The sequence below is a fragment of the Pinus tabuliformis genome, chromosome 5_2 (assembly GCF_031772625.1).
Source record: "Pinus tabuliformis cultivar Carrire ecotype Pingquan chromosome 5_2, CPIR1, whole genome shotgun sequence".
NCBI lineage: Eukaryota > Viridiplantae > Streptophyta > Pinopsida > Pinales > Pinaceae > Pinus > Pinus tabuliformis.
Window position 1 is genome coordinate 1,095,177,303 of NC_142306.1, and position 72,089 is coordinate 1,095,249,391.

Sequence of the window (72,089 nt, forward strand, 5' to 3'; positions counted from 1 at the left end):
GAACAGACGCGCTGACGTCGCACCCCTGCTCCTTTGTTGTCCTTGTCATCGCGCCTGTACAGATTAATAGTCGCGCTGACCTCGTTTTTAGAGACAGCGCGTTTTATCTGTGTGCTTCCGCGCTGACGTCGCACACCTGCTTCTTTGTTCTCCCTGTCATCGCGCCTGTACGATTAATAGTCGCACTGACCTCGTTTTTCTGAGACAGCGCGCTTTATCCGTGTATTTCCGCGCTGACGTCGCAAAGTTGCTACAGGCCTCCTCCTGTCAGCGCCGAGTTGCTGAAGGCTACCCGCGCTGATCCTGTAGAATTCATTTTTGTCCAGATTAGCCTCCTGAACTTGTTGCTTTAGCTTTCCCCTCTTCTCTCCACTTGGTTTGTGACTTGTTTTTCATTATCTGAACTCTGAGCTGCTTGCTTGCGAAGTCTTGTCCCACAGGGTTTCGTTTTGCTCATTTTTCGGTTTTGCAAATACCTTCCTCTTTGCTTTCGCTGCTTGGTTTGTGTTTCCGCCATCACTTTTACAGCTGCTGGACTGTGTTGAATCTCTATTTGACTGGTTGGGACTCTTATCCTCCGGGTGTTTGCTTTCCTCCATTGATTTCGCACTCTAGCCCTAGGGCATCTAGTGGCCGTGTGTGTGTCAAGCCTTCCGTAGGGATCTTGTTTTCTTGTTTGACCAGCCAACTTCAGATTTGTTGTTGCACTTGTTCGGTGATTGTTGAAGTGTTTTTGGTCGTGTTTCCGAGTGGTTTTCGCTTCCTCCTTGTTTGAATCCTTGCTTGCCTTGCCGAGCTTAGATCACATAGCTCGTGCGGAATTTGGTTTTCCTTTTGATTTGGAAATCTTTGTTGGACGTTTTGGGAACTTTGTGTGCTTTCATTAAGTGATTTTCTTGGTGTTCCGGTTCCTCCAAATTCATTTAGATGCTTTGTGCCATTGAAAGAAAGTCAAACTAGTAGCTTTGCTTTTGAGAATTGAAAAGGAAAAGAACGTTTCGTTAATTTGCATTTTCAAAAGAAAAAGTTTACTTTCCTTGCTTTTAGCTGCATTAAGTTGTTTGTTTACTTGTATTCGTTTTGTTTGATAAAAAATTCTCTACCTTCTCATAGCTAGAATTCATCGAACAAAATGAAATTCTTTGGCATGTAGTTTGCATCTAGGTAATTGTGAGAGAACATACGATAGAGCCTGAAATTGAAACTTAATTTCAAGATCAACTATAAAATGAACCGAATGAATCTAAAAACGCATTGGAACTAAACGAAAACATCTAGAGGTCTAGGTTAGAGACGTGTTCCGGCGTCTTTAAACATAGTCACTGTTGTTTCACATTATGGTTGGGTGATTCCTCCTTCTGTGACTCGATAGTGGTCTAACACGGACTGCGCTCCCACGTACCGTCGCGTATATAGGGAGACCCCACTAGGCTTTTATCCTTTATCCATAGGAAGCCGAGTCTACCGCCTTGTGAACCGTAACGCACCGAACACAGCATTCGGGAAGATTGGCTGCAGTACGGAAAGTCCTTGGCTCTCATACGATTGCTGAGGTGTATAAGCAGTTTTATGGGTCGCTTGGTAAACCTTATACCTAGAGTCTCCAGAGCAGTCACTTTTGATCCTTTTCGGACTCCCTAAATGAAAAGGTGCTTGTGAGCATCTTGTCACTTCGTGCTCATTAAATATTCGAAGGAGACTGGAGTCATCTTTTCGTCCTTTTCTCGACTCTTGAAACATGAAAAGGTCAAGTTTGGTTCTTGTGTCTTAAAATTAATTCGGCCACGATAATATCACCTGATTAGATCTTGTGTGCGTTAGTTTTGAGTAGGGTCTTAATCGTTAGTTTCCTTTAGGTTTTCTAAGGGGTCTGGTCATCCTGGCTGACCCGTCAACTCCCGGTCCAAGTGATCAAGGTTCTCCATCTTCTGTTGCTCCAGAGGTACCAGTTGTAAGCGGTACTCTTCCCATTGTTCCGAGTATCCAGCCTATCAACGTACGTGCCCCAGGCGACGAAGATTACATAGAAGATTGGAATCCTATCTGGGAGCCTGACAGCGATTATACCCCTCGTACCCCTCGTACTCCTCTCGGTATGTCGTCTCCAATGTCTACTTCCCCCATGGATGAGACAGCTTCCAGCACAGGTGAGACGCCCGTGGTGACGGACATTGAGACTCCGATCCCGGCTTCCTCTCCACTCCCTCCACGATATCAATCAATGAGGGATAGGATAGCCGCTAGAACTACTTCTACGACTATATGGGATCCTAGTCTTATTGCCACCACCGGACCCTTTGTTTCGCGACCTCTTAGTACACCTCTTACTTCAGGGCTTAACACGCCCGTTACCTCAGTTCCCACCAATCCAACCGTTTGTGTAGCACGCTCGACTCCGGTCATCAGTGCTGTACCAGCATCCTCATCTGTAAACCCTGAAGCTGGGCCCTTTCCTGGTGGCATTCCAGGAGCAGGGCCGTATGATGCCCACGGGCAGCCCATTGTGGACCCAGATTACGATGGTCCACTCTTTTATTATGATGCGAACGGCGAGTACCTCGAGAACGTTTCGGGCCTTCCTCATCGTCCTTTCGAGGAGAACCAGGAACCGTTGAACGTTACGTATGATCCCGTTACTCATGTTTTCCATGGGAGCCGGGATCCTCCCGGACAGCCTCAAGGACCACCCAATCAAGGCCAGCCGCCTTATGTGCAAACCCCTCAAGGGCAACCACTTTATGGCCCGCCTTACCCAGGACAATCTGGGGGCCCACAGGGACAACCCTACCAGGGACAACCCTCGGCCGTTGGAGGTCCGTCGTACTCATATCAAGGTCAACCTACTGGATATCCAGGGCAACCTGGTACCCAGCAAGGTTACCCAACTGGACAACCAGGCCAACCTTACATTCAACAAGGCCAACCCGGTTTCCAGCAAGGGTACCCATCTGGACAAACTGGGTCAGTTTATAATCCTCAGAATCAACCAGCAGTCCAGCAGGGATATCCTCTTGGGCAGGGGGGGCAACCCTACTTACAGCAGGGCCAACCTACTGCCCAGTCCGGTCATCTTTCTGGGCAGGGTGGGCAACCCTATGTTCAGCAGGGTCAACCCACTGCTCAATCCATGCACCCTTCTGGGCAAGGGGGGAAACCTGCTATACAGCAAGGCCAACCCTCTGCTCAGCCTATGCACCAAGGAGGGCAGCCCGCTATACAGCAAGCCCAGCCCTCTGCTCAGTCTGTTCACCCTGCGGGGCAAACGGGCCAACCCGCTGTCCGCCCTAATCGTCCATCTGGACAAGCTGGCCAACCTCAGCGTCGGCCAGCTATCCAGCCAGCTCAGTCATCCGTTCCGCAAGGACAACCCTTGGTGGCGCACGAACAACCTGGTACCCAGCAAGTCCATCCTACTGGCCAACCAGGTCCATCTCAAATCCAACCAAGTCAACCTTCGGGACAGATGGTTCAACCCCAGCCGGTTCAAGGACATTACTCTGGGCCTCAAACTCAAACGGGTTATCAACCTTCTTACCAGACGCAGCCTTCCTATCAGGCTCAGTATGGGACCCAGCAACCATATGGCTACCAGCAACCCCAGGGGCAAAATCAGTTTGCTCCTTATCAAAATTATCAACAACCACAGGTCACTCCTTACCAAAATTATCAGTATGGTGCACCTGTGGGGCAACCTGCTAATACATGGGGAGCTGGGGGGTAGACACAGGGACAGCCGTCCACATATGGCCAGAATCCGTATGGACAAAACCCCTACGGGCAAGCTCCCTATGCACCAGGCCCTTTTGGGCCAGGTCCATCGGGACAAAGTTCTTACGCACCAGGCCCTTTTGGGCCGGGTTCGTCCGGACAAAGTTCGTGGGGGCAACCACCATCTGGTTGGAACCCTAATGTCGCCTCAAATCCGCAGCCACAGATGTCCTTTAACCCGCAGTTACCATTCTTAGCAACGTTGGAACTGCCTGATGTGTCCAAGTTAACAAATGATCCTATTTTGCATAATCCGTATTGGCCACCAGTTCCGACCAAAATACCAGGTGATTGCCCAAAGTTTGATGGCAAAGCTGGCGAAGACCCTCAGGCCCATGTAATGACTTATCACCTTTGGTGTTCATCCAACTCATGGCTTGATGATTCTATCCGGCTTCGCCTCTTCCAGAGGACTCTCACTGGTTCAGCTACTAAGTGGTACATCGAACTCAATCGCGGCATGTTTCAAGATTTCAACTCGTTGGCTATGGCCTTTTTGACTCATTTTCAGTTACCCATTCGGTACGAGACTGGGACTCATCTTCTCACGTCTCTCAAACAGGATACGGCTATGCACATCTCTGATCATATACATGAATGGAGAAGGCGTCGTCGCTTGATTAAATTTTGGATCCCTGATCAACTCCTGACCGACTGGTTCACGACTTCCTTTGTCCCCAAGATTGCAAAAGACATCGCAATGGGAGCGTGTGTAACTGAAGAGCAAGCGATCGCGTGAGCTCAGTACCTCGACTTAGTGTACTCTCAGTCGGGTACTTTGTATGAGTATTTGCCAGATGCCCCGAGGCCTGGACAGCCCAAAGCTCCACCAAAGCCTTCTGTTGATGGAGTCATTGGTTCTGTGAATTCGTCATCTAAGAAATCAGCCGCAAACCCTGGGAAGCAGAAACAGAATGCCTCTAACGAAAATGCTCCTCAGGGCCAATCTATTTCTGGGACTACCTTCGAGGTAAACGCCGTCCAGTCCACCGCGGCGGATAAATCCTCGAAAGGCAAAAAGAAAGGGAAGGCTAAAGATAAATCTGGACAGCCCAAGCAGAACCCTCCTAAACCTCTCTCCGAGGAAGGAGCCAAACGGAAGCCTAAGTATCCTTGTCTCATCTGCGAGGAGGATCACTACACCAAGGATTTCCCTAGGCGGTCCGAGGTTAGTCGACTTTTGAAAGGTGCTCCGAGGCCTCCTGCTGTGCTAAAAGAGCCTTTCCCTTCCCAGCAGACGCATCAGGTGGCAGATCCCTCTCAATCCTCTTCCTCGTTCGGTTCTCAAGTGTTCATGGCTGGAACGATCCCCATCCATGTTTCAACTCCAGCGAAAGATTATCCATCTCCAGCCGGGAAAGAGCCGGAGGTTCCCTCCAGCGCTCCTCCGTCCAGTTCCGGCCCCCTTCACATCGAACGGCCCAGCACTGAGACGATCCCCCGACCCCCTCCTAAAGGTGTACTCAGGAAGTCATCTTATAACCCCAATGCTCGTGCTGCCCAGCACTATAGCATTGTCGAGGACTTAGCTCAGGCTCCGTCTGCTATGTCCGCGTTAGAAGTCCTCCAGAGCTGCCCCTCGCAGAGGAAGTCCCTGCTATCAGCGATTGGTGGCATAGACCCGGCAGATTTGGATTTAATTTCTTTTGATCTCGAGGGTTTTACACAGAGACTGCCTCATCAGGTGGCTTTCCTTATACAGGTCCTCATCAATGGCAAAACGATCCATCGTACAGTCATTGATGAGGGTGCCTCAACCTGCATCATGTCAGTTGCTTGTTGGAAAGATATTGGTTCTCCTGCTCTGAGCCAGTCTCCTACGACCCTGGAAGCTTTCGATGGAAGAGAATCTCGTCCATATGGTATCCTCCCACGATTGCCTATCTCTTTAGAAGGGAAAACCGTAGAGGTAGAGGTTGAAGTTGTTGACGCTAATCTCACTTACAACTTCCTCCTTGGACGAAGCTGGACATACGCCATGCAAGCCGTGGCTTCCTCCTTGTTCCGTGTCGTTCGCTTCCCCCATCAAGGAAGAATCGTCACGGTGGACCAGCTGTCCTTTTTTGCTTCCTCTTCTGAAGGGAATGTGCCATTCGTGGAGCATACCTCCAAGTCGCTAGTGAGTGTGGGTGCTGGACTGTTCAAAGATCCCTCCTTAATGGGAGTCTTTCCCCTCCCACCTCCAAATCTTGCCCCTGTCAACATGATTTCAGTACGTTCTGATCCATGGGTTCTTCCTCCCTTGAATCAGGAAGACTCTTGGGGTGACATGATGCCGTTGAGTCCTGCCGAGCTCAACTACATCGAGATTGTCGCTGCATCGGCTCCCCCTCCTGAACCTGCTTTTCTAAGCAGTGTTCCCGATTCATACGATCATTTCCCTTGGCTGGGGGATGAGGCCACTTCGGATCCCTTGAAGGAATCATTTCCCTCCAATGAGGCCATCATTGAGACTATGTCTCTCGAAGAGCTCCCTTGGTTAGATCACCACCATCGCTCTTCGTTTCTCCCTCCGCATTCGGAAATGGTCGCATGTCTCGAGCGGTTTGCTTCATGTGTCCCATCTCCGCCTCTCCAAACACCTGTTCAGCTATATCAAGTGTCTTCGGAAGGCAATATGGGTAACATCACGCAGACCCAGCCTATCGACATCTCTGTCAAACCAGGGATTGTCGAGAATATTTTCATTGGAGTCACATGCACTCCTGAGGAAGTTCAGATTTATACCGCTTTATTTCGTGAATTCCGTGATGTCTTCGCGTGGTCTTACGAGGAAATGCCCGGCATCGACCCTAGTATTGTAGTGCACGAAATACTTACTTATCCAGGCGCTAAGCCTGTTCGTCAGCGCTTACGTCCAGTGCACCCTCGAAAGGCTGCAGCCATGAAGGCCGAAGTTGAAAAGCTTCTTCGAGCTGGTTTCATCTACGCCATCCCCCTCACGGAGTGGGTATCCAATATAGTCCCTGTGAACAAAAAGCAGGGCACTATCCGGGTCTGTGTTGACTACCGTGATATTAATCGTGCTTGTCCAAAAGATAACTTTCCTACGCCTTTTATTGATCAGCTTATCGACGACTGCGCAGGAAGTGAGATTTATTCGTTTATGGACTGCTTCTCTGGTTACAACCAGATCAACATAGCCCCTGCAGACCAGCATAAGACAGCCTTCATTTGTCCTTGGGGCACCTTCGCTTATAAGAAGCTACCTTTCGGTCTCAAAAATGCCGGTGCCACTTTCCAGCGTGCGATGTCGTATGCTTTTCATGATATTCGACACATCATACAGCCTTATCTGGATGATCTCCCAGCTCATTCAGCTAAACGTCAAGACCATCCATCTCATCTACGCGAAATTTTTCTCCGCTGTCGACACTACCGTATTCGACTCAATCCGCATAAGTGTGTCTTCTGCGTAGAATCTGGCCGACTACTCGGGTTCATCGTCTCCCGGGAAGGCATCCGTCTGGATCCCCTCAAAGTCAAGGCCATTTTGAATCTTCCTCCCCCTGCTTCTTTGCAGCAATTACAGAGCTTGCAGGGCAAAGCTAATTTTCTCAGACGATTCATTCCGAATTATGCCGAGGTGGCTAAGGGTTTCACACGGTTGTTAAAGCGAGACACACCCTTTCGTTGGGATGCTATCGCCCAGGAATCTTTCGAGCGCCTTAAAGACCTTCTTGTCTCAGCTCCGCTCTTAAGACCTCCGAATTACCACCGTGACTACACTCTCTATCTTGCTGCCGCTGACACCACCATCGGCATGGTTCTAGTGCAGGATGATGATGCCGGCACCGAGCACGTTGTCTATTATCTTAGCCGCAACCTTCTGGATACGGAAACTCGCTATGCATATGTCGAGAAGTTGGCATTGGCAGCTGTCTGCGCCGTCCAACGATTCCGGCATTATATCCTGTTGCGCACAACGACCGTGATCTCTGATTGCAACCCCATGACCTACATTTTGTCGCGTCAGCTGCTGGGGGGCAAATACTCGAAGTGGATTGTAATCCTCCAAGAGTTCGACTTGGAATTCACTGCGGCCAAGTCTAAGAAATCTCTGGTCTTTGCTGAACTGCTCTGTTCCTTACCATCTCACTCTGCACCATCTCGTTCGGAGGAGCATATCCCGGATGAAACATTGTTTCTCATCAGCACCCTCGACCCGTGGTACGGGGACATTATCGTATATTTACAGACGTCTTCCTTCCGTCCGAATGTATCGAAAGATGCTCGATGGCGAATTCGTCACCAAGCTCAACCCTATCGCATTTTGGGCGATACCCTGTACCGCCTCAGCGTTGATTCTGTTCTCCGCCGTTGCTTGACTCTCGAGGAGGCTGAGCGAGTGTTGAATGACTGCCACTCCGGCGCTTGTGGTGGCCATATGTCCGGATATGCTACCACCGAAAAGATCCTCCGTGCTGGTTATTTCTGGCCTTCCATCTTCAAAGATTGCATCCTTGCTGTACGTGCATGTCATGAATGCCAGGTTTACCACCGGAAGATGTGTGCACCTGTTGCACCACTGCACCCTGTTGTCACCGTAGGTCCATTTGCCAAATGGGGCATCGATTACACGTCCTGTAACCCTCGTTCGGCCGGGGGGCATGGGTACATCATCGTTGCCGTGGATTATTTCACCAAGTGGGCCGAAGCGATGCCTACATTGAACGAAGACGGTTACACAGCGGCGCAGTTTTTATTCAATCATGTCATTACTCGGTTCGGAGTCCCTCAGGCTATTGTCACAGATCACGGAAAGCATTTCTGTAATCACATGATGACGGAACTAACGACCCAACTAGGCTTGCGTCAAGATAGTTCGACACCGTACTATCCACAATCTAACGGTCAAGTCGAAGCCGTGAACAAAGTTTTGATCACCATGCTTCAACGCACCGTCAATACGCACAAGTCTAATTGGCATCTGATGCTGTTCCCAGCCTTGTGGGCCTACCAGACTGCTGTGAAGGACGCCACCGGCTTCACTCCATTTCAGTTGGTTTATGGACTGGAGGCTACCCTTCTTGTCGAATGCGAGATTCCTTCGTTGAAATTAGCCGTCGAGTTGCTTCCCAACACCACTCCGGTGGAGGAACGGCTTCTGTACCTAGAACGGTTAGACGAGACTCGTCGTTTAGCTTCTCTGGCTATTGAAGCGCAAAAGAAGAGAGTCAAAGCTCACTTTGACCAGAACATTCATCCTCATTCCTTCGTTGAGGGAGATCTAGTACTGCTCTACGATCAAGCTAAAGATAAGCTGGGGGCAGGAAAACTCGAATCCATGTGGCTAGGTCCCTATATTGTGAAAAGAGTTTTACAAAAGGGCGCATATGAGTTGATTGATTACGAAGGAAATCCTCTTGACAAGCCCCGCAACGGGCTGTATCTGAAGAAATATTATGCATGACTTCGTGCACTCACTTTGTACATACGCGTGTTTAGTGTGTTTTGTGTGCATGATTTCGTGTTTTGCTTTGGTGTGAAGGCGTGTTTGCCTCTTATTGTGTTTTCTCTTTCTTGTGCAGATGTCTAGTGCACCTTATGTTGGTTTCGCTGATGGTGCCTGCCGTAGTACTTGCAATTTGTCTTCTGCGGCATGGGCGATCTATGATCCTCACGGAGAGTTGCTAGATCTTCAAGGAGTCTGCCTCGGTCGTACCACTAATAATGTTGCTGAATACAGTGCCGTAATTGAGCTACTAGCCGAAGCAGTTGATCTCGGCATTTGAGCAATGATGGTAAACCTGGACTCCCAGCTTGTCGTTCATCAACTCAACGGGCGATATTCCGTCAAAGACCAACGTATCCTAAGGTTGTATCTACGTGTCAGATTGTTAGAAAGGAATTTTGACTATATCACATATCAACATATTCCGAGACGATTAAACACGTTAACTGATGCATTGGAAAATCATGTGTTGGACAGACATTTGCGAAATAGATAACATCATACAAGAAGACATAGAAAGCATAGTAGAGTAAAACATATGTAAATAAGATATTTTCTCAAGCATAGTTTGCATGCGTGCGTGTGTGCTTTTAAGCTTGCATTAAAAACATTAAAATACATGGGTCATGTGTTGTGCAATTCATACATAAGATCACATTTGTACTGAACATTTGCATAACATAAACAAAACATCATCATATGTAACAAGATCCATCCAAAAATCGGTATGTATATATATATATATATCGTGTGGCGCACCAAGGCGCTCAAAAATAAGTGTGTATGTCAAAAATAGAGTCACTGTTCTCAATACATCCGAGACACATGTCTCTCAAAACAACATCAAAAGTAAACCTAGGCGACTAGTGGGCTGGGTTATGCTCTCTGTAGCATACAGCCGCTCGTGCCACCCGCCTCAAAAGGCGGTGCAGCCTGGGTGCCACCCCCACTGTGTGGATCTGGTGCTCTATAGGGACCTCCTCAACCCCCTGATAATCCGGCACTCCCTCCAGCAAACCCTCAAGGTTGCGGGCCACAGTCTCCGATGTATCCACCCCTGGAGGAACTAAGGCCAAGGCTCCAGCGTCTGGTCCCTCTCTCCGTGCTGTTAGGGCTAGGCCCACAGGTCTCACAGGTCCCACATCTGCATACAGTGACATTTATTTAGACATGTACATAAAAAAACCAAAAACATCAAAAAATGTTAAAATGAGATCAAGTGACATACCTCCATCATCCCAATGCTCTCCTGCAGGCAGTGGCATGTCTGGATCATTGCGGAAGTCCATGCCGGCATACGGCCAGTCCTCCACAATGACAACCTGGCGCTCCAGCCACTCTCTGAAGTACACTCCCCAAGATACTGGGCGACCACCACCTCCACGTGGCATGACCCGGGCCCATCGACTGGCCCTCGTCTCCCGCGGACCTCTAGGTGGATCCACAGCCATGGTCTGTAACTGTAGAACCGGCACCCGCTCCAGCATGAGCGGCAGAAGGAGTGACCCATAGGCGAACTGCTTCGTCTCTCCACGACGGCAGTTGCTTAGTTGCCTCTTCATGCTAGCAGTCACAGCAGTCGCCCAGTCAAAGATGGTGGGCTGTAGACACTCCAGAGCTAACAGTAGTTGGTTCTTCGAGGCCTCATGGTTGGCCAAAGAACCCGCTGCCCGTGTCACCATGAAGAGTATTGTGCGAAGAGGCATGTCCCGCACTGTCGGGATAGCAACCTTCCCACTCCTGTGCATACCCTAGCCATCAGCTGGTCTAGAGTCTCACCGCTGGGTCGCTGCCCCTCCAGGATGGGCCTCTGGCCCCGGCGCGACAAACCAGTCAAAAAATAGATATCCGAGGCATCAAACTCGATATCTTGCCCGCGGATGGTGAATTTCCCATCTACTGGGTTCCAAGCTCTGATCAGGAACTCCAGCAAGTCAGGTTGCGCCCTCAGGCGCGGAGTCAGGAAGAACTTTAGGAAACCGCATGCCCGCATTGCATCCCGGCATTCGGCAAGCCCATATGCAACTATATCCTCGTTATCGTGAGCTCTCTCTTGCCACACGAAAGACATTGTGCCCTGCAAAGCCATGAAAAAATATTAGATTGCCGTTGGTGGAAAAATTTACGTTCAATTTATTAAAATTCATATTTTTCCGCGCCAGCACGGAAGAACACGGGTTTTCCGCGCTGACCCAAAAGCTGGTACGTGTAATTTTAAATCGGTCAGCGCGGTCCCGAGCGGGAAACCCGCGCTGACCGAGAGCGCACCCATACTCAAAAAATTTGCCCAAATGGGCGAATTCTACCGTTAAAATTTTGCTAAATATAATCAAAATGGAGCGCATGGCAAGGGGAACCTACCTGGATCAAGCCGTTCGCCGAATGGTGTCCGCACGGGGAAGAATTTGCTCCGTCAACTTCACAGCTTCACAACGTTCTCAGAGGCTCAATATGGTAACAATGGTAAAAATGACTATTTACCCTCCTATTTATAGTAAAAATGGCTCAATTAACTATAGATTTTGCAAATGTGGGTTTTTGTCATGCTTTTACCATGGATTTAGCACTTCTGTCAATGTCTTATGCATGTTTTAATATGTTTTTAACATGTCGAACGGATTTATGCGGGTATTTTTCATTGTGCAGGTCCTCAGAAACAGTGAAAATCATAATGATCCTAAAATCACTTGGTCCCAAAAAATGTCGTCTTTGAGCTCTTTTCCGACATGAAACAAGAAAAGATGGCCGAGCTTCCTTTCAGCTCGTTAAAGGGAACGAGAGGCGGTCATTTTAAGCTCTTTTTCCGACCGTGTAACTTAAAAAGATTGCCGGGTGTTTGTCGTTTCGCACTCGTTATCGGCTCTAAAACGACGTGTTTCCGACCGCTTTTTTACTTTTTCAGGTCGAAAGCACTATTTACGAAAAGTACTCCTCGATCGTAATGGTCGGGCGGTTCTTTCGAGCATAGTTTTATACTTTTTCGGGCTCGAGAGACACAACTGTACGAAAAAGGACCCCCCTGGAGTCTCCTTTTCCGCTGTCTTTTCAGACTCTCTAAACAAGAAAAGACGCCGAGTTTTTCCTTTGTCAGGCTCGTTAAACACTTGATGACATCGGACATTGTCGAAATGACACTCTTCAAGCATATGCTATCCCCGTCAAGCTTGTCATCCAAAAATAACCGGGGTACCTGCCAGAAATGGTGGGGAAAATGGAACTGTAATCGTAGTCGTGTCGGCAGTATGTCGCTCTTGAACATGGCACTCCTCTGCTTCGTGTCTGGGTGGGCCCATCTCATCTTGTTTTTCACTGGCCTCCGTGGGTTTGGGTTATCCTATTTGACCTCTCATCTGCTCATTGCCATCATTACCATACCCTCTGCTCATTTGATGTCAAATACTGCCAAATCCACTATAGTGCCGCCGATATGTTCAAGAGAAGTTGACCTCTGCAATAATACAACCTCCTCTGCTATCTCACACAAATCGTTTTACCTCTGTATCGTGTCGATGATGTGGGAAACATTATGGCCCACCTTCGATCAAGGTCACTTCCTGTCGACTTCAGCTCATTATCCGGGAAGGTGACTTAGAGACTCCCTTCAGGTGCCTTAGAGCCTGCATGCCTCAATGGCAGGTTCTTCGTGTTCGACGCGAGGTTTTCATCATTGGCCTCCGATCGGATGATTCTGCGGGTGTTCGACACCAGCTCATTGATTCACATGCCGCGGATTGTACCTATAGTACCTTGAGGGCCATCGTCATTATTGGTGGTACCTCTCGCATCTGTTAACAGTTTTCATCATTGACTGGTAATCAGACGATGTTCATGCATGTTCGACTTCACCTCATGTATTCACATGCTTGAACTTGTACTTTGTTCGGGTCGGGACGGAGTGCAAGACCCTGGATCCCTGTCTATTATGGTCCAGGTTGCAATTTTGTGGATGATCATTACATGACTCATCGATGGATGGCTGCGCCCATACCTGAGTCTTCATGGATGGCTGCGACCATACCTTGTCATTATTCTGGTCTCTTTAGCCGGGTGGCTGCGTCCATTCCACAGACCTTTTCGCATGTCCTTCGGATGGCTGCGCCCATGCCTAGACTGCATGTACTTGATTATCAGAGATATTCGGTCCTTCCTGGTGGTGTTCCAGTTCGGCGAGTGTTGTAAAGCATTTCACCCCTCCCACTCTCTCGGTCTTCATGCTTTAGGGGGCATCTGTTACACAGTAATTTGTCACTGTCTCCCTGTCAGTCACCCTACTGTGTCAAGAATTCACAATAATCAAGTTCATGCCTTCTGAACTGGCCCAAAACCCATTTTTCCAAAGTTTTCCTCATCAGCGCGTCTGTTTCTAAAATATCCGCGATGACTGGCAGCTCGTAGTGTATTCAGTGCGCTGCCAGCGCGGAAGCACATCACTTTTCCGCGATGGTCGCATTTTATGAGCCAGCGCACCTCTCCTTTGTATTGGGTCGCGCTGACATGACTTTCCCAGTTATTGAGGCGCGACGTCAGCGCGTCAGTTACCTTATAATCCGTGCTGATCCTGGTTGGGCGAATTTGTTCCAACAGCCAGCCTTCCAGATAACTCCAGGCTTGGTTGTTGGCTTTGTGAGTATCGACTCCCTTCTATGGCATGTTTGTTCGACCCTTTGCAACCACTTCCCTTGAGGATAAGCTCATCCTTCCACCCTTTTAGGAGGCTCCTTCTCCTATATAAACTTCCACCATTACCATGAGCAGCTAGTTTGGAATAGCTTGGATTGTATAGAGTTTATAGTGCTCAGATTGCTGCTACTATAGGTATTTGGTGTGCTAGGTGTGGAAGTGATTGATTGCTTAGGGAAGGTTGTTTTGTGTTGCTTGTGTGAGAGAGAGAAAAGTTGCTTGTCTTAGGAGAATCATTTCCAAAGGTGAATGCTTGAGACACTTGCTGACTGGCCCCTCCTGAGAAGATTACCGACGTCAGAACATTTGGTTGTACTCTTCTCTGTTTGATTAATAATAGATGACTGCTATTATTGTTCCATTCTCATTTGTCTATGCAATGGTTAAATGTGAATTACATCTTTTCTGACTGATGTATGGTTGCTTTTATTAGATTTCACGCTTGTGCTTGTTTCCTCTTCGTGTGTGCAGGTATCTATTCGCGGAGATCGCGGAGGATCGTGACCAGCCAAAGCGAAGGAGCGAAGGCGGCATCTCTTCGTCAAACAACAGCGCTGGAATCCAAGTAGGTGTTCTTTACCTCTTGTTTAATTGTAATTAGGAACATGCATAGCAGCATTGTTTGATTGTTGCTAGACCCTTATTGGGCTAGTAGGGATCGCCTCTATCCGTAGAGGGGATTTACCTCTCCAACAAATCTCTTTTATCCTGTTAGGATCAATATATATGCCATCTTTGGATATAATAAACCCTAAGAGTTTGCCTTCATTAAGAACAAATAATGATTTCTTGGGATTCAGAGAAATCCCATACCTTCTACATCATTTAAAGATCTATTTTAAATCATGTAAATGATTGGCCCTTTTCTTAGAAAATACAATTATGTCATCTAAATAAAAAACAATTGAAAATTGATCAAACCTTTTAAGGCTATATCCATGGCTCGTTGGAATGTAGCTCTAGCATTTATCAAACCAAAAGGAATTTTCTGATAAGCATATGTTCCCCATTTAGTTATGAATGTAGTTTTTAGTTTATCATCTAGATGCACTACTATTTGATTGTATCTTGAAAAAACATCAAGAAAGGACATCAACTCTAAACCAGCTTCTAATTGAAGTATCTGTTCCATTGTTGGTAATGGGAAATTATCTTTTTGACATGCCTTATTGAGATTTCTAAAATCTATGCAAATCCTAATATCACCATTCTTTTTTCTTACAGGTACCAAGTTTGAAACCCATTTAGAATGTCTGATTGGGAAAATTATTTTAGCTTTCAGAAGTTTATTCAACTCTTCTTTGATTTGAATTTCCATATTTGGGTGAATTTTCCTTAACTTTTGTTGTACAGGTTTCTCATCAGGAATCATTGGAATTGTGTGTTGAATGATAGAAGTATCATAAGTTCTTAGATCTTCGTAATTCCAAGAAAAAACATTTTTGTACTTGTTTAATAATCTGATGAAAGAAAATCTTTCTTCTGATGCAAGTTCAAGCCCTAGATTGATATTTTGTGGTTTGGCTTAGTTCCAAGATCTACTAATTTAAACTTTAAATTAGAACTTTGAAGTTTTGCATTAGTGACCTTTTTGAATCTATCTTTGATATCATAGAGATCTTCTAGCTTGACCATGGATTTAGGAATAGAATTCTCATTTAGTCTTTGTTTTAGCTAAAGATCATGATCTCTTTCATCAATAATCTTATCATCATAAGATTTTCAGAAGTCAAGAAATTTAAGATGTCTTCATCATGATTAAATACCCGCCAATTGGTGACATTGTCTGGGACAGATGGCCGAAAAATTAATTCAATTGAAAACCTATCTGGACTATAATCCTCAGATGGAAGGAGCTTAGAAGCAACATTAGCCAATAAATCAGCTGCTGCATTCTGAGATCTAGGAATAGGAGAAATGTTGAATGCTAGAAAATGAGTTATGAGATCTTGAACAAGGGATTGATAATGTTTGAGATGTCCTAAAAGACAATGGATAGTGTTCCTTACTTGTTTGATGACAATTTCAGAATCACCAAATACTTTCAGATATTGAATATTCAGGCCTATTGCTTTATAGAGCCCTTGGATCAATGCCTCATATTCTGCAATGTTATTGGTACACTCAAATTCTAGCCTGCATGATAGCATAGTTTTTTCCCCTTCTGGACTAACTAAAATACACCCTGCTCTTGCACTATCATTGGATTTTGATCCATCAAAATATAAAGACCAAAATAAAGGCTTATCTACAGATTTATTTACAAGTTCATCAGCAATACTAACACATCTTGAGGTATCAGTATGAGAGAAATTTTCAATTTGTGATGTGAAACTATTAACAGGAAAAGGAGATTGTTGAGCATTAAAATTTCAAAAAAATGATTCAGCTGAGTAATTTCTGAGAATATTGTTATTGAAAGCTATAGGTTGGTTTTCTTGTTCAAACTCCATTATTGTATGAGTCATGTGTTTTTCTCAATCTATTTTGATTTGATTTGGTTTCCCTTTATAGGGAAGCCACATGTGAGACCAATCAGTGGAAATGTAACCGTGGAGTTTCTTAGACCAATCCCTGCTTAGAATTAAACCATAAAATTAAGGGATGTTGGAAATCAATATATCAATTCTTTGAACTACTCTGGGATCAGCTAATAACCTAATAGTAACTGAATTAACCTCTCCTAAAACTTGAACTTTAGTCTAATCTAAATGAACAAATTGAGGCTGGCATTATGTTTGATGAATCCCCTGAATCTATCAGGCAGTTATGCAGATTTCTATTATAGATCTTATAAGTCAAGAGAAAAGGAGGAGTATGAGAATTAGACCTATCTATGATAAAAACAACATCAGTAGCATCTACCTTATCCGATGGTGGCTTACCTGATCGTTTAGCCACCTTGGATAATACACTGGTTGGAAGAGGAGAAGAAGGTACTGCATTTAACTCTTTAAGTAACAATTTCTGTTGATTTTTTAGCTTGCTAAGTTTGTGTAAAGAAATATTTGTTCGAGTCTTCTTCATGTATTCCCCAATGTTGTAATCCATAGAGTTAGAAACTACTAACATTTTAGATGACAAGGGAGGATTAAAGGATGATGGTTGATTTTTGGTAGGCACAACTAGAGTTTTCTTCATGTGAGCTTTATCTTTAGTAGCAGAGCTTGAATTTTTCTTCTTTGGATTTGTTTGAACAGGGTTTGCTACATTTTTACTTCTAGTATTTACTGGGAGAGCTTCTTGTTCACTTTCAGTATCAGAGTTAGGCAAGATAAAGTCCCACATTCCATGACATTCAACTGTTTCATCTTCTTCCATTTCCTTCGATGACAAAACTGTGTCTTCATCTTCATCATCATCTAGATCTGATTATGCATTGGATATAGCATTAGGTGGTTTGGGATCAGTTGACTGATTTCTTCTAAAGTTTGTAAATGGATTTTTAGTAGAAGTTTCAGCTACCTGCCTTTTTATTTCCACCATTTCATTGGACATATTTCTTAGAACCTTTTGTAAACCTTTCATGTCATATGGGTCTTTAATTGCTTTCTTTTTTGAATAATCTTTGAAAGTAACCTTTTTTTATTTTCTTTTTTCAAGAGCATTTTTCTTTTCCAAAGCAATGATACGTTTTTCAAAAGTGATCGCTTCCTCCATATTTTCTGCTAATGTGGGTTTGACAGCCTTATCAATGAAGATGGCTATGTTTGAAAGCAAGGAAAAGATACATTCACTTCGAACTTCTTCACTAGGCTTGGATGTTGCAAGAATTTTATTCAAAAATTTATTAAAACGGGAGTTAAAATCTTTGATGGGTTCCTTTGATTTAGATTTTAGATTTGGAGAGATCATTAATCAAAGTCGTTGTGGACCTATCATCAACAAAATTGGTTAAAAATTGCTCTTGAAAAGCATCCCAGCTACTCATGGATCCTAGTGGTAATGAAAAATACCATGTTCTAGCCACCCCTTGTAGAGTGTATGGAAATAGCCTAACAATAGCATCTTCCTCTGTTACCCTATTCAAGTTTATGGACAACACGAAATTGTTTATACGTTCTTTTGCTAATATGCCAATATCTGGATTAAATTTTGGTAACCATTTTTCAAGATGAGCTGGTAATTGACTCAAAGGTGTAGGCATTGCGACAAATCCTGGATTGGTCCATGGCCTTGGTTGAGGTTGTGCCATTGTTGCGCTAACGGTAGAAGAAGGTGAGGAGGCAATTGAAAGTGATTGGGTAGAGGATGTTGGAGTACCTATACCCTTATGGACTATGATTTGGATTTGTGAAATAGGTGGATGAATTTGCAATGGTTTAGATGGAATGGATGATGATGAGGAAAGAGTCTCACTGTCAAACTCTAAAGGTGTCTTCCTAACTCTTTTTCAACTTGGCAGAGGAAATTCAGTTGGTGGAATACTAAGCTTTTCACTCTGTGCTCTAGTAAGAGGCTAGGATGGAATATATTGTGAAGTCACACTGCCTTGGGATAGCTCAGACTCTTCTTGAGATAGCGAAAAACCTTGGAGCTTATGAATTAAAGACTGCACTTCAGGGGATTCAAGAGAAGAGTTATCTGGTGTGTTTAGAGTTTCAACAGTGGGTGTTGTATTTTTCTTTTCAACTTCTTCCCTAGAAATATGAGTTTTAGAATGTGAAGGAGAAGTTGGAGAATATGGTGAGGGAGTTTTACTCTTGTAATGGCCCATGGATTTAGATTTACTCGCCATTCACATTTCATGCCCTCCTTCTAGCACCAAAAATGTTGATGCCTCTAAAATCCTAGCACCAACATTGGGGATAACCAACTGGTCCGGACCTTAATACAACTCCTTTTCCGTTTGGTGTGGTGGCTCCAACTGGATATTATAGGACCAGTTTCCCATATAATGAATGGTTTGATGGATGTTTTGTTTTATAATGTATAAGGATGATAAGTGCTTTAACCTATAACTCAAAAATATACAAATATACTTATCTAACCCGGGTAATATATTAACAATGCAATTTCTGATTATTTCTAACAGACAAATAATCATATAGATGAATTACTGATTGATAGAAAGATGCATTCATAGATAATGATTACTTTGTTTAAGAAATTAAACAAATTAATTATAAATAAAACATATCACATTCATAACAATGTATATCGCTGACATATATCTTTAAAGTATAACAATTCTAAATCTTCAGAAATGACATGATAAAGAATTATTTTGAAGAGCATACATACATCAACAATAGCAACTTTTAAAAGGAATGCTTCATCACATAAGGAAACAAGACAAAAGAACAGTGATAGAAATACCGCATGCATTTGAGTCATTCCAATGCAAATAACACTCCGATTCCACTTTCTTATTTGAGATAACTTCTAGGAGATACAAAAGTGTAGGTCTTGAAAAATTTTCTTCACAAAAGTGAAGAACCTTGATCCACTATTGATAAAAAAAATATATTCAGAAGTACAAACATGTAACTTCTCAAATCAATTTTTTATGCAAATTGAGGACCCCTTCTTAAAAGACATGAAAGGGTTTAAATAATAAAATGAAAACTAATTGTTAATGAAAATCGCTTTGAGCTGTTGAAACTGCAAAAATGAAAATCTGGGATTTGGTTTATGAAAATAACAATGTGATAGCCTTTTAATTGATTCATTGTATCTACTTCTTCTCTTGTACTTGCAGCTGACAAATTAAGAGCATTTGCTGAATTTCTGGAGGATGACTCAGCCTGGAATGTAGTTGAGCTGTGTACGTAGTATTTGAAAGTTCAGGAACCATGAGATTGACAGTGTCAGCAAGGCATTTGGTGGTCATCTGCTGGCAATGCGGCTTGACTAGGAAAAACCAAAATGCATCCGAAGTCAAGTTTTTCACTTTGCCGATTTGTTCTTCTACGTTGGCCAGATCCTGTCTCCATTGATCTTCTAGTGCTTTTGCTTTCGGGAACTTTCCTAGAGAGAATTGAAGATCAAGTTAGTTCCATATAAGCTATCATTTACCAACTCGATAACACTATTCATTGTAGCCCTAGCTCTGGAAGTAGCTCTTTCGACCTTTATTAACTGTGATTCCCACTCCGAAAACAAGATTTCTTTGTGCGATTCTTGGATTTTTGGTAGATTAGCAGCCATGCCTTCTTCTGAACTTTGCCAAGAGAGAAATTTTGTTACCTTATCATCTGCATTTTCAAATTCTAGCCTGGTGTCAATTGCTTGTTCAATGAGTGATGCAGTGATAGTGCACAATGGGTCAACCAATGATATTTTATGGCAAAGGATATTTAGTTGCCGAGATAAGGCTTTGGTCACTTCCAGGGCTTCTTTCTTGAATTCACCAATCTTCGGATAACCTTTGAATTTCTCTACTTGTAATTGCAGCTATGCAACTTGTTCTTCTTTAGCCTTCTTTTCTTGTTGAATTTCCACTTGAAGCTTGCTAAGTTCTTGAGACAACTTTTGTTGTTTCTGAAGAGCTTGCTGATCGATCTTTTGTTTCTCTAGATTTAACTGTTCTTTTAGTTGCTCATTCTGTTGTTTTTGCTCTGCTAGATGTTGCTCAAGCTGTCCAATTTTCTATTGTTCCACTGCCATTTTCTCTTCAAGTTGGGTGATCCTTAGATCCTTTTCCTTGATTAGTTGGCTAATTTCGGGGGCCTTGGCCATTATAGCGACTGATAAGCACCTGCATATTGAGATAACTTGGTTAATTCTCAGAAGGATTGACTTCTGAGTCTTTCCATACCACATTCATCAGTTCAGCTTGAGGAGTTGAGAATGGTCCCTAGTCAATTTTTCTCTTTTTCCTCTGTCTTTTGACCACAACCCTATGCTTTGGGCTGTAAAATACATCCAAGGGTGGTATTTCCTCTACCTTCAATACAATCTCCTCAGAAGGGTTCTCTAGAATTATTTCAATATCATGCTGAGTGTTAACTGTGCCAACCGCCCCTTCAATTGGAATATTAGTAACAATAGGCGCCTGTGTTGCGGGTGATTTTGGCATAATGACGTTTTGGGAGTCATTCTGGTTCTTGATCATTTGATCAAACTGCTCCCATTCCTTGATTAAGCTGGAATCAATATGTACATCGGTATCTAGGAGCTTGCTGGTCTTTTCATTTGTCAGCTCCTTTTCGGGACTTTTCTCCTTTTCAGGACTCTTCTCAATAGTTTGTTCTTCACTGTGTCCTTCTTGCTACACCATAGGAGTAGTGTTCAATAAATCTAGAGGCAGTGTTTGTAACCTCTGTGTCCTGAACTGCATAAATTTATCTACCCCCCCTGCTCCTAATTTGATCTTTGCTAGATGTTTTACCTGTGAAAATGACTCAGCTGAAGAGAACAAGTCATCATAGTCATCTTTCTCATGTTCAAATTTGGCAAGTTTCACTTGAGTGGTAAAGTTGTAAGCCACTGCTTTTGGATCATACTATCTCTTGGGAATGACTGCTAATTTCAGAATTTTTATCTTCTCTACTTCTTTCTTTGCATGTTTGAAATCATGCAGTGAATAAGTACCGCAGTGGAGGGGAAATGAAGGCCACATTTTTTTCTTGGACTCTTTGAGGTTCTTGGACATTCCTGTTTCTATTATCTGGTAAGCTATTTCTCTGACCAATAGCTTATCAAGAATGTACAAGGGGAGAACATGTGGATCTGTGGTGTTGCCAAAAAGTCTGACATAGGTGAACTTTCCTTCACCGAACCAACTATCGATTGATGTTAGGTCAATGATGGCCTCATCGGATAACTGAGGAGTAGGTTTGTTGAATATGGCCTGATGGACAGGTAAAACAAAACCATGGAAAATTCTATATATATGATCTTTATATTTGGCCTTCCACAAATACTTATGATAAATGTGAACAGGGGTTGGGTCTTGAGGAGTCCATTTCCAACGTAGAATGGGGAAGTCAGAATTGAAGCAGATGGTATCCATAATGTAGGTGCTCATATAGAATGGGGGTATTGCCGGGGTAGTTACAAACCTATTTCTTCTATAATCAAGGATTTGGTTGGCTATTTTATCTGATAAAATGGTTGCCCAATCCATGATATAAGAGTTAGTTGCTGCTTCCATTAAATGCACCATTTCTATGGAAAACCTAGCTGAATCAGAGACTCCAAAGAGTCTACATATCATAGCACCAACATAGCAATAGGGAGATGCTAAAGAGTCTACAGAGTACATACCAGAGGATTCATGCTTATGCTTGTTTGGGAAATGTCTCCATTGTTTGATAGGGTCCGATTCTACATCATTCTCCTTGGTGAAAGCTTCTAAAAATGCCTTGTTGTAATGTTTCTGGGGTTACGACAAATGATACATCTTCTTGACATCTTCTTCCCTGAATGACCCGAACATCCTTCCATCAGCTGTATAGAATGATCTATCAGTTATGTTGATACTCTCTATTACCCATCTCACCAGGTCATTGTATGGTAACACTTTTGCACGGGCTGCTATTTTTTGGAGGAAGGAGCTGGCTAAATCGTTAAGACTATGTTCTGATTTATCAATTGAACCAGCTGTTGCTTCTTCTTCTTCAATTTTGGTTGGATCCTTGGCTTTGAGTATATTATATATGCCCTCCCATGATGTCTTTCCAAGGCTTGAACTGGTAGTATCAGCTACCAGTACCAACTTTGCTGGTTCAAATTTCGCTATGATGGGGACCTTTACTTTCCGAGATTTATTAAACATTTTTACTGGACTGATGATTTCAGATTCGCTCTTCAAATTGAAACAGAAGGATGTAATAGTGGAAAAACATGTTCAAAGCTAATATACAGTGCACAGGACTAACAACAAGTAAGCGTAGTAGACGCTATGGATCTATGATATATTAAGCCACCACGAATGAATTTATTGAAGGATTCAACCATAACTGCTTATTAATGATTTTCCCGTAACTTCCAACGTGAAACTTTAATGCCGTGATGGTATGTCGTGTCGCAAATTTATAATGGTTCTTTTTAGAATAGGTATTGTGACTTCCCGATTGGCGATTAGCGGTAATTGCATATCACAGATTGGGAGTTACAAGTGCCATGCTTAAATGGTTCCTTTGCATGGTTGCAATTGCGATCAGTGGTGAGCTAACATGGGGAGGCATCATGCTTTAAAATTGATAAATTGTTTAAATTTTCATTATAATTGACTTATAACTTTAAACCGCACATGTTTGTAATACTTCATGTTTTGCCTTTATCGAAAGTGCGCTACACGATAATGAAATCACATCGGAAGATTTCAAAGGGGCTTTTGGGATGTGTTTTATGATTTTAGCGATGCACGATTGCAATCGGCTTATCGCATTGGAGGTTTTCTATGGAACACTTGGGACGACTTCTTGATGAGTAGCGATATGTGATTTCCGATAGAGTTATCACATCAGCGGATCTCAATGGAACACTTTAAGTCCACTATTGAAATAAAGGATGTGCGCGATGCGACATATTCCTTTTATAATTGTTTTCCTTCGATAAAGCTTTATGATAAGGTTTTATTATAATTCAAATCAGATCGGACCTTATCAAGAGGACTTTCATGGGTTTGATAGATTTGCAAATTGCGATTGTGATTTAACCTATCCTAAAAGCAAATTTTATATGACCTATTATAAAAATTTATTTTCAAATGTTTTATTGATTTTATTTATATTCTAAAAGGGGACCCATTTCTTATTAAAGTTTTATATAAAAAAATTTGAAATGGGGAGGGTTGTTGTATAGCACAACACCTTGATAAACCAATCTAGCTTTATTTCTCATTACTTTTTCATCCTCATTCATCTTGTTCCTGAAGACCCATTTGGTGCCAATCACATTTTTATCTTTTGGTCTAGGCACAAGTTCTCATGTCTTATTCTTCTCAATATGATTCAACTCTTCTTCCATATCACTAACCCAATGCTCAACTTCACTAGCTTGTGCAAAGATCGTGGGTTCTATTTTGGATAGCAAAGCAATGTTTGACTTCCTTAGTCTAATTGTTAATGTTCTTTTGGTCTAAAATCTATAATTTTTATTACCAAAAATGTGATTTAATGGATGATTCATTTGAACATATATGGATGGATTCTTTGGATGTTGATTCTCTATCTCCTTCTCCTCTTCCTCTTAATATTTTTGTTCTTCCTCTTCCTTTTCATGTTGTATACTAATTGTGCCCTATAGATCTTCATTTTCTTATGGATTCTTTTGGAGGTAATCCTTCATTTGTTTTTACATCAATGCTTTATACTATATTGTGAAATATTTTATTGTAACATTTGTGTCCCTTTCTTCTAGATGAACAACTGAGGAATATTCCTTATTTTGTTATCGAATCAAACTTCCCTAATTGTCTTCATTTATCTTTATGTAGCACTTTCTTCCAAATACTTTCAAATATTTGACAATAGATGGTATGCCTTTCCATAATTTGTAAGGATACTTATTGTTATTCACTTGATTTGTGCTCTATTTAGAATGCAAAGTATTGTATTAACCACTTCTCACCAAAAAGTGTTTGGTGTATTTTCTTCATTGAGCATTATTCTTTCCATTTCCTGCACGATTTTATTTTTCCTTTCAACAATTCTACTTTTTTGTAGAGCCCTTGCTACTGAAAAATGTCTTCTAATCCCATGATTTTTCAAAAAAATCATTAAATTCATTAGAAGCAAACTCACCTATTCTCTCTTTGTTGAAATTATAGCAAGAAAAGGATTCGTTTTACTAGTTCCTTAGTCAAATTGAGTAATTCGATTTTCCACATCAGCATGACTTGGATTTTAGTTAGCTAGAGTGACATGGTCTTGTATCCTAGTTAGATGATTAAATTTGATATTGTAGGCTAGAAGTAGAGTTTTGCATGAGTTGATTGCTAAGATTTAGAAAACTAGTTTAGTTATTGTTAGTTTAACTTAGTTAACTGAGCTCTAGTCATTAGTTGAGTCAGTTGAAGGTCAGTTGAATAGTTAAGATTGTTGTTAACTCACTAATCTCTTAGTTAACTAGTCAATTAGCTAAAATAGACATAGTCATGCATGCATTTCAAATTTCCTAGTTGAGTGGATGGAAAAGGAACATTTGTATTTATAATTGTATATTGTTGAGTGTATAGTTCTTTTGCATTGAGAAGTTGATCAATTCCCCTTGGTTTTGCGGAAGGAAATAGGGAATTTCCCTATTTTTTAGGAGCTTAATTCCTCCAGGATTGAGCAAGGAATTAGGAGGTTGGCTGAGGCTTGAATTGGTTGTGTTGGAAAAAGCAGCTTAAGAAGCAGGAGAACAATTTATATAGTGTAGGGTGTGCTTCTGAGTTCAGGAAAGACATTGTAATTGTTTCTTTCTCATCTGAATTAATGTAAAGCAACAGAGGGATTTTTGGCAATTGGGTTCCCCTATAAATCATTGTGTTCTTGTGGTTTTGATGGTTTCATGTCATTGCATGTGTTTCTAAATTGCGATTTCCATTCTTTAGAATATTAGAGTAAATTTATAATATCTTGGGTTGGGTCCTCTATTTTAGGGGACAATTTTTTACACATCTTGACCAAGTTTGACTGAAGGGCAGTTGCGGAGGAAACAACTAAAGGAAAGAGAGAAAATATGCCAAGATATGTCAGATAATGAAGTTGGAAAGCAGAAAATATGGGGACACACAAGTGCATTCGAGTTACAAAGGTCGTTAAGGAGAAAAGGAGCAGTTGCAACAGAGTCACAAAAGCTGCCAAGGAGGAAAGTGTGTGGTATCTAAGGAAAAGACTAGAAGTTCAGTTGAGTGAAGTTTATAAAATACAAAGGAGACGACAAATTGAGAGGAGGTGAAGCTCATATGTCGAGATGTTGTCGCTTATTTGATTGGACTTGGCCATGTTCTTTGTTTATCTATTTATGAGCTACATTATATCATGATTCTTCTTTTCCTATCTGAAGAGCCATAGTGCTAGAATTTAATGATGCCTTATGTTTAATGAAAATATTTGCGGGATTGTGTTTCAGAATGTGTTGGTTTGCATGGGAATATTTAAGATTTTCATGTACATGAATGTGGATTTCATTTTTTGCTTTGGATGTTTTTTAAGTCACACTTTGCATTGGTTATATGTCATATGCTATGAATTTCTAGAGTAGATGCGAATGATACTATTTGCACAAATCTCCTTGATGCCTTGTTCTAGTCCCTATCATAGTAAGGTTGTGACACGCCTCAGGTGAGATGCCTTACTTCTCTTGAGTAAGATGAAAATTCCAGCGTTACGCTAAACTATAGTGGATCCTTTGTTGTCCCCTGCGTATGAACCCAATATATCTATCTTTGCAATTTTCCGTGAACAAATGGTTCCATTGTCGAGACTTGAAATTTATTAATGGAATCTGGAACATGGTGTCAAGGATTTTTAAGAAGGATCTTAACGATTGGTGGCATGAGAAAGTAAAGAGGTTTATCTTTCAACAAGTGCAACTCTTTCACAAGAGCGTGAAGTGAGTGAAGGAAGAATATTTGTATGTAGAGCCTACGAGCGATCAGTACGAGATATTTTGGTGTAAGTTCCTAGAAGACCTTTAAAATTGGATGCGAAGGTTGAAAATGAAATAAAGGACTCGCAGTCAAACTAGATATCCCTGTACTTGGACTCAGGCTAGCCTAGTCAAGTTTCACCGGATCGATACAGACCTAACTCAGGTCATCGACCTTTGGGTACAAGCTACTTTAGAAGGATACATCATCAAGTTTCCTTCAGAAGTCCATTTTTCCTTTTCCAAGGTTGAGGATGTGTTTGACTCAGGGTTACGGGGAAGGCTATTCAATGAGATTCCATTATGGGTTAAAGTATTAATGGTGTAAGAGAATCTTCTTACGTTTCAAGGTCAGTCCATGGTTTCTTAAAGCCTTGGTACTGGGGGAGGGGTATAGGGGGGATACTTTACCTTGCTACGAACAATGAAAATGTTGGAGATATGGACGCATATGAATCTCAGAAGGCTAGAGATGAGAGGGAATAGAGGAAGGTGTGGATAGTTGAGGAATGGAAGGAGAAGGCTTTGCAAGAGATCCATAGATGAAAAAGGGAGCTACACCAAGTAGGAGCGGTGTTGAGTAGCCCAGAAGCACGAGAATGAAAAGTAAGCCAATTGGAGTTGCAGAACGAAGGTTAGGTCTGGATGAGTAGGAGAAGTTGAGATGGATACAGTGACAGAGGTCAAAAGAAGCAATAGATATTTCCTCCCACCAGGGGAAATGGAGATGTCGGATGGAGCAGGCCCTATGGGCCAAGGGGAGGGCCCGAATGATGACATTCACTTCGCTATGAGGTTTTTTTTTTTTTTTTTTTTTTTTTTTTTTTTTTTTTTTTTAATATGATGCATCTCCTAAGAATAGTAACTTGTTGCCCAATAATTTAGATAACACTTCCCCCAACCTTCCCCTGGTACTTTATCAAAACCTTGTTCAGTTTCTCTCTAAGCTAGTTAAAATAATAAAGGTTCGCAAGGTACATAATACCTACAAGGTTGGTTCTCTAGTGATAGAAGTAGTAGTTGTCACTTAGGTCCCCAAGGTTCTGTGCAACACAGTTCACGTGGGTTCATAATTGTCTCATCGGTTCACCTGCGTATGGCTGGAAACATGGCAGGATCTTTTACTGGATATCCTGAGTTCTTTGGGAAAGGGAGTGATGATGTCAAACAACATTGGTACTTGTGTGAGGATATCTTGAGGGCTCATCAAACTCTGGATTCCACTAAACTCATTGAATTTCATAACACTCTCTGAGGAAGAGAGGTTAGGTGGTTCATCAAGTGGTCCACATTGCAGTAGAATCCAACAATAGATGAAGTTCGGTGGGAATTCGTTAAGAATTCAAACTTCCATACACTAACCAACAGGGCCTATCTAATATATGGGACATCAAGCAATGAGAGGAAGAAACCGCGTGGAAAATGATGCAAAGGTTTAAGGATTCCATTGACAAGATGAGTTACCCCATTGATCCCAATCACTGGTGGGATTGGCTCATCAAAGAATCATTTCCACTCACCTACACATCATTAACTCAATAGAAGATTGAAGCCTTGCAAGATGCACTTGAACAAGAAACCAAGCTTGAGGCTATGGAAGGATATCCACATGAGCATTGAGGGGGATGGGTTTCCAATGATCCTACTCTCATAGGGTTGCAACATCAGATTGTTGATCTGACTAAGAAGCTGAGGGACATGAACCCATCACGACTTGCGCGACCTCACATGTGGGGTACCAATTTCCACATTGAAGGGAATCATGTCAGAGAGTGCCCAAGACTGAGGGGGTCAACCACTCCCTCTATGTTGGCGACGCCCTCTACATTCTTACTTGCCATCATAATCACGAAAATTGGTACACAGGTATTATATCTGCGTTGCACATAGTTTCATGCATTTCCCAACCAATAGGGTGCATCTCCAAATGAATATTGTGAAATCTTCAAAACATATGGACATATTCCATGCCTCTATTCAATATTACATAAATATTTGAATGTTTTGAACAATGTATTTTGTGAATTATGTGGCTCATCGACTCATCACACCGATCAGTGTAGAGCCTTAGACTCTCTAGCTGACCAACTAGATTGTTCTACTCTTAGAATTAATGAAACTCCTCGAGGGTGAGGAGGTGGAGAAACAAGGGGTGGGGGGGGGGGGGATAAAAAATGATGTAGAGGTTTGATTCATTTCTATAATTGTTACTAGGAAGGGCATGTTTCTAGAGATTTCCCACTACCCAGAAAACCCTGGTGCTCCTAGAAGACCCTGATGCTCCCAGTATAGAGTCAACACACACAACAACAGAGGATTGCTTGGAAATAATTGCTAGATGGGAGGAGTGAAACTAGTAGAGGGGAGAAAAGTTGATTAATTCATAACCACGAGAACCTAAACCAGCTTTGATGTCAAACATTAACATAGTCACCTGGGGGGTGAAACAAGACCAGAGCTAACTCTAGGGCCACCGACCAACTGAGGATCATAAATCCTATCTTGCTAAAGCATCCTTATGATTCCAACCAGTGGAATCAGTACTATAAAGATGCCACATATATATTCAAACAACTGGTTTTGAATGATGGCACTCAAGGAGAGCAACCAAAACTTTTGAAGCCCAAGATCCCAAAACTACCACAAAAAAATCCCAACTTGTTGTAGAATGGTTCAAGCTATTCTTGCAAATCATGAACGATGAGAAGATGTTGAGGTAGTTGCAGAAGAGGCTTAAAGTTACTATCAAATATGGGGAGCTCTTGGAAGGGCTCATCTCTACCAATTTTCCCAAACGGAATTATAGACGAGTGTAGAGGAACAAGAAAAAGACAAGGAGGTAATTTCACTTCGATGTCTAGATAATGTGGTTTCAGATCAAGGACGCTATGCTAAATTTGGGTTCAGACATGAAAATTCTACCAAGGAATACCTCGGAAGCCTTGGGAATACCTAAGTTGGTATTCTCCCTTATTCAGTTGCACATGGTGAATCAGTGCTGTATCCTCCCAGTTGGACACCTGGAAGATGTGGAAGTAGACATAGAATGGGTAAAGACGTATGTAGACTCTGAGGTCATAGACATCATATGAGGCTAAGATCCCTATCCGACATTGCTAGGGATAGATTGGGCCTTTGAAAACTATGCAGTGATTGACCCAAAGAGGGAAACCATGACTTTCGAGGTAGATGGGGTCTGGGTGATTCAACCCTTGGATCATTATCAAGGCCCTAGGATCACTAAGCCAATCGATGACATGGAAGAACCTAAATTACTGGATCAATTATACCGTCTCATAGTAATAAAGAGGGAAGACTACATCAGCACTATCGTAGATGGGTCGATTAGTTGGAGAAGTTTTCAAAGCTATGAAGTTGGATCAGAAGTTGTGTGGGATGATTGGCAGCAAGGAGGCCATGAGATCCACTCAAGGTGATGTGTAACTATTTGTCATATCCACTAGGTTGGTATAGAGGTATGAAATTTCCCTATTTTCAATGGTATGGGCTCCATTATTGATTTTATAGATGAAGTTGATTTGAACATTTTAGAGGCATACAAGGTACCCTTATTGGATGTCGCCCTTTAAGTGACGCTGACAAGGTGGTGGGGTTTCCATTGCAACCACCTCATGTGATAGGAGATGTTCAAGTCTACATTGATATGCAGATTCATGTATTCAAAAGACTACTCACTCAATCTCCTTAAGTATGAAGGCTGATCCTCACTAGCATATCCAGAATTATAAAGATAGGTGGACCAGGGAAGGACTTCTCGAGTGTATGTGGGTGCATAGCTCTGTCCACACTCTGGGAACATTCCCCCAAGCTTGGTACCTTAAGGAATAAATCAAGAGGCAAACCAATGAGTGGAATCATATGACAACCCAGATCATCCGTGATTTCTCCTTTGCCGACTATGACAAAAGGATAACAGTTTCATTAAAAGTAGTAAAGAGGGTCATGATCCTAGTAGGAGAGCTTACTGAGGACTATTGTGACCAAGATGCCTTCATTCATACCTATGAATCTAGATTTCACAATGTTGTCGCTTGCGAAAAGATAATCTTGAACCCGACAGAGATGATTTAGAAGGGTTAAGGAATTTTACCTTCAAAGAATTCGAGGGGGAACAAGGCGTAGAAGATGGCCCTGTAATGATTGGCCCATAACTACAATCTATGAACTTACGGAAGCAAAACATCAAAACTGAAGAAAAACCAAAATTGTCTTCCATTAAGGAATATTAGGATGAGCATACCACTAAGGAGATCTTCAATCTCCTGAAGGAGTATGAGGATCTTTTCCCTTTGTTTGTTGCAGAGCTCAAAGGAATTAAAGGGGAGTTGGGAGAAATAAATATTGTGGCGAAGCCGGATGTGAGACCAATGAAACATCACCCATATCAACTAAACCTGAGGGTCAAGGAGAAGGTGAAGATAGAGATCAATAAGATGTTGGAAGTAGGCCTCATCTTCTGAGCTGAAGAAGTTGAGTGGGTTAGTCTGATTGTCATTCAGAACAACAAGGATTCTGAAGAGCTCTAGGTCTATGTAGATTATAGGAGTTCGAACAATGCATGCATCCATGATCCCTTCCCTACTTCATTAAGAAGAAATCCTTGATAATGTTGCAGGTAATGAGAACTATTCCTTCTAGGATGGCTTCTCTGGATATCACCAAGTTCACATTGCAATTGAAGATATGATGAAAACCACCTTCACGACTGAATGAGGCTCTTATTCCTACCATGTCATGTCGTTCGGATTGAAGAATGCACCAACAATGTTTTCAAGTATTGTTATTGTTACCTTCCATGACTATACTCACAGATTCATGGAGGTAGATATGGACAACTGGACAATGTACAACTTACTGAAAAGACACTCCAGCTTGCTCAAAGTAATGCTCGATCGCTGCAAGAAACTATAGATTTCTTTGAACTTAACGAAATGCATTTTTGTCGTCCCTTTTGGAACGATGCTGAGGCATATAGTTTGTAAAGGAGTGTGTGCTAATCCTGCCAAGGTTGTGGTAATCTTGAATATGCATCCACCAACCAATGTCAAGTAGCTAATATTGACTCTCAACCACACATGATACTACCACATGTTCCTTCTTAATTATGCCCTGGCTATTGCACCATTCGAGAAGTTGCTGAAGAAATTTGAGCAGTTCGACTGGATCGATGAATGCAATGCCACCTTTAATACGCTAAAAGAGAAGCCATAAAGTGCACTAATCTCGGTTTACCCAGATTGGAATAAATAGTTTCATGTCTATATCGATGCGTCCGGGATCACTCTCAGAGCTATTTTGGCCCAACCAGGAGACAATAACCTATACCACCCAATTTATTTCATGAGCAGAAAAATTTCCACTGTAGAAAGGAACTACACCACTATTTAATGAGAAGCTCTTCCGATGGTGTACTCATCGCAAAAATCTAGGTACTATCTTCTGGGAGGCCCCTATAAGTTCTTTATTGACCACTCTACGCTAAAGTATATGGTAAATAAGATTGTGCTGAAAGGGATAATTTGCAATTGAATCTTTCTATTTCAGGACTTTACATTCGAAGTCATTGTGGAACTAGGAAGGATTAATGTGGGGTCTAAAAATCTCTCCCAACTAGAGTTGGGTGAAGCAGGGGGGTAAATAAATGACCAACTATTGGATGTTGATATGTTTTGGGTCAAGGCCATCCCCAACTATTTGAAAGACATTGCACTATTTTTAACCACTAGAAAATGTCCGGAAGAGTACAACAAACCATAGAAGTCATATGGTGGTTCGAGTTGTAGATTACCAGTTGATCGAAGTCCAATTGTACAAGAAGGATCTCGACCCAATTGCAAAAATGTGTACTCAACCATGAAAATGAAGATGTGTTATGGGAATGCCACTCTAGAGTTGTGGGAGGACACATAGGGGGAGAAGTCACTGTGGGGAAAGTACTACAAGCAAGACTCTGGTGGCCCATGCTTTTCCAGGATGCGGAGGAGTACGTCATGAAATGTGATGTTTGCCAATGGGTGGGACGAACATCACACAGGAATGAACTTCGTCTATATTCGTACGTGCACTCCAAGATTTCAAAAAGTGGTCTATGGAATTTTTGGGACCTACTAATGCACCATCGTGTCACTCACATGCTTGGTACATTATTACTACTACACACTATCTCACCTGATGGGTCGAAGTCACATCAGTTAAAGATTGCACTGCTAACACCATTGCCTAGCTCATCTTCTAGAATATCATCACTCGATTTGGGTGCCCCTAGAGCCTCACCAGTGACTAGGGGAACCACTTCATTAATGACACAGTCACTGCATTTCTACAGAACTTCATGATCCAACATCATAAAAGTAGCCCCTACCATCCATAGGCGAACAACACCATTGAAGCTTTCAACAAGATCCTAGAGAAGGGCCTCACCAAGATTTATGCTGTAAACCGAGATGACTTGGACAAGTGGGTATCAGATACCTTGTAGGCCTATTGTACCACCTTCAAATGATTTCATAAATATACATTGTTTCATCTTGTTTATGGATGAGAATATGTAGTACCTATTGATTTGATCATTCCTAACCTCTTTATTGCACAAGCCACTCAGATGACAAAGGACGAGTCTATTGTAAAATGGTTGAACAAACTATGGGAGTTGGATGGAGCCAGGTTTCTAGTTGATTTCCATTATACTGTTGAGAAGGAGAGACAAAAATAATGGAATGACCAAAAAATCAAGAGGAAGTATTTTTCAGTTGGGGACAAGGTTATCCTATATGATAGTAAGTTTCTAAAGTATCTTGGGAAGATCCAATGCGCTAGTTGGGACCATTCATTATTGTGGAAGTGCGAGAGTTTGGAGCTATTAAACTTGTGCAATTGGATGAGATTCTATTTCCTGGTTGGGTGAATGGCGCATGCCTAAAGCCCTTCCATGGCACACCCACTTCTTAATAAATTGGTTGATCTATGAAAGGAGATCATAGTTAAGTTTAGGATAGATTCAATTAGTGTGATTTGAATTTGAGTCAGTTATGTCAGTTATGAATAAAGTTAATTGGATCAAGTCTGTTAGTTAGTTGAGTGTATCCCTGTGCAACCGATTGTGGTTGGGAAACACACATGGCAGTTGTCTCTTCTATCATAATAAGTAATAATTTCCAACATCTTTTCAAATTTAGTTTAAATATCTCCTGTAATATACCTGACACATTCTATTTTTCAACTTTATGGTTTTTCCATCATTTCATAATAATTTGCCATCATGATCATCTTACTTTTGAGTTTTTGCATCATCCAAATCAGGGCCAGTCACAATTGTCATTAATGCCACAATTTGAAGCAAGTATAATAATTTCTCATATTTATTATTTAAACGGTCTAATCACAAGCATCATGTCAAGTGTTTCTATATAGTTCGCATGGAAATGTTGAACTCTGCATTATAAAATGTTAGGTGGTTGAGTTTCCACTCTAGCTTCAGTGTCGAATTCCCCTGGTTCTAAGTCCAAATTGTGACTACGTATGTCTATTGTGTACATTCGATGAGTTACAGTCATGACTTAAGTATCTAGAGTTGTTGTTCCTACCCCTCCCTCCAACCCCAGAGTCACAAAACTTGAAATTATTTTTGGTAAATGTGAGAAGGCTATGATCGTCGACAACGATTTATCAAACTATTTCCATTTCCTCACACTTAAACTCAAAGTCTTCACAGAAAATACAATCAGACAAGATGGAAGCCACTCTTCTAAGATAAAAGAGGAATTCCAAGGATTATAATAGTTAATGCTGATGAATTTTAGAAATCTTCCAGTCTTCGGCACTTCAGGAATGACCATGCAATGCACGAAGTTCCATATCAGTCGACTACATGGAGGTTACATATGGCTCAAAAGGGAGTCCCCAATACACGTCAGTGATATCAAACAATTGATAGGTCTATCTGCTATAAGAGCCATAGTTTCATCTGCATTCCAGACCACCTCTAAGTGCAGGAAGAAAACAGGTGACAACAACTACTATACTAGGTATGCTACTTAGTGTGACAGGAAAGTAGCCACCATATATCTGATCAATGTGCCCTCAATTAAGTTTACCTGCCACATAAATTTGGAAGATCGTGTGCCATTACACCAAGGGTGAAGGCACTATAGATACCATCTTAGTGATGGAAGCCTATGAAAAGGGAGAACAATTGAACTAGTGGAGTTATTTGCCAAATGGACTATTTGAATCCTACGGGGATGTATACAAGTGGGTGACATACTTTATCTATGGGTATATATTCATCCCTCTGACAATGATGAAGTGGTACCATCCTGAAGGTAGAGAGATAGCCCCAGTCTCCAAATATCAACCCCTAGAACTCAAGTCATCCCCATAGCATACATCAAGGGACCCAAACAATAAAGAAATCAACAAGGCCTCCTTCGCTGGTTGGTATGCCAAGATACTCATTATCACAAAAACCATCCCTAGAATACAAAAATTTCTCTTAAATGAATATTATCATGTCTCATGATTCATTTTTTGCCACAACACCACCTAGATTCTAACCAAGGTTGTCAACCCGAACACATTCCATATGTGGGCTTTGCCTTTCATTCTCTCAAAACAGGTGTTCCACAGTGAAGTTATTTCTTGGCCAGGCATCATTGGTGAAGTCCAGGACAACAAGTGGAAATACACTTTTGAAGGGATGTTTCCACAACCACTACCTGATGATAATCCCTCTACCTGTCAGAAGAAAGTATGAGAAGAGATTCTCAATCATGTTTTAAGGAGATTCGAGACAACTGTGATGTCAGTTTGAAACACTTTAAAAGATCTTGGGTCATTAATAAGTTCTCTACCCTTTTTAAGAAATTATTAATGTTAGTTTGTTCAATACTTTTTCATTTAGCCTGGTGGTTGCCTTCCCTTCCCTGGTTGGCCCTCATTCTGTTATTGATCCCACAGTCTAGGACACCCACCGATTACTACCCAAATTCCCTCAGTTTCCTAAAAAATCATTCTAGTCACCTCTCCCTAGGTCATCGATCTCACTGATCATAATTGGATCATTATATTATTTTTCATCCATCACAATGCAATTGGATAGGAAAAAGTGGAGGAATTAGCTCACGAAACTGTTTTTACCAACAGGACCTAGTTTAGCGAAAGAGGGTCTGAAACCTTCCGGGATCATTTTGAGGCATTGAACGATGTTTCTTGGGGGTAAAAATATGTTGCTTTAGCATGCATATTTTCATGCTATTATACACATAGAGACATTTCCAACGGCGTAAGAAGCGCATCAATCAGAGTCTGTATACAAAAGTTATGCCACTCATAAGTTGACCTTCCATTTTTCACACCTATAGTTTGGGAGGATGTTGCGTCAGCCCCCATTATTCATGGAAAATGGGCTAGTCACGTGTTTGTGATGTAAAAGACTCTGGAGGAGCCTATTTCGTAACTCTAGTTAAGATTTGATGTAGTCAAACTTAACCACTAGTATACTATCGAGTTGTGTAATAACCAGGCCACTGAGAGGAAGAGGTATTCCATTCTTACGAGATAATTTTGTTCCATAGATGAGAAAATATAGCCAGGAGAGATAAGAGGTATAGCACACAAAGAGGATCTGTGCACTATAGCAGCCCACGAGCCACAGACATTACTTCTTTGTATCTGCAACCATATTTCTAGACATAGAAAGAGAACGAAACAGCCTCACCTTCCAGCTGGGTTTTCTCCCAAAAGGGTTTCCCAAAGAGCATATCTTGTGTCTTATGTGTGTGTGAGCTAAATTTTTTGTTATCTGTTATGAAACTAGCTCACAAAAAGATAGAAAATAAATATAAACATCTTAGAAATCAACCTCTTCAAGGGGGAAACCTCCTTTACATTACATAAATGAATAATTCTTGGATGATACAAATGAAAAGACCTCCTTTCTATATATAAGAGTCTAAGGGGTCATAATATAATCAGAGCTGACATAACAATAATAATGTAATGTCACAATAATAACAATAGTGGGCTTCTATGGGGCACAATAATAACAATATGGGGACTACATGGGCACAACAATATAATTAGGGGGTTGCACTAATAACAATAAGGGGTTACACTAGTAGTATAGGAACCTAACATGCCCCACTTCTTCAAAAAGTGTTGTCCTCAATGCTTGAGTAGTTCTTGATGATTCTGTATAAAATTCTTGTCCTCCAATGTGGAATCTTCAATGGGTAAGTTCTTCCACTTGATGAGATACTCTGGAATTGATCGATTTCGTAGCTGTTGGGTTCTTGATTCTATGACTGCTCCAGGCTCCAATATGCTTTTGCCTTCTTCATCAAGTTTTGGCAATATTGTTTGAACTGGGATCTTCTCATTATGTAAGGTCACCATTTCTTAAGTGCATGTAGTCTTGCTAACATTTCCTTGTCATAAGTAGCTTTGTGTAAATACTTTCCTTTGATTGGAAAACTTTCGAAAGCAATGGGTCTTTCTTCTTGCGTTAAAACATCACTAATTCCATTTCTTGATGCATCATATTCCACAATAAAGGTTTTTGTGAAGTCTAGCGTAGTTAAGACTGGTGCTTGGCACATTGCCTCTTTAAGATGTTCAAAGGCCTTCATTGCTTCTGGAGTCCATGAAAATGCATCTTTCTTCAATAATGTTGTTTTCGGAATGTCTTCAGTCTTCATTCTTATTTGATGATATCTTGAACGAATATCCAGCTTGGTGAAGTAAATTAATCCATGCAATTCATCCAATAATTCATCAATAACAGGAATGTGAAATTTATCGTTGATAGTGAGTTTATTGATCTCTCTATAATCCAAACACATGCACCATGACCCATCCTTCTTGTGCATCAATACTACTAGAGCAGAGAAAGAACTTTGACTAGGTTGAATTATACCACCCTCTAGCAGTTTTGCAACCATACGTTCAATTTCACTCTTTTGGGCATAGGGATATCTGTAAGGCATGATGTTTGGAGGAACACTTCCTGGAATCAAATGAATAGAATTGCAATTATCATGAATAGGTGGGAGGCCTTTAGGAGTCTCAAATACCTTGGAATGATTGTCCAAGAATTTTTGGAGCTCTGGAGAAATAGATGATTTCGATGTGGGAACCTCGAGCGAACATAATTGTGCAATTAGGCCTCATTTTTCTTTCTTTAGAAGCTTTTTCATTCCATTAGAGATGATTATGTTTCCCGGTTTCCCTGTGATACCCCTTAATTCAGCTTCATTTCCTTTCGAAGAAAATTTCATGAAAAGTTCATGAAAATTAAAAGCTATTGTACCTAAGGATTGTAGCCATTGGACTCCTAGTACAACATCAACACCACCCATTTGAATGGAAAACATTGGGCTATTCGATACATATTCTCCCATGGATAGCTTGATATTAGGGCACTTTCCAGAGAAATTTATGGTTCCTCCACTTGCAACCATCACTTGACACTCTGGTGCTGGATATAAGAAGCAATTCAATTCCTTGGCTATCTTACAATGAATAAAATTATGGGTACTGCCCGAATCAATCAACACTATTACCTTTTTCTTCTTGATATGTCCTTGTATCTTGATAGTTTGAGGAGTGGTAATTCCAACCAATGCATTACAAGATATGGTCGAATTCATTTCTTCTTTCTTGATGTGATATTTCACTTCTTGAACCTTTTTCTTCTTGATATGTCCTTCTATCTTGAGAGTTTGAGGAGTGGTAATTCTTGCCAATGCTTTACAAGATATGATTGGATTCATTTCTTCTTTCTCTGGGGTTGGTTCCTGGTGTATATCCTCTTCTTTTGATTTTTCTTGATCTTTTTCTTCCTCCTCTTCACAATCTATGTAAAATAATTTCTTCTCAACACACTTGTGACCTTTAGTGTATTTGCTATCACAAATATAATAAAGCCCTTTTTCTCTTTTTTTCTTCCAATTGTTGTGGTGTAAACCTTGTAGGTTGTGGAAGGCTAGGAGAAAAAACACTTCCATTTTTATAGTTGTGAGTGGTGGGATTCCTTGTTTCCATAATTCCGCTTTCAATTTTTCTTGCCAACCTGAATCCCTTCTCCAATGAACTAGGTTCCCAAAGACGAACCTGATGTTGAATGTTATCCTTTAAAGTCCCTATGAAGACATCAATCCTTTGCTTCTATGGAATATCATTTACCCTTATATTAAATTTTTGAAATTCCTCAATGTGCTCTACAATTGAACCCTTTTGTTTGAGATTTATCAATTGGCTAAGAAGGTGTTTCTCTTTGTATCCTCATAATGTGCTATCATTTCCTCCGTGAAAATTGACCACGTGAAAAGTGGTTTACGAGAACAAAGCCCTTCATACCATAAAAATTGATTTGGTTCTAAATATAAAGATGCAATACATACCTTTTGTAACAGTTGCACCTCATGTAGATCAAAATATTTCTCCATCTGTAGTATCCAATTTACCAGATCCTTGCCATTAAACTTCCTCATATCCCTTTTTCTTGTTTTTAGGAGCTTGATCTTGAAACGACTGTAACTCTATAATTTTGGATCTTTAAGTTCTGAAATTTCATTTTGCGATATCCCTCTAAGTCGTCTTTCTAACCCCGCAAGTCTGATCACAATTGGATTCCCGAAGAAAGAGTTATGTCTAATCTCCAGCAATGACCTAATTATAGACTAGTTTAGTTGAGCGAACTTGTATAACGTGCAACGTGTCACTGTTTCGACCTTAGGTTCTGAAAATGATACCCAAAAAACTACAGTCTGTTCGATTTCTGTCACATTTTATGAAATTTTAATCATATGCTCAGAGAGAGAGTTATGACGATTTTAACAAGGTCATTTGTTTGGGGTGTAATTTGGGAGCCTGCAAAAACCCTAAATGTCTTGGACCATATCTTTGTAAATATAGCGAAACAAGATCTAAAATTAGGGCCCAAGCTTCACCAAGATTTTAGCTCAAATAGGTTTTAATTTCAGAATATAACACTTCGTAGAAAAAAAAATAGAGCGAAAATTCCACGATGACCTATTTGAGATGGAATTTTGGAGCTTTCCAAAACCCTAACTTCCTCAGATCATATCTCCAAAACTATAGCGAGACAAGATCTGAAATTTGGACCCGAGATTCAGTGAAAGTTCCACTCATATGGGTTTTTTCTTTAGCATCTGAAACGTTGATTTTTATTTTTTTTAATAGCGAACATGCCACGATGACCTATTTGGAGCAGCGAAACCCTAGAATCCAAAGTTGTGATACCAAATGTTATGAAACTGACTCACAAAAAGATAGAAAAGAAATATAAATGTCTTAGAAATCAACCTCTTAGAGGGGGCAACCTCCTTTACATTACACAAATGAACAATTCTTGGATGACACAAATGAAAAAACCTTCTTTCTATATATAGGAGTCTAAGGAGTCATAATATAATCAGAGCCGACATAACAATAATAATGTAAGGGCACAATAATAACAATAGTGGGCTTCTATGGGGCACAATAATAATAATACGGGGACTACATGGGTACAACAATATAATAAGGAGGTTGCACTAATAACAATAAGGGGTTACACTAGTAGTATAGGGACCTAACATTATCTACTTTTCTGCTTGATTTACTTTTACATGCATGCACTAATTATAGTAAAATCTATAGATCTAGAAATTAAATAAAATTGTAATAGTGTAGAATCTCAAAATTTTAATACAATATTATCAGATCTATTGTGACGAACTGTCCAGTAGAATATCCATGGAAGTTTATAGATTACTCACCGATGATGAACCATACTCTCTCACCAACACCTAGATCATCGAAGAAATCTTGCAATCCACATCCACCACTTCCCCAACATCTCACAATCGATCACCCCGCATGACCTCCTTCTTCACAACCATTTCAAACCTTCCTTACACTGGAAACATCCTCAGTGCCGAGAGTGAGATGGAGGTTGATTCCGTTATTCAATCAATCATTAACACTAGCCATGATGCCCTCGTTGTTCACATCACAACCACGAATTCAGTTACTATGTATATTTTATCCTTTCTACTAGCTGTCAAGCCCTCAACCAACAAATGACCAACACATACACTCTTGTCCACAAGGCTAAGCAATTTATAAACATCCTAGCTCAGAACCCCAACACCATTCCTAATTCACCACCACCTTTGGTTCCAGACCAAACCAAAGCCCATACTGTAGAAAACCTACAACGAGAAACCTCACCCCAAGACCAATCTGAGAAATCAATTGCCAATGGACAACCTCTGCAAGCCCGATTCCCTCTCCATGTTACCATGACACCTAATGACCTTCAAAACTAGTCATCCTCTAAGTTATTTACCTTCATTCAATTGGAATATCACCAAGCAGAATCACTCCATAATACATTAACAACAAAGCATGAGCAATAGAAGTAACAACATGTCTCCATGACGGTCGAGTGCCATCAACTCCTGCAAGAAAATAAAGTGTTGTAGGAGCATGTCGATGGTATCAACACTAAGTTCTAGACACTTTGGCCTACTATCACCAAGGTAGTACCATATGCACTTGAGGAATTATCTACTTTCACTTTTTCCAATTGTTGTCACCACATAAATACCGCATGCGTCAACCTTGTTTCTTCTAACCAAGAACTTTATAAGACTATCGCAATTATCCAAAGAGATATCCCTAATCTAGACATGCAATATGCCATTAAAATTGAGGAGAATATTACTGATGTGGCTTCTTTGAAGGCCTCCCTTCATCAGGCTACTAGAGAGGTGCAATAAATCTTCACTTAGGTTTATGACTGGTTTAAGTTCATTGCCAAGAAAAATCAACCAATTTATGCTCTCCGTTAATAGGCTTGCCAATTGTTTAACTAAGGCTTGACTACACCTTACCTCGACTAGAAAAGGGATATGTTTGCACAGACTGATTTTCTCGAGAAGTAGATCCAATAGATTGAGGATGACTCTCGAGCCACTAAGGCTCTTCTCCACGACCTAAATCCATTAACACATATCCATTATTATAAGTTGTGGAAACTCAATGTAGAAGCAAATAATCAGTGGAATTCCCTCCTGAATACCCAACCCTCCTAACCAACAACTGAACTTATCACGCCATTTCTTGAGAAATTCGCCACTCTGTTGGATTTTTGGTGGTGATCCCTCACTAAATATACTTAATTCAAAATCGTAGCCATCTAATCCATCCCGTAGTTGGGTCCTTAATTTGAAGGAGAAATTATAGCACACAGAGGACTAGTTCAAGAAGAAACGACACAAGCAGGAGCCTCAAAGTAGCAAGAAGAAACAACAACATCAACCAAGGATTGACTTGGGGTTGAGTCAATCAATTTTGGTTTTGGGGCTATTGGGTCCTTAATTTTTCAGGGGGAAATTTTTTTTGACACATTTTGACCACGCCTGACCAAAGGGTAGTTGCAGAGTAAAAAATCGAAGGAAAGAGAGAAAATACACCAAGATATGTCAGAAACTGAATTTAGCAAGTGAAAAATATGGGGACATGCAAGTGCAACTGAGTCACAAAAGTCCTTAAGGAGAGACAAAGTGGTCGTAACCAAGTCACAAAAGCTTCCATGGAGGAAAGTGCATGGTATCCGAGGAAATGAATGGCATTTCAGGTGAGAAAATTTTATAAAATCCAAAGGAGAAGACAACGAGGGGAGGAGGTGAAGCTCATATTCCAAGATGTTGTCGCTAAGTTTATTGGAATTTGACCTATTATTTGTTTATCTATTCTTGAGCTACATTAAATGATGATTCTTTTTTTCCCATATGAAGGGCCATAGTTTCCGAATGTAATGATGCCTAAAGTTTAATGAAAATAGTTGCAGGATTTCTCTTTGTTTTAGAATGTGTTGGTTTTCATGGGCCTCTTTAAAATTTTCTTGTACCTGAATGCGGATGTCATCTTTTTCTTTGGATGTGTTGCAAGTCACACTTTTCATTGCTTATATGTCATGCTATGATTTTCTAGAGTAGATGTGAATGATGTTATTTGTGAAACTCTCCTTGATGCCTAGTTCTATTCCATATCCTAGTAAGGTTGCGACACACCTCAGCGAGACGCCTTACTTCTCTTGAGTAAGGTGAAAATGTTAGCGTTACACTAGCCTACAACGAATCCTTTGTTTTCTTGTGTCTGAACCAAGGGTCTTTATCTCTACAAATTTCCACCAACATGTTGATTTCAGTTCAATTTCATCAGTAGTAGAAAATTTCTATTAATTTATACATGGTATTAGAGCATAAATCACACTAGAAACCAGTTAATAGATCTTCCCTTCAGAGGTTTCGATTTGCAGATTCAGTGAAGTAGTTTTCTTCTATGCAGGAAAATGCATTTCAACGGATTGAGATTGGAGTATTCCCTAAAGGGAGCCTTGAATTTCATAGCTTAGAAGGATAAGATGGAGGTTGTAATTGATGATAATGGAGTGTTGGAGTACACCAAAACTGACATTCCAAAACTAGAAGTATCAGATGCACAACAATTAGCCCAGTGGAAGAAGGATACTGTAAAAGCGAGGAGGATCATCTTGTAGGGTGTGAGAGATCACATAGTCTCGAATTTACATGGCAAAGAAACTCCATTTGCTATGTGGAAGATCCTCACTAAGTTGTTTGAAAATGGTAGTGATGCCAAAAAATTGGCATTGAGGGACAAGATCAGAAGCATTCACATGTAGAAAAATGAAACCATTCACATTACCTCTCTAGATTCACTCGATGTTGAGATAAGCTTGGAGGAGTTGGAGAAAATATTCCATCTTCAGAGCTAGTGAGCCTAACTCTCCTAGGCCTTCCAAAATCTTGGCACATCTACTAGGACTATGTAAATGGAAGGGACAAATTACCAAATTGGGAGAGACTTTGCTCTGATTTGGTGCAGGAAGAAATTCAAAGGAACACTAGAGATGGAGTAACATCCAAAGCTAAGGAGTAAGAGGAATTTTCTCTAGTTGGAAAAGGAAAGAATGCTAAGGGAAAGAAGGCCCAAGGTGAGGCTGAGTCCAACTAGAACAAAGAAAAGAAGAAGGACCTTAGCAAAATAAAATGTTTTCACTGCCATGAAAATGGACACTATGCAACCAAGTTTCCAGACAGGAAATCCAACAAGGAGCCTGAAGCAGGAGCAAGAGGAGATACCTTGGCTCAATTCAAGCTATATTTTACCCTCTTTTATTTCATGGAAATCACAATAAGAGGGAGTGAGTGATACCTAGATTCTAGTGCCTCATTCCATATGACAGGATGCAAAGAATTATTTAGTAGCCTAGAGGAGAAGGATCTCCAATCGCATATAGAATTTGGATATGATGGGAGGTATAGTGCCAAAGGAATTGGTACTATCACCTTTAAGAGGGATTAAAACTCCCATCTTCATTTGAAAGATGTTATGTATGTACCTAGGATAAATAAGAACTTGATCTGTGTAGCTGTATTGGAGGATAGAGGCTATGATGTTATTTTTTGTAAGGAGAAAGCCCTTCTAAAACACGTAGCTACTAGGAAAGTGAAACAAATTTGAGTTGAATGAAAAATATCTATAAGCTAGATGTATATTTCACCATGCATGTAGCTATACCTCCAGGAGTGAGGTGGGGCGATGTAGACCCTTAGTCCTAGAGTTACAGAGATTTGGGCAGGGTCCATAGGAGAGCAATATCAGTTGCAATACACTCTTATCATGGATCATTATCCTTGCTACATGAGCCCATAATATTTAGTCGCAAGAGGATCAGTTTCATTTGGAATAGTCAGATACTGAGGAGGCTCAACAACAATGCAGATTTCTTAGTAGAGTGCAGAGACTACTAGAATTCATATGCTCAGGAGATAGTTGCAGCTCAAGGACATAGTTAATTCAGTGTTTTGGATGCTTCTCAGTTGTAGTTATTGCAGTAGAAACAACAATAGTGAGAAGAAGTTGAGTTACAGTACATTCCAGAGGAGGATGATTGGGGTTGTGCGTAACCCTTTTCTTGCTAAGAGGGAGTGTTGAAATTGTAGCAAAAAAGGGCTTCATTTGACTAGTTCCTTAGTCAAATTGAGTAATTTGATTTCCCAAATTAGCATGATGACTTGGATTTCGGTTATCTAGAGTGACATGGTCTTGTATCCTAGTTAGATGAGTAAATTCAATTTTGTAGGTTATAAGTAGAGTTGTGCATGAGTTGATTGCTAAGATCTAGCAATCTAGATGAGTGATTATTAGTTGAACTAAGTTTCTTAAGCTCTAGTCATTAGTTGAGTTAGTTGAAGGTCATTTGAGTAGTTAAGACTATTGTTAACTCACTGATCTCTTAGTTAACTAGTCAATCAACTAAAAGTAGACTCATGCATGGAATTTGAATTGCCTAGTTGAGTGGATGGAAAAGGCACGTTTGTATTTATAATTGTATATTGTTGAGAGTATAATGCTTTTGCATTGAGCAGGTGATCAATTCCCCTTGGATTTGCAAAAGGAAATAAGGAATTTACCTATTTTTAATGATCTTAATTCCTCTAGGGTTTCGCAAGAAATTAGGAGGTTGGTTGAGGCCTTAATTGGCTAAGTGTTGGGTAGAGCAGGTCAGGAAGCAGGAGAACATTTTTATAGTGTAGGGTGTGCTTCAGAGTTGAAGCAAGAAATTGTAACTGTTTCTCTTTCTCATCTAAATTAATGCAAAGTAGTGAAGGGTTTTTTCCCTTTTGGTTTCCCATGTAAATCATGTTTTCTTGTGGTTTTGATGGTTGCATGTCATTGCATGTGTTTCTAAATTGTGATTTCCATTCCACAGAATAGTAGAGGAAATTTGTAATATCTTTATTTTAGTTCGATTTCGTCACTAGTAACAAATTTCTATTAATATATACAATCTAATCCTAAACACATCAGCTTATATCATTCTCATTTTCAAATAGGGATTTGAAGGTTTTAAACTTTTTAAATGTTTCATATTCTCTTTAAGGAAATTAACCCATGTCATTATTGTGTCATCATTAATTGGAAGCATAAAATATCTCACACCTCTTAAAATTTGTGTTCTTGTTGGCCCAAAAGTATATATGAACGAGTTCCAATGGCTTTTGCGATGAGTACTTTTTCTCTTCAAGTTACACTCTAGTTTTGTTCCCATGCTAACATGACTTGCAAATAATGTCACTTGGTCTTGATATCTTTGGCATGTATTTTCCATATAGTGTTGTGTTAAGTTTTACTAGATGGTCAAAACTGATATGACCCATCCTTTTATGCCATAACCAACTTTCAACAAATTTCCCCCTGCAACATTTTTTTTCCTTTAACTTCATCTAGGATATATACATTACTTAAGATTCTAGCTACATTTTCCATTAATCTTCTTGATCATGCTTTCCTTATCTCACATCCCTTAAAATGAAATGTGAGATAATATCCTTGATCACACATTTGACTGACACTTAGAAGACTGAGCTTTAAACCTTCAACATAAAACACATTTTGAGTTATAGTCTTTCCATTATCAAGACTAAATGTTCCCTTGCCAACTATCTGTGTTGATGCATTATATCCAAAAGTAACACTACCTCCTTTTATTATTTTAGAATAAGAAATTTACTTTGATCTCATGTCATGTGTTTTGATTATCCATTGTAAATATACAATTGGTTCCCTTTTTTTTGAGCATATAATGCAAGTCCACATTCTTCTTGTTTCTCTTGCCTCCTTTTCCATATCTTTCATATTCTCCTTTGTGCTTAGTAATATCTTTTACCTTTCTTTGCTCAAGAATCTTTATTGTGCTACTTCTACAGTTGCACTCCTTGTTCCCATGGTTATTTCACTTATCTAATTCAACATGGTTGAATAGGGAAGCCAACGAATTGTAATTTTAACAACATTCTCATTGAAACTCCTAGGTTTGTTGTTCACATAACCCTTCTTTGAAATCTTGTTAAAATATGAAACTACAGTCAAATTCCACTTTGGAAAGATGATTTTATGTAGATAACGATTGCATTGAATTCCTCTTTTTGAGAGGACCAAAATCGACCTAAATATCATTCAAATTGGATAAGGGAAAGTGTACTTATGAAGAAAAGCCCACATGTGCATATTTGACAAGGTCAACCCTAAAGCAAAGTGGACACCATTGGAAGGCTATGAATATAAGTGACCTCTACCTCATTTGGACATCATGATGAGACATTCTTCTATTCTCTTTCTTTTTTTTGGCTCGCATAGGTTTGAGGCAGGTCTACAGAGGAATGGGTTTGCTCTGAGGTGAAATTGCAGGGTCTGAAGCTCGCATCTCAGTTTTAGGGTTTTGGGCCTCAGTCGCTAGCAAAATACAGGAAGAAATCGTCAACAGTCGATCTCATAGAAGCTCATCTGTGTGACTCGATCCTTCGAGTCGCACGAACAAATCTCCATCCATGCGACTAGGAGTTAGGGTTTCAAAATCTTAGTCACTCGCTTGCCATAGTCTAGATCTAACCCCTATCCCTCACATACCCGGCTTAAGGGAGTGAATGGGCTGCTATAGTCACTCATATGACTCCTCCTCCATGTGACTGGGACCTAGAAGTTTAAATTTCGGTCTACCAAAGATTTTTCTCATTGGTCATAGTGTTCGGTAGTTGATTGCAGATAGGGACAGTTCATTACAGGTTTCAGAATCAGAATTTAGAAGTATAAGCATTGTTGGGTTCATTTCATGGATGTTGTAGTTTTTTTGTTGGAGAGTTGCATAGATGAGGATACAAATCCTTGTACTCTATTTTTCTAAATCATTTGATGATGATATAATAAGAAGAATAATTTGAAAGGATTTTCCCCATGGTGGGTTTTTCCCTTCTCTCTCTATGTGTGAATGTTTCTCTTCTATTGTTCCTTTGTGTTCCACTGCATTGATGATGATGATATTGTTCTTTCTACATAGTTGCATATGTTGCTGAATAATCATGTAAATCTGGATAATGTAATGATGTTATGGGGTGAATGTAATGTGTTAATGAAGAACTACAATTGTCAAAGCAAAGAACAATATAGCCCTAAGAGAAATTAACATGGTATCAAATTTGGGCTGAAGAAAAGTCATGGAGGTCACCCCCATGGAGACACCTTTGATGGAAGCAAGAGAATATGGGGGAGACCAAAAATAATTCTAGGGTTTGAATATAAATTTAGGCAATTTGTGTATTAGGGTTTCATGAATATTATGAGGTTAGGGTTTGAGAGAAACCTTGGCTTATGGAAAATATTTGAAATATGAAATCTAGAAACCCTAGAATGGTCAAAGTGAATATGTTCAAGCACTTATGTTAGAATTGATGAAGCCCTAGACCGGATAGTCTCTATTAGGCCTAGTTGCTAATAGAGTTGATTGAAATATTTAAGGAAACATTGTTATATGGACAACAGATAATGATGGCTCTTGAACATTGGTTTAGAGGGAGATGATCACCTCTCATTGAAGATAAGTACTTTTTTATTTATTATGCTTCTTTGTGTCTTTACTTTTGTTTATACTTATGGATCTATTTTTTTTTTTTTTATTATTACTTATGATTCCTACACATATATTTGAGTGGATGCTTCTAACTTCTTGATGAGATATGACAAGTGGATCCTTCTTGAGGACCATGGTTAGTGCAGGAAGAGGCATCTAAAGAAAAGGTGACGAAGCGCTACATGTTGCCTATGTAAAATAAGAAGGTGCACAGGTATTTGAATATGACAAGGTATGAATGGTATATTGTTTCAAAGTTATGTTTCAAATGCAATATTTATGGCAAGGTAATTCCTATGGTATTATGAGAATGCTTCTTCTCAAATGGCTCATGCATGCACATGAAAGTGATTTGGATTCATGGTGAAATGGTGCACTTGGTATTGAACAAGTATCTTACCTTTTAGACATAATCAATTTATTGACTCTATGGAGCTATTTGGAAATATTTATCTTTGATATAGTGGTATACTTGATGTTTGGCTAACATATATCATTTTTGAATATCTTGAAGGTTAGGACCTTGATTCTAATAGATGGTAACTTGATACTATTGATACTATTTGTGAAAAGCATGGTAGCCATCATTATAGAAGTGTAACTATGAGATTGATATTAAAGATCTTTTGTTGACCATGGTTATGCTTTAATGCGTTTAGTAATCATGGCATTGAATGCCCTGACTTGATGGATTAAGTTATATGACATATACCCCTATTAGTTATTTGACACTAACGCTTGATGAAAGATAGATGTCATGATGTGATGGTGAAGTAGCCGATGCTAACATGTTATGACCATGATGGATATATGACTGATATTTTGATGCATAACAATTTTATAGACAGGTTGATGACTTGAATAAAGATGACTGAAGTAGACTCCCATTCATAGGGAGAATATCTCCATAAGATCCTTACTCATATTAACATTGGCATTATATGTATATTCCTTATTGTTAAAATAATATTTATGGACATGAATAGACAAATATTTGACATTTTTGATCTGCAACAAAGTTTTGATCTAAGAAGAGAGAGTTTTCCCTTACTCCAAGCCTTAGTCACAGGGAAGCAATCTTATAAGTTGTTGAAGCCTTGAAAATTGATGCAACAACGTGGGGGATGACCACCCAATCCAGACCTTAAATCAGCTCCTTTTCCGTTTGAAATGGTGGTTCTGATTAGTTCAACTAGGTCCAGTTACCTTCTCTTAATCTCCAATGGCTTTAAAACATGACTCTCATTCATCAATGGAGAAGAGACATCAGATCAACCCTCGTGTTGATCAAGCAAGAAATTGATCCTTAAGCTGATTTGGGGCTCAACGAAACCACAAATAAAGTTTACCTCTTTGGGAAGAGGACTTAAAAGAATGTAGAAATTAATATAAATGCAAACTTATTCTAAGATGCGAGCAAAAGGAACTATATTAATCCTATCAAAATTAGGCAGATATAAATCTAACCCAATTAAGAGCAAGATAATTAAAGTATCAGGATTTAAATATGTCTGGCTTATAATGAATATCAAGTTAATGAAGTAGTTCAATTAACTGACATTATGAATACCAAACACATCCTATTGAGACCTCTTAACTGAAACAATTAATCAACAACACTCAGGAAGAAGTTCACAAAATGATATTGATCATTTAATCAGTAACTTGAATAATTAAATAATAATATGCGGAAGAAGTTCACAACATATCACTATTCAACAAATCAGTTTTATAAGACAGATTTTTGAGTAAATAGTTACTCAGAAATTAGAATTCAACCCATAAGAATAGAGATAAATAATAACATAAAATAGAGACAAATTACTCATACCAACAAAAGTGCACAAATATGAAAGTAAATTGACACATTTCTGTCATCATAAAATGAAACCAACATTTAAAATAATAGTATTATAAATACCAATTTATTGAATTCGTTTCTCCAGCTCCAGTCTCTAATAGTCCTTTACAATGCCTGAGCTTCTACTTTCAAAAGCACAGCTACAATAGTGCAAAATCTGTTAATTATACATAACTCAGAATGTAAAAGAAAAACCTCAATAATCCCCAGATCTGATATTTCCACTCCTCCCACCTACAACTCTAAATCCCTATTACAGAAGTGCTTTTAGAATTCCAGAATTGTAGAGGAAATAAGCCTCTATTACATTTTGCAATCTTCTATTTATAATATTTACAAAGGAATTCAAACTAGGAATGTTTGTTGAAGAAGAAATCTGTTTAATCAATTTTTATTGGCTCAAAATTCCATTCTTGTATTGCTAGAGCCTTTTCATTAATTGAGATTCTTTTCTCTTCATCTCTTCAACTGTTTTCTTGTAAAATGAAACCAAAACAAAATTAAAATGCAAAAATAAAATCAAAATGCCAAATCTGGAATTAAAACAAATCTAATCAAATTTAATTAAATAAATAATTGAAAATAAAATATAAGCTTTCTATTGATGTCTGTGATGATTTAATTAGCCAAGGATATCATTGATGAATGGATTTGCATTTAGAAGAGACTTGGGCAAATGAAAATGCAAAAAATAAAACTCAGGAAAATTAGTTTTATTCAAAATTCAGAGCTTGATCTTCTGCTGGATTTTAGACCCAATAAATGATCAAATCTATTAGTGAAACCTCCTCAAAATGTTCTCCTTGATTTTATCTTTCCAATGAGCTATCTTGGGCCTCATTTGGCCAAGTAAAACTTATCCTATGAGCCTACAAAGTTGATGAGTCAAAACTGCCAAAATTCTAGAATTTCAGTTGATGGGCTAAAAATCAGAATTTATTTAATTAAATTTTAATCCTAAATTAGATTTTAGTTATTAATCTAAATAATTCTAACTTAATTATTAGTAAACTAACATATACAATTAATTTTAATTAATGCTAATCTAATTTTAATTATGATATTAATCTAAATTATTTACAGATAATTATTATTAACAGAACTAAATAAAATTTGAACACTAATTAAAATATTGTTATATTATATTTATATTATAATTTAAATTTTATTAAAATTATAATATAAATATAAATATAATATTTTAACAAACCATTAGAATCAATCCAAAGTGACTTCAAACTTTGAAATGTTTTGATTCCAAACTCACATGAGGAGTGGAATTAATGGAGGAGGGAGGAATAGGGAGGGTGAGGTAGAGTGAGTGGAATATGATGTGAGGGTGAAGTAAGGAGGAGGTAAGAAAGGAATAAGGTGATCAATAAAAACGTAGATTGAAACATTTTATCCCATCAGCCTATCACATATCGCATGTTTAAATTTTCATGCTTTAACATTTAAGTTTTTGCGATAATATTTTGAAAGAAATTTTGTTTGTGATATGAGATATGTTTTTTGCGAGAAATATTTTTTCTTATAAGTTTTTTGTGATCTGGGTCTCGGGGGCTATTAAATTAATGAAGATGAGTGAGGCCCGCGTGAATTATTAATCCTACAAATTGAACTATAGCTATTTTTGCAATTTTGAGAATCCAGTGTTGGCAATCTGTTTTTTTTTTCCGAGGAAAAAAGCCGAGCTTTTCTATTAATAAAAATAAAAAAGCTACAATCAGATGAGTTAACATTCAGCAGAAAACTGCCTGAGACAGAAAGATAAAAACCATCCTTCTCCATGATGTCATCTAGCAAGTCTTTTGCAAAAACAAAAGCCACCAAGTTCTTCTGAACTCGGCCTGACACAGCCATATCAAAATATATCAGAGGCTGTCTAGAGCATCTGGGCCTCCTTTAAAGGAAAACGACCCGCATATTAACAAAAACAGAGTTTCTGTCAAGCTTCTCCAAATATAAAAGGAGATGAAAAAGTATGTGAAAGAGTTCATATATCATATGCCGCCAGTATCAACAAAAGTGTCCATTTGATCCTGGCGCATTTCCAGCATGAAACAAAAAAACATTAAGTGTAAGGGGCCATATCCGTCTCACGGATCTGGTCCTGGACCTGCTCCTTTATCCTCCACGAACCCACAGCCTGTTGTAAACCTGCTTTAGAATACCTGTCTGCTTCATCATTTTTGTCCCTGTAAATGTGATCAAGAGAGAAAACAGTGAAAGAAGATTTTAGATTTTGAATTTCTTCTAGCAGAGGCATCAACATATAATTTCGGCATCTAAATTTTCCATTGACCCAGTTTACAACATTTGAAGAATCTCCAAAAATCTGAACTGTGAGGACTTGTCTATGAATGAGCCAGCAAAGGAGAAGTTTTAAAGCTGATAGTTCGGCAAAGTTGTTTGTGCCCATCCCGAGACCCACTGAGGCTTTAAGCGAATGTGAAGGACTAAGATGAATAATAATTCCGGCACCGGTGGAGTTGTTTTGTGCTGCCCCGTCAAAGAAAGCCTAGGGGATGCCTTCTTTAATCAGTATTTCTTTCCGCTGGTTTGAGGATGAAGGGCCTTCCGGTTCAGGAATGCTAGCAAGGATGGTTGTGCTTTGAATTGCGATTACTTCCACCGGAGTTGCTTTTTCATTGAATATGCTACGATTCCGGGCTATCCAAATGCCCCAGCAGAGGATAGGAGGAAGGTTCCTCAGGTTCTTCTCGGGATAGTTGGACCACCAAAATTCCCAAGCTGCAGTGAGATCTCCCCCTTCCCATCTGGAGTTAATGTTCAGAAGCTTTTTTGTTTCGTCCCAGACTTGTCTTGTGAAGGAACATTCCACAAATAAGTGTGTAATGGATTCCGAAGCTACCAGGCATAAGGGACATCTGCTCGGCCCCTGCTTGAAACGTGCTTGAAGGATTTCCCAAGTAGGGATCTTTCTTTTAAGCGCACACCATAGGAAAATTCTGGCTTTTTTGGGACATTTCAGTTTGAACAGAGGCTTGGCCCACCAAACGGGAGGATCCCAACCCTTTCTCTTCATCAGGAAATTATAGCCAGCCTTTGGGGAGTATAATCCTGTCTCAGCATGAGCCCACACTAGGGAGTCTGGATGATCCTTTATTCTGACATTTGTCCGCTTAAGTTCATGAATGAAGGCCTGCCACTCGATTCTCCAGATGATATCAATGCCCAGATCCTCTACAGATTTCCATTCCTGTCCCCAAATGGAGTATAACTCCATGTTTGCTATCTGACTTAACCTGTGGATTCCCTTTGAATCTAGATGAGCGAGAAGACCCGGGGATAGTGCAAAAAGGTCGTTGCACCCAACCCACGGATCCCTGCCAATCCGTAGGTTTTCTCCATTCCCCACCTGCCAAGCAAGTCCTTGTTCTATAATTTTGAATGCCTCTGAAGTGGCCTTCCAGATTACCGAGCAATTTCTACCTTTTTTGTTTGGGCTCCGAATCCAATCTTCTAGCGGAGTTGGGTCAATATACTTTCTTTTAACCACTCTGGTCCAAAGGTTCTCTGCTTTTATAATTCGCCATCCTGATTTTGCTGCCAGAGATTGACTAAAATCGACGAGATGCTTGATGCCCCATCCCCCCCATTCCTTTGGTCTAGCAATCTTGTCCCAAGCTACCCAGGGAAGGACTGAATCTTCTTTGGCTCCCGACCACAGAAATCTGCTACATATTTGTTTGATTTTATGAAGAACACCTTTTGGGATCCAGGTCAAAGCAGCCCAAAAGACCGGGATGGCCTGAAGGACAGAGTTTATCAGAGTTAGTCTGCCAGCCCTTGATAGCCATTTGAAACTCCAGTGGGAAATCCTTTGCTCAATTTTTGCCACCAGCCAGTTCCAATCCTGCTTTCTGTATGCAGACGGTTTTAACCAAAACCCCAGGTACTTGAAAGGCTGATCCATACTGCAGATTTCAAAGGGCAAGTATGATGTGATCAAGATCTCCTCTTGCCTGGAGAAAGCTTCCATTATAAAGTGTGACTTCCTGGGATTTATTTGGAGCCCTGTAGCTTTCAGAAATATATCAAGAATGTCTTTGAGCTCTTTTAGTTCATTTATATTTCCATTTGTAAACAATAAAATATCATCAACAAATAGGAGATGAGTTATGAAAAGATTTACAGCTACTTCCAAACCTGTAATCAAACCTGCTCTCTTAGCTTTGGAGATCAATCTGCTGAGGCCTTCAGCAGCCAGAAGAAAAAGCAAAGGAGAGAGAGGGCATCCTTGTCTCAAGCCTCGCTGACTTTTGAAAAATTGGGATGCAGCCCCATTTATCAAAACAGCAAAACATACATTTGAAATACATCCCATTACCCAATTTATGAACTCCACCTTGAAGCCGAGGTGAGTCAATAACAGTCTGAGGTATGACCAACTAATCCTGTCGTATGCTTTGGACAGATCTAATTTAAGCACCGCCCCTTTCTTCTTTGCTTGTCTAATGCTGTGGATGGTTTCCTGGGCCACCCCAATGGCTTCATGAATTTGTCGACCATCCAGAAAACCAAATTGCTCGTTGGATATACAAACTGAAAGAATAGGCTTCAAGCGGACCGCTATGACTTTTGCTATGATCTTGTAGATAGCATTGCAGAGGGAGATAGGTCTGAAATCTTCAAAAGATTCCGGGTCCTCTTTTTTTGGGATGAGGGCAATAAAGGTTGCATTAAATGGACCATAGATTTCTCCTTTTTTCCTTGACTCCTCCACAACATCTGTCAGCTCATCACCAATCTGCTCAAAGAAATGAGTAAACAGCTCTATGGTCCAACCATCCGGACCTGGACTTTTGTCTTTTGGCATTGATTTTATGACATTTTCTACTTCCTCCTTAGTCACTTCTCTGAAAAGATTTTCTGCTTCCTCCTCCTCCACAAAACGTGGGAAAGCTTGTGCAGTTCGAATGATTTCGGCTATAGAAATTCCCCCTGGGTCAGCAAAAAGGGATTGGAAGTGACTCTTCCCCAAATTTGATACAGCCTCAAAAGTGGAGTGCTCCCTTCCATCTGCATCCTTTAGTTTCCAAATAGTATTTGCATTTTTCCGCCCCTTTGCATAATTATGGAAGAATTTTGTATTCTCATCCCCCGCTTTCAACCAAATAGCCCTACTTTTCAACCTCCATTCCTCTTCTTTGTCCAGAAGAATCTTGGCTCTGCTTTTTTCTAACCCCAGTATTCTTTCTTTCGCCTCTTGTGTGATATAAGCATCAGCATCAGGATCTTCTAAAGCACTTAGAGCCTCATCAATTCTGGCCAATTCCTCATTTGATTTTCTCTTTCTGTCTGCAGCCCATTCTATGGTTGCCCTCTTCAGCCTTTTTAAATTCTCCATAAAATGAGCTCCTTTGTTTTCCGGAGGGGAAGAGCCCGGATGCCTCCAAGTATTCCTGAACATCTGAAGAAAAGACTCCTCCTGAAGCCAGGAAGCATTGAACTTAAAAGGAGAAGCCGGCTTGGGAGGGGTCTTTGAGAACTCTAGGAAAATAGGAAAATGGTCCGAGTTTCCCCCTTCACCCACCCACTGCCTGAAGAGAGGGATATAAGAAGCCAGCGACTCGTTTATGAGAAAACGGTCCAGTCTTTTAGCAATTCTCTCCTCTCCCGTTCTTCTGTTTCTCCAGGTCGGTTTTGCCTTTATTATGTTAACATCAATCAGATTATGAGTCTGAAAGGCTTTTAGGAAAAAATCGGCCAGAGGATCTTCCCTTGCATTGGGCCCCCAGGCTTCAGCTATCCCCAAAGAAAAATTTAGGTCCCCCCCTATTAGCAGCTTTTTGTTTTTTAACAGCTCTTTCGAGAGGAGATCATTCCAAAAGGAGGCCCGACCCTGACAGGGACCATACACATTGATGACCAGAAAAGGCAGTTCAAAATCGGGTGAAAGGATCTCCAACCCAAGAGCATGGGACAGACCCCAGGAATTTAACACCTTTAATCTTCCCTTTTTAAAACCAATAGCAAGACCGCCAGAATGGCCGAAAGCATCCAGAGCAGTGAAAACCCAACCCGGAAATAGAGAGCAGAGGGAGGATTCAACATCAGTACTGTTGCCCAGAGTTTCCTGGAGAAAAACCATATCCGGGTTGTGGCGGGAAATTAAATCTTTCAGAGCTAGTTTTTTGGGTTTACTAGCCAACCCCCTACAGTTCCATGAAAGACAGATCATTTGATAACCGTCTCAGGGGGTTTTGCTGCTCTAAGCGCCCCAGGGATCGACATTTGTTTACCATCCGCTACATCAAATTTTGCCTTAACTTGAGCTTTAGATAGAAGAGATTTTCTCCCTCTACCTTTTTTTAAGTGACTCTTCGACGACTCAGGACAGAGACCACCTACCGTTTCCGGGACAGTCTGATGATTTGCAGGTCTTTTACTGTGAGATCTGAGGTTGTAGTGACGGACAGGGGATAAACTATCCGAGATCTGACTCATTTTAGAGAGGTCCTCACAGTTCAAATTTAATGAAGGAAGAGCTTCTGAAAGAGATTCAATATTTTGTAGGGGATCTTCTAGATTTGTAGCCATAGGAAAATCCGAAGACAAATCACCGATTAAAGATTCGGAATTTGAAGAAAGATTTAGAGGAGAAGTCTGCATACCGGTTTGAACGTCCGCAGAAGGGCCGACTGGAACGTCCAAAGATATTCCCTTGGGAGGCTGTTCATCATCATCACGAATCGGGATCACTTCCTCCCGCTGCATGTCCTCTTCTGCCTGGGTATCTTGATTTGCTCTCTGGTGCTCTGCTTCTGTGCTAATATCCTCCACCGGCTCCTCATTTTTCCTCAGGAAACCCTCCATATCCTCTTCTCTGCTCTTCATCTTCCTTCTTCTTTTCCCCAGAGGGCAATCCCTAGCCAAGTGTCCGTATTCATGGCAACGGTGGCACCTGAAGGGGAAGAGTTCATAATCCAAAATCTGCTCATACACATAATCCTTGTATTGCAGAGTAACCGTTTTTGCAAGTCCTTCCGTCGGGTTTAGCCTTACAAGGATCCTCGCCACTGCTCTTTCAAAGGTATGCAGGTAGGATCTGTCTGCATCCAGAAAGGTGCCCAGATGGTTTCCAATAGACTTAAAAACTGAGTCCACCCAGAGAAAGGGAGGTAGATTTGGAGCCCTAACCCAAACGGGTAATTCGTCTACCTTCTCCTTGGAGGCATCAAACATAGGAGACCATCTTTTAAAGAATACAGGTCGATTCCCAAAAGCCCAGATTCGTTCCTCGACCCATTCCATAGCCTCTTTACAGTCAAATTTTACCATGAACCAGCCCTTTACCAGCGTAGCAGTCGTGAAGGAGTTCGCCGGTGTCTTCGACCACTGGCTCTCGGCCCACTGCTTGAGAAATTTGCCAGAAACATATCTTCCTCTCACTCTGCCCACAAGGGTGCTCTCCGCCACATCCAGAGCATCCTCAACCTGGACGTCCATTCCTAGTACCAAATTTGTGACCCTCTTAGTTTTCCACGATTTGGCTTTCTTCCTTTTTTCCCCTACCTTCTTGTTACACTAAAAAATGTCACCATGACTACTTACAGTTAGTATGGCTCAAATCAACAGTCATGCTACCCTCTTAGGCAAGTCTTATGCCTCTGCTATCCATCTCAAACTCAAAGAAGAGAGAAAGTCTTGTAAAAAATGTGTTTATCTCTGGGGTCGCAGGTTCTCTCTAGCCTTACCTGCGGGGACGCTCACAATGTTCACAAAAGCTGCGTCCTTGGACGCTCTGTATGTTAAGGGACAGGTGCGTCCTTCTGTAAAAGGCAAAATGCGCGAGTTTCATCTTAAAAAAGTTACTTGTGGTTACTTCTAGAACTTTCTAGAGGTCGGTTTGATGAAATGGATGCGCCTCCAGTTGGTTCATGTATCCCTATTAAGGAGGAACTTATCCCATCAATAAGGGAGCTATCCCACCCAAAGAGGGGGATTATCCCATTGATGGTGGACCTGAATAACCTCTTTACAGCACTATAAATAAAGACATTGAGCCAGAGGGAGGAGAGGTTGGAGCTATACATTTTCTTTGGGTAAATGCTGCAGGAATTAGGACTCCCATTTAGAACCTTGTGAGGAGAGATTGTCTTTGCTTGATTCTACTTGGAAGTGGGTGAGCTTTGTCAAAGTAGAGGAAAACCCTTGATGGACCCTGGGAGGAACTTGCACAACACCAAGGCCAGGTTGTAAGAGTTTCTTTGTTTCGTTATTAATACAAACTGGTTTATTTTTCTCAATAGCTTGTGTTAATGAGTTATTTCATGTGTTCCTTGGTCTGCATGTTGAATATATGTTTTATTATATGAAATGCAAGTGCTTGGTAATTGTTTGATTGTTTGTGGTTGCAGGAATTGACTTGAAGGAGGAGCTCATCCGGATCGGCAAGGACGGACTACAACAACAGCGTTTTGGAATAAGGTAAGCCTAAACACTTGTAGTTTTCATGTTTTAAAAGGTATATTTAGATAAAGATCACTCCATTTTGTCTTGTTTGTCGCTAGAGAGTTTAGACTCCTAGGGAGGTCAGTTGTGTCCGCACAAACGACTTTTTCCGCCACGACAAATTGGCGACTCCACTGGGGAATCCATTAATGTGAAAGTCTTTTCCTTTGTGTGAACTTTGCTCTGAGAAAATCATTTTTATTTTCTGGTTTTTGACTATGAGAATTAGTATTTGGGTGGCTTAGCTTTAGATTTAGTTAGATTTGGTTTTTCTTAACTTTTCCAAAAGGACGCACCCTCTGAGTACTGCACAGTGCGTTTTTGGACGCGCTGTTGCCGTTTGCACAGAGCGGGCCCGTGCCTGTTCTAACGGGTTGCCTGCGTCTTCCTGTAAAAATTTAGGAAAACTCCATTTTTGCTTTAATTGCTTTTAGATTTTGGTTTTTCTTAGTGTTTTCTGCCCAGATCCTTTAGTACCCTGTCAAAAATTTTCACCTGAACTTGTTTCATTAGCATTCCTGCTTTTAGCTTTCATCAATTGGGTGTTTTGAGTCTCTTTTTGAGAAATTCTTAATTTGATTTCCTTTGGTCATTACTTGGAGGTTTCTCTCAGTCTTTTCACAATTTTGCATCTTTTTGCTTTTGTTTTTGCAAAAAAATTTCCCCCTCATTCGCCGGGGGGGGCTAAATTGTGTATGAGTGTTAATCGCCTTTGAGTGTTTTTATGTTTTGATCTTTGGAACTCTCACCCAATTTTCTCGACTTGCACTTGATTGGTTCTTAGATTACATTAGAATCATCTTGTGTTTGAGAATTCTTTTGCATAGATCACATTTGCATAATTAGAATTCTCATTTTCAGAATATGATTGAAAAATGTGCATAGATTACATTTGCATACTTTTCAAGTGAATTGTGCTTAGATTACAATTGCATAGTTTACATTCTGAAAGATCAATTGTAGATTTAGATCAGCTTTCTTTGGTTTGAATTTACACAAAAATAAAAATAAAAAAAAATGGTTTGGAATTGATTTGCATTAGTTTTTCTTGATAAAAATAGTGCATTAGAGAATTTGTTATATTTTCTCTTAGTGATCAATTTTTTGCATTGTTGGAAGTGAATGGAAACTCTCTCCTTACTTTAGTTAGGATTCATCGAATTGAAAGGATTGCATTATCATATTCGATTGCATTCAGTTGAGTCGGGTCATAACACCATTGGTTTCATCTCCATTTACCCATTTGAGTAATAACAGCCTTAATAACACAGCGCTTAATTAAAATTCATCTAGTAATTTTTACATTTCTAGGGCTCTGAAACACCAACATAGCTTAGGCTAGGGTCTTGGAGTAGGTGAGTACTTAACTCTCCAAGACTACAAAACCAAACAGATAGTTTATCTTGAGTAGAATAAATCCAATTGTTTCAATTGCACTCTGGGAAAGCTCCTCTTAAAGGAGAAGCACGAGCTCGTGTCCGAACCAGTGAGGGGATCATTCCCCCCTCGTTGGGAACGACGCCAGACAGTACGTATTACAAACGGTAAACCTCGGATTAACCATTGTCGAGGAGCCAGGGGTCACTTATCGGTAAACCTTGGATTGTTGTCAAGGAGCCGGTAAGGGGATTGAGCTTGCTACTCTGCCCTTGCGTGCTGTCGGAGTTTAGACTGTTCCCCCAGGTGTATTTGTTACTGTTGGTGACCTTAGTGACCATAATATTTAGGATTCTACCCAAGGTGATGGTGGAGGGAAGGTCCCACTGTACCTGGAGCAGACGTCGGTTATACTCACTTGGATTTTCTGGGGGGTTCACTTCACTCGAGACGGTTAAAGTGGAGGAACTTGGTCCAGTCTATTCATTAAGCAGGTTGCCGGGGTAACTGTTCCACCCACTATTTCTGTACTGGATTCTGCGAGGTTGGGCTTCATCACCAACTAGTGTTTTCGGTCCGGAGAGCTTACTGTTTGTGTGTGGTTTGACTCCTAGATTTGATAGCGCGTGTTAATTTGTTTGTTTTTACTTTTAGAGACCATAGGTGTGATTTGTGAATTTTAATTGTTAGGTGTGAATTGTGAATGGTTAATTTTAGTTATAAATTGTTAATAAAATTCACTGAAGTTGAATATAATGGCAAATGCTCCGGAATTTATCAACCTAGGAACCCCTACTAACGAGAATCCTAGTACTTTTCCTTACTTTGGAAATGTTGGTCCTCCTTATATGGCTACTTTGTCATTACCTGGATTTACAATAGGTTTACCGATATGGTTATTTTCAACTTCGTTGGCCCAAAATACTCCAATTGTTCCATCTCAACCGGATGCTTCACCTCAACAGAGTTCACCATCTCAACATCCCCAACCTTCTGTTGACCCTTTACCTTCTTCGCCTAATTTTTCTTTCTCCATTTCTTCCTCTTCGCCTGGTAAAAGCCTTGATGCTAGTAACCAAGAGGCTAAGAAGAAGAAGAAAGGGAAGAAGAAGAAGAAGAAGAAGAAGCAAGATAAGAAAGAAGTCAACCAACCAACCATGGCTGTAAGTGTTAGTTGTGTTGAGGAAAATTCCGACATGCACCGTAAACCCAAATACCCTTGCAGGCTTTGTAAGGGTGACCACTTCCTTGTCAATTGTCCTGGTATTCCAAAGGTCCTGGAAGTATGGTCAGAAAAATCCCATCAACTTTCCATTGATCCATCAACTAGTGATAGTCAGGTTCCTGGGAAAAAGGGTAAAGTTAGGTTTCCTTGTAAGTTATGCAAAGGGAGTCATCAAACTCACATTTGCCCTCACATGGATGAAGCCTCAACATTGTTGGAAAAACTTACTGTTCCACAACAAGAATTTCCAACTGGTTACCGTAAACTTTCTCCCAACCTACCGTCAACTGACGGAGTGATTAATCTAACTTCAACTACGGTCGATCACACTCTTCCATTGGAGAGTGAAACTCATGTCACTCAGGTTGATGATCAATTAGTTGATCAAGTGGTCGATTCAATTTCACATTCGGTCGATCACACTCTCCCTTTCGAGAGTAAACTTCATACCGCTGATGTTCTTCTTGTTACATCAGATTCTTCTATGCCGGGGGGCATTTCACCTGTTTCTACAGAACCCCCTCCAAGTACTGAGGTCTTTTCCTTTGATTGGAATAGACTGACAGAACCTCGTCTTCCTTCCTCCATCCCTTTCCAAATCATTGTCAAGGCTGGTGGTAGGGACATACATCGTACTCAGGTAGATGAGGGTGCTTCTGTTAGTATTTTATCATCAACTGTTTGGAAAGCTTTGGGTTCCCCTCAGCTTGCGCCTATTACGCAGAATCTGAAAGCTTTTAACCGAACCGTTAGTGAACCTTTAGGGATCCTTCCTAAGTTTTCTATTACCTTGGAAGGTAAAACTGTCTGTATTGATCTTATGGTAGTTCGAGGTCCCTTGGATTTCAATTTACTCCTTGGGCGAGACTATGTTTATGCAATGAAAGCTGTCGTATCGACACTCTTTCGCGTGATGTCTTTCCCTCACAATGGCAGTATTGTGACTGTAGACCAGCTTTCATTCCCTAGTCTTGTTTCAACTACCAATAATATGACACCCCTAAATGTTCTTGATTCTAAAGTGGTATCTACCCTGCCACGGGTTAATTATGTGGCAACTGGTCCCATGTTTTCAGTTACCGATGTAAGTGAGCCTCTCACTGTTGATTTAGATCCGGTAATTGACATGGAAAACTCTATGGGATTATTTGAACACGATGCTCTTATCCCTTTTGAGTCCCTTGACGTGTGTTCCTTCCAAAAAACTATTCTTCCTTCTGATGAAGACCTCTTGGAAGCCATGATCAAGGTGTGTCCATTGACATGTCTTTCTTCCAGTTGGAAGCCATGATCAATGTTACGAGGATAGTTTTTTCCTGTATCAACCTCGTTAAAAAATGAAATAGGCTGTAACGAGGATAGTTTGTTCCTCTCTCAACCTCGTTAAAAAATGAAATTGGATGGTGCGAGGACAGTTCCTTTTCCTGTGCCAACCTCGTTAAAAAATGAAACAGGTATCCACGAGGATAGTTTTTTCCTGTATCAACCTCGTTAAAAAATGAAACAGGCTAGAGTGAGGAAAGTTCCTTTTACTGTGTCAACCTCATTAAAAAATGAATCAGTGTGTACGAGGAAAGTTCTTTTTACTGAGTCAACCTCATTAAAAAATGAATCAGCTAGATTTTAGGATATGTAGCTAGATTGTAGAAAGTAGGGTTTTGAGGACAGTTCCTATTACTGAGTCAACCTCGTTAAAAAATGAATCAGGGTTATGAGGATAGTTCCTGTTACTGAGTCAACCTCATTAAAAAATGAATCAGGTAAGAGGACAGTTCTTTTCTTGTGTCAACCTCCTTAAAAATGAAACAACTCCCTTTTCAAGTTACATATTGAAAGTAAACCTTCATTCCATCCAGCTGGTTGAATGCAATGAAGCCTGGGGGGCATGTACCTCGCTTTGCATCATTATCCTGGGGGCATGTGAACTTCTTGAGCATAGTTCCTTGTCTTGTGTCAAGCTCATTAAAAAATGAAACAAGGGTAGGTTAAGTAGGTAGATTGTAGAGCGTAGTCATGAGCATAGTTCTTTGTCTTGTGTCAAGCTCATTAACAAATGAATCAAGGTTTTTAGAGCATAGTTCCTTGTCTTGTGTCAAGCTCGTTAAAAAATGAATCAAGGTTTTTTAGAGTATAGTTTTTTGTTAGGTAGATTGTAGAGAGTAGTTCTGAGCATAGTTCCTTATCTTGTGTCAAGCTCGTTTAAAAAATGAAACAAGGGTTTTGAGGATAGTTCTTTTCCTGTGTCAACCTCACTAAAAAATGAAACAACTCCCACGAGTCTTTCCAAGATTTTGAAAGTAAAGCTTCATTCCATCCACCTCATTGAATGCAATAAAGCTTGGGGGGCATGTACCTTGCTTTGCATCCTTATGCCGGGGGCATGTGAACTTTTAACAAGCATAGTTTTTCGTTTCAAGCTTGTGTAAACATGAAACCGAATCCAAGCATAGTTCTTTTCCTGTGTCAAGCTCGTTAAAAAATGAAACAAATCCTCCTCTACTTGAGTCGAGAGATTGACTAGATCTCGTAAATGTTAAGTTGTATATTTAGGTTAGTTGTTTCGGTGTTTTGCATAATTTTCTTACAGTTTTAGGTCAAGTCTTTTAAATGATCTCGTCACTAAACCTTCATTTCATCCAAATGGTTGAATGAAATGAAGCTAGGGGGGCATGCACTCTAGCAGTTATGCTTAGGGGGCATCAAGCACAGTTTTATCTCTGTTTCAAGCTTGTGTAAAAATGAAACTACTCTGAAGCATAGTTTTTCTCTGTTTCAAGCTTTTGTAAAAATGAAACCTATCTCGAGTCAATTTCAGTTATTTTCAAGACTCGTTAAACTCATGAAAATACCGAGATTATTTGCTATCTTTCATTCTCGTAAAACAAATGAAAAATGTCGAGTTCTTTCCGTCTTTTCCTGCTCGTAAATTAAATTGAAAGTCGGCCATATGAGTACATTTTTATCCCTTTTTCGAACTCTTTAAAACTTACGAAAAAGTGAAACCTCAGAGTCATCTTTTAAGCCCTTTTCAGACTCCTAAAAAATGAAAAAATTGCCGAGCGTTTCTTTTACACTCGTTAAAACGAAATTAAAAGACGGTCCCCTTATAGCTCTTTTCTGACCGTAAAATCAGGAAAAGATTGCCGGGTTTTTGTCGTTTCAAACTCGATAAGGAAATAAAACGACGTGTCCTTGATCGCTTTTTACTTTTCAGGTCAGTGACACTAATTATGAAAGTACTCCTTGGTCGCAAGATCAAGCGGTTCCCCCAGGTATTATTTTATACTTTTTCGGGCTTGAGGGACACAAATCTACGAAAAAGTTCAACTTGGAGTCTTCTTAAGTTTTTCAGACTCTCTAAAATTGAAAAACGCCGAGTTTCTCCTATACTGGGCTCGTTAAACTTTTACAGTAAAGGACCTGTTCAATTACAAATAGGAACGAACCACTCCTTCCTAGGGTTCGAATTCAAACTAGGTTGGACTCGTCCGAAGGATGAGCTTATAATCAAGCATATGTTATCCTCCTCAAGCTTGTTAAAAATAAAGAGGTACTTGCCAGAAATGGTGGGGGAAAAGAGAGAAGAATGAACCTGTTTGTCACCTTTTGTCTCAAAAGAAACTTTGTTACCACTCTTGAACACGACACTTTTTCATTCACCTGGGTTGGGAAATATTTTACCTCACAGTTGACCAAACCACTTTGAAAGTCTTTAACCGGGTTCCGGGGATTAACTTTGAGTTATTCGTCACCAAGCCATCTGTCGTGTCGTTATGTGTTCAAGAGGTCTGCAAGCAAAAACTTTCATCTGCAAAATACTTGTCATCCATTTGACCATCCCTGAGTCAGTCCTTACAGCAACATTTCTTCAACTTGAACAATGATTTCGTGTTGCGGGCTTGCCTGCAACGGGTCACTTTCTATCGACATCGACACATTATCTAGAAAGATGACTTAGGAATCGACAGCACCTTGAAGTCTGCATGCATCAATGGCAGGTTTCTCGCCTTTGACGTCAGTTTACATCATTGACTTTCGATCAAAGGATTCCGTGAAGTGTTCGACATCAAGACATCTATTCACATTTCACGGGTTGTGCTTGGTACTTTGAGAACCATTGACATTACTGGTGGTTTCTCTCACGCTTGTTAACAGTTTGCATCATCAACTGGTAATCAAGTGGTTTCTAACATGTTCGACATCAAATCATTTAATCACATGGCTAGAATCGTACCAATTCGGGAAGTAGAAGTGAAGACCCTGGATCTAGTTTCTACCATCCAGGCTGCGAGGAGTTTTGTATTCATTATCTAAGTAGACTAATCATGAACAGATGGCTGCGTCCATACTGTGTCTACAAAAGTCTATAAAAATGATGTACTGCAAGATCATTCCTGTATCAGAGTAGTTAGTCCTTTAGTTAAAGTTTTGAATCTGAGTATGGGAATGCCTACCTCAGTGATGATATAATCTTATACATGTATTTTGTGTTGAAAATTGCAGGTTCCAACCAGGTCATCCACAAGACAATCCTTGAAATGATAAAGCGCTTCACCCTTCCTAGAATTACAAAACCCTAATCTATTCCAGGCTTCGCACTTTAGGGGGCAATCTGTTACACTAAAAAATGTCACCATGACTACTTACAGTTAGTATGGCTCAAATCAACAGTCATGCTACCCTCTTAGGCAAGTCTTATGCCTCTGCTATCCATCTCAAACTCAAAGAAGAGAGAAAGTCTTGTAAAAAATGTGTTTATCTCTGGGGTCGCAGGTTCTCTCTAGCCTTACCTGCGGGGACGCTCACAATGTTCACAAAAGCTGCGTCCTTGGACGCTCTGTATGTTAAGGGACAGGTGCGTCCTTCTGTAAAAGGCAAAATGCGCGAGTTTCATCTTAAAAAAGTTACTTGTGGTTACTTCTAGAACTTTCTAGAGGTCGGTTTGATGAAATGGATGCGCCTCCAGTTGGTTCATGTATCCCTATTAAGGAGGAACTTATCCCATCAATAAGGGAGCTATCCCACCCAAAGAGGGGGATTATCCCATTGATGGTGGACCTGAATAACCTCTTTACAGCACTATAAATAAAGACATTGAGCCAGAGGGAGGAGAGGTTGGAGCTATACATTTTCTTTGGGTAAATGCTGCAGGAATTAGGACTCCCATTTAGAACCTTGTGAGGAGAGATTGTCTTTGCTTGATTCTACTTGGAAGTGGGTGAGCTTTGTCAAAGTAGAGGAAAACCCTTGATGGACCCTGGGAGGAACTTGCACAACACCAAGGCCAGGTTGTAAGAGTTTCTTTGTTTCGTTATTAATACAAACTGGTTTATTTTTCTCAATAGCTTGTGTTAATGAGTTATTTCATGTGTTCCTTGGTCTGCATGTTGAATATATGTTTTATTATATGAAATGCAAGTGCTTGGTAATTGTTTGATTGTTTGTGGTTGCAGGAATTGACTTGAAGGAGGAGCTCATCCGGATCGGCAAGGACGGACTACAACAACAGCGTTTTGGAATAAGGTAAGCCTAAACACTTGTAGTTTTCATGTTTTAAAAGGTATATTTAGAGAAAGATCACTCCATTTTGTCTTGTTTGTCGCTAGAGAGTTTAGACTCCTAGGGAGGTCAGTTGTGTCCGCACAAACGACTTTTTCCGCCACGACACTTCTCTGCCTCTAGAACTGGTTCTCGATCTCCTGAGATAGGGTTTGATTTACCTGCATCCCTGATTTGGCCGCTTCCATCTTCCACGACTCTCTGATCCTGATACTCGAGGGGGGTTTCAACCAGTCCTTCCACCGGGCTCCCTACTTCGCCAGTAACCGAAGGAAAGCCTTCGTCCGCCTTTCCTGATTCAGAAGGGTTTGCAAAAACCCCCGAAGATGTGATTTTTCCCGCACCCACTAAACCCTCTTCCTCCCTAGAAGGTCTCTGCAAGGGTTCTTTTGGAAAAAGGGTTCTGAATAACGCCGGATGATTATTTCCATCACCCAATTCTTTCCCCGAGCTCTGTACCCCTCCCACAGTCCTCCACACCCCTTTGATATTTGGAAAATTTATAATGTCCTCAAGTCCTCCCGACGAAGCAAAAATTTTTGATGGGGAGAATGACTTACTGTTTGGCGAGCCGAAATTCTTGCATTTTGACGAACCTGGCCATGCATGTGGATTTGCCGCCTCCAAACCCCTTCCTCCAGCACTGTTTGCTTCTTCAGAAACTCTACCTCCGACTCCGAAACCGCTTGAGAGCTCCAGGCTCTCGTCCAGAAGCCCTTTTACCGCATTTGAACGCCATATGCCTCCGCCCGAGAGCAAAGCGGTCGCTTGACTGACAGAATGCCCAAAATACTCGTCAATGTTTTCCGTCGAGGCCTCCTTTCCCCAGACGGAGAGAATATCTTCCGGGGATGGGTCCAAATCGACTGATTCTCTTGGGTTAACCATGGTAAAAACGGCCCCGTTAAAACCTTATACCTCCCTTCAACCGCCACCCGTTGTGCACAGCAGAAAACGCCTGGTCTTCGAAACCTCCGGAGGCACAGAAAATGGTAAATACGTCTAAAGGGTTCCACCATAACGAAAAGATAACCGCCTATTACGGAAATGCATCCGAACCCCGTTCCGCAGCGACCAAAACACCGTTTGCAGATTCCAGCTGGCGATTTCCACGGCTGTCCTCCTCGAGCTCCTTTGTTGACCCTGCCAGCTGCGAACCTAACCCTGTACTGTTCAAGCCGTGCCTGCGACACCTGCATCACCTAGGCCTAGGGCCTAGGGTTCCCGGGTCGAAACCTATTCCCTCCATCTTCAAAAAAATCGCATCCTCGTTGGCAATCTGTTTTAAAATAATAAGTTGGAGTAAATTACGAAGATCTTGATGCATGATTTCATCCGTTGTATGATTTAGCTAGGTCATTTTGTAGGACTGTTAGTGAAAAAATCAAAAATTAATAAAAGTTAACTAAAAGTCAATATTTACAATGAATGACTATTGAGCTTAATTAGCTACGAAAATTGAAATATTATACAGTTATTTACATTTTTAGTCTAGGCGAGAAAACGATCAAACTTCTAAGGAGTGTCGTTTATAAACCAGTTGACCAAATGAGTCAAAACAAGTATCGATGGAAAGATTTTGAAAAGTCGGATTCAATGAAACAATCAAATTATAAATCTGACAAATATATATATATATATATATATATATATATATATATATATATAGATATATGATAAAATTGTAAGGCAATCTTAAATGAAAAAAAAAAAAAATCTTAGCCAAAAATTTGTAAAGAGGGTCCCCATTATTTGAGTACATAAAAATAAGATAAAAATTCGGGGGGCGGAGAGGGGGGGGCGGCCGGGGGTGGTTGTGTTTTACCACAACAATGACGACACACGAGAGAAGAACCAATTATCTTTGTTTTATATGAATGAGATTTTCCTAAAATTAAAGTAAAAATAATTAAAGAAGAGAGAATTATTTTTGAAATGTTTGACTAGGTTCATTAGTCTGAATAAAAACAAGAATCATCTAATTGTAATTTTTCTTAAAATTCCTCATAAATAAAAATATCTCATAACTCTATATTACTCTTTAATTAGTTGTAAATATAAAGCAGGGGTCACTTTACAGCTTAGCTTTTAAAATATACTCATTTGTCATAGGTAGAGCCATTGCTGCCGGCAAACATCTATAGTCTCGATAGGGTTACCTTTTAATCATCAACAATTCAGAATCCCATCTATTTAAGAATTATTGACCTAGAGATAAATCCATTTATATATGTTTATTTTCTTTGCATTTGTTTTTTATTTTTTTAGTTCTTAAAAGCCATTGTCTTGGTTTGGTAGCCAGATAGTTGACAATGCCATTCAATGGTTATAATTGGACTGAACAAGCTAACTCGTGATGAGACCCCTTGTCTTATAATTGTTTGTAATCATAAGCCATTACCCTAGTTTGTTTAGCAGTGTTGGTAATGTCAGCTTATTTTTCCCCTATGATCATGGTAAGCAGGCTCATGATGATAACTCTTATCTTTTAAGTTTAAATATATTTTTGGATTACACTAGAAAAACAAGACTTTTTTGGATAGGGATAATTATTGACTCCTTAAGAGTTAAGAATGAAAATTTCAGAGTTAAGGGTGCTTCGTTGTAAAGTGTGTTTACTTGATTAAAAATAACTTTTCTTGACTGATAATAGAATTTTGAAAGATCTTAATAAAATATTGAAATTTCAAAATAATTACAATTTTGATGAAAAAAGAAATTTCTTAGATTTTATGATACTCTGCCAACTTCTCTTGTTTTGTAATCTCTTCCCTAAGTATGTCTACCTTTATAATAAGAAAAACAACCCTTATTAAGAGATTTAAGAAAAAGCCAATAGTAGACTTATTAACATTCTTTTTCTGTGTATGTCAACCATTGTTAGGTAACAAAAAGGCCTTTCATATAAACTATGGCAGAGTCACAAAAATCAAATTTGAAAAATAAAAGGAAAATAATTTCTAATCTGAATTGATAAAAGAAATCAACAAACAAAAATAAAAATAAAAAAAGGTAAGAGGGAAAGGAAAATCCAAGTTAAAAAAAAAAAAAGAAAAAAAAAAAAGAAGAAAAAAATGATAAACTCCAACAAAATGAAGTAAAAGAAAATGATCATGTAACCATTCCTTCTTATGTTGAGATTCAGATAAATTTTACCTTGTAGGGTTATAAACGTTTTAGGCTTCAGATAGCAGTGATGATAAAATTCAGCCACAATGAAAAATTTTATGTCTGGTGTCAATCTTTTTGTTTCAAAGCATCATCTTAATCATTTTCTAATAAAAGGAATGATGAAAAAAACAAACTAAAGGTTCAGAAACTTCCTAGTGTAGTTGTTTCGACGAAGATTATCACTGCTTCTTGGAAGCAAACCAGGAAAAGAGTATAGGGCTTCAAAATCTAATATGGTGGAGGATTGAAAGCTTTTATGAAGAGCTGCAAAACAAATCTTTTATATTAGAAAATTTAAAAACAAAAATGAAACTAAAGTAAAGTAATGAAAATAATTGAAAGTGGGTATATGAAACATACCATTGGATAACGAAAATAAATGAAAGTGAGTATATGAAAATTACCATTGGAGAATTGCATTTAATCTTACCATTGAGGTATCCTCTTCTCCAATGCTAGCTAAATTCTTCTTTCAATTAAAATCAAAAGCATGAAGAAGTTGAACTAACCATAATCTTACAACCCAAAATCATTATTTTTTTTATTTAAACCAAAGCAAGCAGTAAACTATAAGGAGATAATGCTTTGTGTTCAGGGAATCGAAAGTAAAACAAATCCATCATAAATGAGAATGAAATTATGCTTCTTGCAATGATGAATGTTCTCATAATATTATAAGTTTCATATCAACTCCATTTCCATAAATTGTCCAGAATTAAGACCAAATCCGAGATAATGAAATTTATATGTATAGATGGGAAGGTCTTAAATTTCATATTAAATATGGAGTGGAATATCTAAAACTGAAATATAAGAGAAATCGAAATGATCTAACCTTGTTGCAAATTTCCTATCAATTGCTTTAATACCATAGTGATTTCCTCAAAATATTTTATACAACGTAATGTCTTAGTGGATGTTTCGCATCGCAAGTTTCTTCATCATACTTAAATTTCAATCCACGATTTTTACCTTTGCCGATATGGGATATAACGATTGAATGTTAATGGCAAAGGGGCATGTATCAAAGTCTATGGCATCGTAAAATCTTAAGGTAAGGCTTCATTTGACTTTTGCGATGCGATATATTTTTTGCGATGGAAAATTTGTGATATGGACATGTGATATGTGAAAATATGCGATGTGATGGGAATATCGAAGAACCGTTATATCAGGGATCAAGGAATAATCACATCACACATCACACTTTGCACATCGCACATCGCAGATTCATAATTGTGATATGAGCATAAAAAATTACGATGAAGTGATTGCGATATCGACATATTGGGACATTGGGAAATAGTCATGTCAGAAATGCCGATATTATTCTGCGACTGCGGGGATGCGATGGATGATGTGGCAAATTGGTGGGACCGGCTTTGGATCTCAAAAGAAATCGGCGATCGGAAAATTTACGTATATGATGTAACATTGTTGATACGCCTATGTGCGATGAAGAATGGACCCGATAAATTTATTATATGAATTTAATATCGTATCGGATCTGGAACATCGGGACTTTTAAACCTATGCCCCTACCATTATTGCAATTGAATGGACGCGATATTTTTAATGAACTTGATTTAAATTTTATATCGGGTCTGGAATTGTGTGAACATAGAAATATTGGCAAAGTCAACTATCGGATATGCGAAATGTGATATATGATATGATAATTGTGGAATTTTGCGAGAGAGGCGTGTAAAAGAACATCAAAGGTCTTGTATCAGCAATTTTTTATCAGTAATGCTAAGAGTCGCTTCCGATGGAATATTGCGATACAAATAGTTGTGATATGGATGATGTAATATTGAAAGTAAAGAATTGATGAAGATGAGTGGGAAGGGAATATCACAAATGTATATTCATCGTAGTATCAGTGATATGAAATTCAAGTTGAAATATTCTGACATGAATTTTGCGATAATGTTTTAAAGGCCTATTGGGTTCTCTAAAGAATGAAAGCAAAATTAAAGAATGCTCAAATCCTAATGAACAACAAACAAAATTTCCCTTAATCTTTTGTGGATTTGAAATGGGTTTGCTACTTACCTCCAGTTTCAAAAATGAATGAAAACCTGCGAATGAAACAGAACAAGAATAAGAAATAAACTAAGAAAAATGAAAAACCAGCAATAGATGAAAATGAACTGATGAATGTGTACCTGGAAGAAAATTGTCTGTAAATTTTATCTCATGAATCTTTAATTTCTTCCATGGATTTCTCAAAATTCAGATTTTGTTCAAAATCATCTCATTATTTATTCTAAACTAGAGTGTGCAATCAGCTTAAAGAAAATAATTTATTCATGTTCAGGAAATCTGAAATTCATAGAATTCACCAGAAATGTAAATGAAAATATGCTCCCCTTTGAATTGCAACAGTAATTATTACCTTTGCTCATTCCGAATTAACTTAACCGAAGTCTGTATTGTTAAGGTGGCTGTTCAATAATGTCTT